Below are 71,672 nucleotides of genomic sequence, written 5' to 3' on the forward strand. Positions count from 1 at the left end.
GTGGGGGACTAACCTGCCTCTCTTCTATTCCTTCTCATCAAAACTGTCAGGAAATTGACTGTCAAACGTGATTGAAAACAGCTGGTGAGTTCAGAGGGTTGGAAAAACACAGTGTGGTTCCCTCAAAAACAAATCCAATGAAAAGGCAGGATATTTTCCTCAATAAAGTGACAGTGAGGGGTTGAACATGCCCAAAAACCAGCTTCACTGCTGAGTCCTTTCTTTACATAAACAACTCAGGTGTTTATTGTGCTAAGCCTTGAACATGAGCTTTGAAAATGATGGTGATAATGGCACAGATTCACACCGGGAGCATGGAAGTCTGCTAAGGAGACAACCAGACTGGCAGAGAGGAAGAGGAGAGGAATGAAGACTTTGCTTCATTCCCAGTCTGCAGAAGACTCAGTATGCAACAGACTGGCTGGGTAGGCAGATACACAGCAAGAAAGCCAGGGGCCAAATGTACTGCTGAGCATACAGACATCTACTTTCTATTTTGGGTGATGATCCTAGTTAGAGCATCATCCGTGCAACATATATAATGGCCAGTGAGGTTTCTTTTTGTTGTCTTATAACTTACGCGGTATCTTGCATGTGTGCAAGGGAGCATGTTTGGCTGTTTGGCTTTATAACCACTTTAAACTCCCCGTGCAGAGGAGATCTCTGCTCATTGCTACCTCCAGAGCACATCCTCGCTGCTGAGGGAGGCCCTCAGCTCCCACAGATACCTCTGCTCAGGCAGCTTCAGTAATTTGCCTGATTGGAGGAGGCCAACGAGTGAGTGGTGAACACTTTCCCAAAAGTGGTCTGCAGGTCCTCAGGGAGTCGTGTGTGATGCTTCAGAGACCCACAGAGGGCAATTAATAAAAGTCAGACTCTAAAAGGCATTGTGTATTGGTGCTTGCTGTTGCTGGAAAAAAGACATTTATCAATCAAAACAAGCTGAAAGTGTTTTTGCTGAGACGGCTTAGCTTAGGGGAGTGCATTCTGTCTGACCTCATAATCCACATCCCAAAACTCTTCTGTGTCCAGGCACAGATCCTGTCCCATAGAGGTCTGTGGGCAGCTGATGAGGCATCAAGGGCTTCCAGCTGCAAGCAGGGCACCAGCAACCATCCCAAGCTGACCCAAGAACATAGAATCATGGAATCATAGGATGGCTTAGGCTGGAAGGGACCTCAAATACCATCTCATTCCACTCCCTACCATAGGCAGGGACACCTTCCACTAGACCAGGTTGCTCCAAGCCTCGTCCAGCCTGGACTTGAACATGTCCAGGGATGGGTCATTCACAGTTTCTCTGGGCAACCTGTGCCTCACAACCCTCACATAAACAATTTCTTCCTGCATCCCAAATCACAGCAACCCTTCACCCTTTCCCAGCCCCACTGCCTTTCACAGATCATTCACTGCTGGAGGAGCCACAGCTGGAGTCAGAGGCACCCAAATCCCTGTGCTGTTCCTCACGGCACAGGAGGGACCCCACTGCCAGTCACTGGTCCTGTCCCATGGAGCTCAAAACCCACTTCAGAGCAGCCACTGAGATGGATGGGCTGGGGAAGCAGAACCAGCACTGAAGTTACAGGTTTGGAGAGGGTGATGCAGAGGAGGAGCGATAGCCCCTGTTGTCATGGGGTAAGTGGATGGAGGCACCAGGGGTTGCGTTTATTTAAGGTCACGGAAGAAAAGGGTCTTCAAAAAGTACTGGAAGTCAGCGAGGGGATGACTTTGTGAAGCACCTCGGGAGAGCTATGAAGAGTGACAGGAGGGGAAGGTGCAGAGAAGTTGGTGTGGGGGGCACGGAGGATGCGCGGGGGGTGGCAGGAGAAGTGGGGGAGAGCTGGGATTATGCAGGGCACAGAGACAAGGACGAGGAGCTTGAACAACGTGCAGTAGAGAAAGGTGAGTTAGTGAGTGGTTGTAAAAGGCTGGGCTGATCTTGGCAAAGGCAGAAAGGGATTTCAACAGCTCTGTTCTGACTGGGTCTCAGAGAGGATGGAGAAAAGGAAGTTTAATTTAATAACTAATAAGCAAATAATTACCCTGGGGTTTTAGCAGTGCAATTTGAAAGGCAGAATTTAGTCCTTTCCTTTGCTTTCTCCAGACACACAGCCTTTGATTCCTGCCATTGCTGGCAAGAGCTCTGGTGTTTTATTCAGCCTTACTGTCATTTATATTGAATTTTTCTTCCTCAGCCACATGCGTGGTAAATGTTTCCATTTCATCCTGGCTCAGAAATGCTCAGGACCCACTCTGAGCTCTTTTACCCCAGCTCTGCATTGCTGCAAATCCATCGGTAAAGTTGCACTTGCCTCCAGATTTTATGGATGTAAAAGCAAGAAGCATCAAGCCTTGTATTTGGATCAGGAGGGCTGACTGCCTTTTAATAGAAGCATAATGAAACCATCAAGAGTTTTCATTCAATTAGACTTTTTCTCCCTCTGGCAAATGATTATAACACATTTATAGGGTAATGGGCAATTACTTTATACTCCTTGTCTGTTGACATCCTATTAAGTCTACATTTTCTGTCCCTAACAAAGAGATCAGATATAATTGTTGGGAACCACAAGGAATACATAAGAACTACCAGAATACATTTAAGCATAATGAATATGGATCTGCTAGAGAGATGCATGATGTGCAGTGGCAGATTTCTCCACTCCTTTCTGCTCTGGGAAAATCTCAGTTACATATTCTTTTATTTCTTCATACATTAACTTTTCCTCTGGTGTCAAGAATGATCTTGTGCTGCTGAGTAGGTGTTGATTGTACATTGAATTCTGTGCTTATGAATATGAGACTGAGGGATGTGATGAAGGCCACAGAGGGAAGTTTTGCCCCTGGAAGCTTTGAAGATGTGTATCACTGGAGTCTATTTAAACCTGTAGCTGGGGGGCAGGGAAGGCAGGGCAGGGGCAAGAGCTGATGGAGTCAGCTCTCTTGTGAAGGGTGGTGGGTAGTTGTAATGATGCTGGCTGATGTTTTCTTTAGCTCAATAACATTTCTTATCCAGCCTCTGAAGGTACCTGAACCTTCCCGTGGTGCTCTGTCACCTCGGGATGTCCTATGTCAGGCACCAGGCAGATGCATTCAGCTTGAATGGGTGTTGGTGGGAGCTGTGTGTGCACATCCCTGAGAGCAGAACACAGCCTTCAGGTTGGGGTGTTCGGCAAAACCCTTACACGAGGATTTTAACAGTAGAAATCCAGAAGATCACCATTTTGGAGCAGCAATCTACAGAATCCACTCTGGTCACACACAAGCTGCCACTGCTCTGGGATTCAGCCCTCTCAGCATCAGTCTGGAGATCTCATGTGCATGGCAATAATTCCCTTTTGAGTTACTCTGCTCATCCCACTCCAGGGCTCCAGTCTCAGGGATGCTGTTAGGTGGGGCCAGGAAGCATCTCCAAACTGCTCTACCCCTGGATTTGGCCACCACTGCTGAATTACTCTGCTTGGAGATGCATTATATCAGTAAGACACGAGGCCACTGGTTGTGGCAAATTGAGTGAACTTGTGTGGGACACATACAGGCTTTTGTAGACTGTGGATCTTCACCTTAATGCTTCTCTCCCAGCCCTCGTGGTGTTCCAGTTCATTTAGAGTTCCTGATAACTGCAGTGTGACTGTCTGGTTACTGACACATTTAAGGGTGACAAACAGTACAGACAGAGACCTTCATCACCTGCTTGGTTTTATGATCTTTCATTATCCTCTGGGATGACATCCCCATGACTAGCAGGATAAGCAAAGCCAAAATCCAAATCAAAAAGAAACCAAGGTGCTTCTCTGTTTTGAACACTCTTTGAGACTAATTTTGACCATTTGAAATACTTTGAGAGGATTTTCTTTTCACCGTTTATCTCCAGTTTTGGTGTTTGGTGTTGCTTTTCTCCAGCTTCTTCTGCAACATCCACATGTGGATGGATTTTCGTTCAGGTTAAGTTGGTGCTTCTGCTGATTCCAAGAAACCTCTCAAGAAGTGGGTGATTTATCACAAAGCCAGGGTAAAACTGATGACAGGCTTGGGGTCAAGAAGGAATTTGTGCCATTGTTTTGGGGCTACAACTTTTAACTTTTCCCCGCAGCACAGGGTGAAATACTCTCCCCAATGTCACCCAAGTTTTCACTGACACGCAATAAAGGTGTTAAACACACTGAGGGTGCAAATTTAACACACTGGAGGTGTTAAAATTGCTATTGATGGCAGAGAGGCGGGCAGGGACATGTCACGATGGCACATGAGCTGTGCTGGGAGTCTCTCTGAGCCTGACGTCTGTCACCAAACTGCGCGTGATGCCAGGGGTGGACTTTGGTGCAGTGGGGTCCCCTTTCCACACCATTGTCCCCATGTATCTATGCATTTCTCTATAGAATAAGAATGCAAACATCTGTTGGCTCTCAGTCTCTTCCCCCTGCAGGCTTAAGCATTACCTTTTTTCTTGTAAATCCTCCAAATCATCCATTTCGCACCCATTTGTCATGTGTTTCATTTCTGAGGCAATTATCTGGGTTTTCTCGAATCAAATACCTGTATGCCTTCTGTTTTCTGAGTAAATATGAATTTAATTGTATTTTATTATTGTTTAGTAGCACAGGGGACACGACGTTTGGAGGCAGCTTGAATTTTGATTCAAAATGTCAGGTCTTTTTCTGAATAGCTCCATCAACTGGAGACCTTCCCCATCAGCTCTTACATAAAGCAGAAGGAAACAAATGGGAAAATAAGCTAACTAGGAAAGAAAGAGATATTCCTTCCCTTGACCTAGAAGCCTGGCAGGACTCTTTTTCAATGCAGTGTATTATGTAGTGGTTTTCACTATTTATGCATATATTTAGCAGCAACCACTCACCAACCTGCAAAGGGAATAGGCTGATGAAAGAGGAAATTCAAGGGAGGAAAAAAAACACAGGAGATGTTTTGTCTCTGCTTTTATGTTGCAAAGATTTCACTGGAATATACACAAGAATATCTCCCCATTGAAACGTGGGACTCCATAGCTTTTAATGCCTTTAGTATCTCTCCATTAATGTACTTCCTGGTGACATTGCTCAACAAAAAAAACCCACTTCAAACTCTCAGGACCAATCTGAAAGCAGCTCTAATTACAGGCAAAGGTAAAAAGATGCACCACAGTGCAATGAGGAATGCAGGGGGCTGTTGGAGGACATATACCTAAACAGTCCTCATCCTCCAGCTGGAGAATACATACCAGGAAAGACTTTGCCCAGAAGCTGGATTTTTGAGCAGCTTTTAGGCAGGTTATTTTTGCTGGGTTCCTACTTTGTGTGCAGTGTGTATTCTGGCTTACAAATAGCTTTCACCAATAAATTCTGGCATTTTTAGTGCTTGGTACCTGCTGGCATTTAGATTCTCTGCTTTAAAGTACCTACAAATGTTGATGCATTGTTACATACCCCGACAATTGTGACATCCCCTGGCAGATAAATCACTTCTGAGTATGGGCACTGGGCAAAAAAATAAATAGAGATGGAGATGGTCTGGTTTAGTGCAGTCACAATAATGATGTTCCACTCCTCCTGAGCTGCTTGAGTTTCTTCACACCACTCATTCAGAGCTGACTGTGTATTGTAAGGCAGCTCATGTGAAGAAGGCTGATAATGAGCAGACCTGGCCACACAATTCATCCTGCTGGAGGTTCCCAGGTGTGTCCACAATTTACACTATGATGAGTAATCCTTCAAACTGGGATTTGGTTGCTCACCCACTAGTTTTAAAATATTACAGACAGACCATGAAGGGAGAATTTGGTTCTAATGGAGGATATGAGAGTAAATGTCCTGCTGAAGTCATTATGTCTCTGGGCCTTAATAAGGAAAAAAGAAGAAGACAAGGGAGATTTGCTTCCAGAAGGCGAAATAAACCCCTGAGTCTCAGGCCTTGATAAGCAACCGGGGGGAATGCACATCTTAAAAGCATGGCTAAGCCACAATAGATAAGGATATGAAGGCAATTGGAAATATAATGCAGGTTTATAACATAGGATAGTCCCTTTGAGTAAAGATACAAGCCAAGAGGAAATCAAGTCAAGAGAAGAGAATTTTCAGTGTACGGTGTATTTAATTAACACGTGGTAAGTGTGGAATCTCACAACATGTCTTACTTTACGTGTTCAGGTATTTGATGTTATTTTTTCAAGCTTATTGCAATGATTTTGTTTCAGCTCCTGTCTGGTCAAAGGCAGTTCATTGTGGATATTCAGGTTTTGGTATCAGGGAATTATTCACTGGATTAAACTGAACCTTCAGTGAATGTTTGATCATCAGTCACCATCCTTCACCATTCCTGACCTGCTGGAGTCCCTCTGCAATTGTGGCGCGAATTCCTAAGCAGGAGAATTGGAAATACAGTTTCTGGACACAGAGGAACTGGTACAGAGGGGACATGTGTGGCCTGAGACCAAGCACAGGAATCAGCCCTCAAGAGCCAAGTGAAATGCTGGCATTTGTGGTGTCTCTTCACTGCGTTCAGCACTGCACTTGCCACAGCAGATGAACATTCCTGTGAAAACATCCATGAACAGAATAAACCAAGTGCTTCCCAGGTGTCTACCAGGTACCCTTTCTCCAGTCTTGTGATGTTCAACCCCAGACAGGAGAGGAAAGGCCTCCAGGTGAGCCCACATCACACCCTTTCCCTGACCAATGGCTCCTACTGACAGTGCTTCTTCAGGGGCATTTTTGTTCATATTACAACGAAAGCCCAACTCATTTATGAGGTGTTCAGTCTCCTTTAAAGGCTTTTAGAAACAAGATGTGTAGCTCAAGTTAATTCTTTCCTTGGCTCTGTACTAATCCCAGTAATGAGACCATTTCCTTGGTTATCTACCAGCCACTGCAAGGGTTATTTTTGAGGGGTCACTGAGGTGACTGAGAAGTTCTGTAACACCTTGGTAGGTGCAGCATTCAGAGCCCAAATGAATGAAATCCAACCTTTCAACAACAACAAGAAAAAAAATAAAAATCCAAGTTTATTTTTCTTTGTCAAAGTGATTATTGATTGGCTTAAGGCAAAGCTGGGGACTAACCATATGGGGATGTCTGTTATACGATTGGATTAGTGTTTGGATCTAACCCCACTCCAGCTCTATCTCTAGGATCAATAGAAGATGCTAAAGAATGATTAGCCTTGTGGCTGCATTGTATGTCGTAATTCTTCAGCCATACAGGGGAAAAAAAAAAAAAAAAGAAAAGATAAACTAATCAGGGGATTTAGAAAAATTAGTATTGCGTCTAAAAAATACCGTTCTATTATTTCCTAGGCTGGGAATATTTAGCAGTAGTCAGCCACACAGAAATATCAAAGAGAGATTCTTATTTAGTTCAGCTTGCTGTCCCAGGAGGTGCCTCTAGTGCCTAGAAGATGCAAAACCTTAAATGTTTTAGCTGTAATTTTGCCTGTAAAAATTATCAGAGAATTAGATCAGAGTAATTTTTATTCTTGAAGGATGGAGATGCAAAGGTTTCACTCAAAACCACAAACTCATGAGGACATCATAAAACTTTCCCTATATTCTTTCAAAAATCTACTTTTCCCTTTATTCTGCTTTTAGAATATAGCACAGGGCTTTCTGCTTTGAGATGAACATGGAAAAATAGGTTTTAGTACAAAAGGACCCCCTACCTTCTAATACTAGGGATGGCTTGGGTTACTAATCCCTATTTCTAGGAGCAGATGCTGATTGTCCTATTAATCAAAGCAAATCATTAGGTATTAATTACACTTAGTAACAGAATAATTGCTTGGTTTACCTAAACTGTGGTAGGAATGTTTTTTTTTCTTTCTGAGCAGGATAAGCTTATTTAAATGATGTCACAAGCACACACACACACACAAAACACAATGAAAGTAGAGAAAAATCTGGTTTGTTTTGCACATGCATGAGGTGAGCTGGTCTTGGGAACAGCATCAGTGGGGCTAAGAAAAGATAGTCTCAGATGTTCTGGCAGAAGGGATGATTGTCAGGATAGGAGACAGTCAATAAATCTTGTATCCTGACTAGTGGAAGTGCTGGGAACTGGTTTTTTTCCTGCTTCCCCAGGTGAGGCTTGAATGCGGAGTGATCAGCCCTTCACCACAGCATGGGAAGGTGAGTGGGTCAAATACACCCCCAGCGTTAGCAAAATACCTTCCCTGACCCAACAAGGCAGGAAATAAAGACACAGAGGTGTCTAAGAGCACATTATTGCCTCTCATATATTCTATGGTTCAAAGTTTATTTACTGGGGAGAGAGGGGACCCTTTCTGTCAGTCTGGTGCCGTAACAAAAGGCTGATGTGACCAGGATCATGCCCACAGCAGCTCCAAGTGCATGGCAGAAGCAGCAGTTGTGCTCAGAAAGGTTGGAGCTCCAGCACGAGCACACACCTTTGATTAAACAGCCAAGTGAACAGTGTTGGCTTTTCCTGACAATACCTTTAGAGAGACCATGTCTTTTTCTGGGAAAGAAAGCCTATGCTCCTGGTGAATAAGAAACCCCCCAAGAAATATTTTCGCAACCAAAGCTTAGAATTGCTTTAACCTAAAATTCTTGGAGCTAAAAGTTCAGCACAGCTTCACTGCATTTATTCCCAATAAAGGTTTTATGAATGTGACATTTCGGTGGTGAATGGGTCTGTTTTCAGTGGGAATCCTTGGATGAGTCATGCTTATGTATTACCAAGATCATAATTCAGCTTTAGCAGAATCATGACTGCCTGGACAGAGGCTAAAGCCTCCATGTAAGAGACACTCAGCTCGCTTCCAGGAAGAGATTAATCATACCCTGCTCGGTTTGCAGCCTAAACAACCTTAGGATGCACCATCATATCTGAATTTAAGCCCAATGAACTAACTTAGCTTTATTCCCCACTCGTTCAGTCTAATAAAAGCATTGGAACAGGCTTCCCAGAGAAGTGGTGGAATCACCATCCCCGGAAACGTTCAAAAATCGTGTGGATGTGGCACTTGAGGACATGGTTTAGTGGTGAACACGGTGATGGTGCTGGGTTGATGGTTGGATTTTATGATCTTAAAAGGCCTTTCCAACCTTAACAATTTGATGATTCCATGATTGTCTCTTCTTGCAGCACACAGATTGTCTCTTTGTAGCACACAGAAATTACAACGATGAAGAGAAAACCATTCTTAACATGTTAATTTTTACATCCATTGAAAAGAGAGATACGGGAAGACTAGTGCACGTCCAGAGAGAGGTCCAGCTCTCCAGAGGCTACATAAAACAAATAAATTGCCATTGACCTAAATAAAATAAGACTGGCCCCAGAAATGGTGACATGCTATTTATATCTGTTCTAATTAGGCATTTCTTTAATGGCACTAACACCCCAGGATGCTGATACCCCATCCCTGGAAGTGTTCAAGGCCAGGTTGGACAGGGTTTTGAGAAACCTGGTCTAGTGGAAGGTGTCTCTGCCCATGACAGGGGGTTGGAAGTAGATGATCTTCAAGGTCCCTTCCAATCCAAACCATTCCATGATTCTACATTAGTGGCTTGCATTCATCAGCAGTTTATTTAGACTCTGCACTGATACCACACCTTCCTGTACTCACATGTGCTCTGGGAACCAAGAGGCTGACAACTGAAGTGGATGTGGAACAGGGACTCTGCTGTTGTCTGTGTGCAAACACCTCTGCTTACACATATTCAGTTTATGGAGACAAAGTTCCTGCTAATCCTGAAGGCACAAACAGCCAGCACAGGAGTGTGTGGGTGGTGCTTTTACCATCCTGAAGTACCAGCAAGAGGAACAAAGCTGAAAAGTAACATGTGCTTTGTCCTTGCACTGCTTTCCTGGGCTCTGGGGTATCAGGAATGCAACCAGACTCAGAAAATACTTGACATGAAACAAACTCTTCATATGAAACAAATTTACCATATGATAAATATTGCCACTTGTGGACAAGTCTGTCAACAAAGTAATTTGTTGAGTTCAGCTGGTGCCTCTAGGTGACACAAGGATATGGAGAAGGGAGTGAGCTCCGAGTTCACGGGTTTGGCTGCATCCATCACAAGAATCCCACGCCAGTGACACTGGCATCCTCCATTTGTGATGCTCCAGGTGTCCTTGCATTCCTGAGAGCATATGCAAGAAGCTGGCCGGACACAAGTCCTGCTCTAGCAGCGTGCAAGCAGCTCTGCTGCAGCCATCAATTTTCCCGGAGCCTGCGGGGCTGGAGCAGTGCCTGGATTAAGTGCAGCCCACTTCACAAACGAGGAGCGGCCGCCTTGGCGTGCCCAGGTCAGCACTGCAGAACAACGGGGCGCGTTGTGAGCGAGCACCACGTGAAAAGATACTTCATGCCGTGGTCAGGCCAGGCCGGTGTGGCAGCGCCCGGTGCCAGGGCTGGCACTTTGCACGGCGGGGCAGTTACGTAAGTGGGAGCACACGGACACTCGGGCATCTCTGCATCAGGGTCTCCAAACTTCTTTGCTGCTGGCCGTCTCAGCAATGGTTTTACTAGCTGTGCCTTTACCTCAGCGTCTCCTCAGATCACTGCCCATCTAAGTTGATGTAATCAGCCATTGAGGTCCTCACAATGAGCTATAAAAGCAGGAAGAAAGCAGAGGTCCCTGCCTGGCAGGAGTTGGCCACGTCCTCAGAGTAGAGCCCAGCGCTCTCTGGAGCCAGCACACAGCAGGGAGGAGACACTGAGGAGATAAAGCATTTGGGTCAAAGAACAGTGACTCAGCTGGAATTAACAGGACCCATTTGGGCATCTATTTTCCCAGACAGTGTTCCTTCTTTACGCTTCATGATCCTGTTCTTTTTCTCATATCCTGCTTTTTTGCTTTTTTTCTGTTTTCCCACTTGTCCTCCCCTGCTTGAACCTCTGTCTCAATGCCCTCCCTTTCACTTTGTGTCTGTCATTCTGCTCCAGATCTTACAACACATGCAGTAACTAACGTTGCATCTGGCCAAGTGATACTCTCAGCATCTTGAGAGCTCACCAGCAGTGAGACTGGAGGTGGCATCAGTTAGTTTAGTGAGTTACATCTACTTCCCCAAAACTTGTTTTCTTTCACAGGGGATGGAAAAATTGAAACTGGTGGCCTGAAACAGTGGCCCAATCCTGCCTGTCTGCAGGTCCACTCTGGCCTCGGTCCCATTGTTTCGGGAGAGCAGGTGACAACAGCATATGACCCCGTGTTTTCCACAGGGTACTGCACACATCTGTGACACTCCGTGTATAATGTAATACAAACAGAATTACCAGGGATTAAGGTTTTGTTTCTGCTCCTACTAATAAACGCCAAAATCCCCATTGCCTTTGCTGAAATAAAATCAGGCCTTAAGTGACCCTCCACTGACATCTGTAAGGATCTTCCCAAATGCAGGGCACCTTTGGTAGGATGTGCAGCACCATATGTTTGGCCTCCTTTCTGCCTCCCGCAGCAGCTGCCAGAAGCTGCGATGCCGACTGGAGCAATGACAACAAAAACAGCCCCAGCAGAGCCAGTGTTTAGTCCAGGAAATAAAAAGGCCAGTTTCCCAGGCCACTGACCTGGCATCTTGCTGCTGACTGGAGTCCTTTACCCCGAACGTCACTGCCCTGCACAGGGGCTACTGATGCTCCCTGTGATATAAGAGAACGTTCCAAAGGCTGGGGATGTTCACCTGTGCTGCAGGCCCACCTTACTCTGCTTGAATCCACCTCTGAAACTTGCAGACATTGGTTAATGTATTGATAGTCTCACTACAGTCTCGGGGTAAGCAGGAGTAAAAGTGTTACATCTCAGGCACTAATTGTCAGTTGTCTCTTCTTCCCCCATGACTTCTTCCTTCTTGCCATTTGCCTCTCTATCCCTCATCAGATTTGTTCTTTCATCATCTTTCTAGACTGACAAGCACTTGAAAGGACATTCAACACTTTGAAAGCTGCTGTTTTTCAGATTTTATAAATTTCTCCCAGCTTAAGTTCCTGATGACAATTCTGCTTAGAGCACAGCTTGTCAGGAACATTGATCTAGTGGAAATGGCCTGCTTTGAATCTGGTGCACGATGCTTTCCTGAGATATCTTAATAAAACCTGGCTAAGGAGAGAAATTCCATTATATTTCCAACTACCACATTTTCCAAAGCCCTGGGATTTATTTTAAGGCTTCTTCTGCAATGGCTATGAAACCATTGGGAATTGTTTATTCTTTATTATTTTAGTTGTTACTTTCTTTTTAATGAGTCCTACAGGCTTGATGGCTCAGACTGACTGGTACTGAGAGGTGCTGATTTCATTTAGTTTTCAGTCAAGTTGCTTAACACCTCTGGGAAACACTCAACATTTTATTATGCAGACAATCATTGTCTGCCCAGTCTTTAAAGTATAAAATCTTTAAGGGCTGTACTCTCTTACTGTGCATAACCAATGAGTCCATAAATGAAGCTGTACCCTGCGGGCATTGTAATATAAATGAAAATTGCCTTGTAAATCTCCCAGCTGTAACTACAAAGTAATTCAGACACATCCTTGCTATCACTGATGGGGATTGGGAATGATTGCTCCCCAAACAATCTTTGAAGTCATAACAGCAGCGATGTTTGCCCAACTGGGAATATTTATGGAATGCTCTGGGTTGGAAGGGTCCTTAAAGATCATCCAGTTCCAACCCCCTGTCACAGGCAGGGACACCTTCCACTGGACCAAGTTTCTCCAAGCCCTATCCCACCTGGCCTTGAACACCTCCAAGGATGTGGAGTCCACAGCTGCTCTGGGCAGCCTGTGCCAGTGCTAATATTCTAATATCTAATCTAAATCTACCTTCCTTCAGCTTAAGGCCATCCCTCCTTGTCCTATCACTAAATATCCTTGTAATATCCCGGTACATTAATTAAATTGTATTCATATTACAACCTTCAATAACAGAACTTTCTATATAAGGACTAGAGTTTCAGTGAAGAAAATTCAATGGAAAAATTACCTGTGTAGATCATTAGGTTATAAAACTACACTAGTAATAGAGCCACTGTACTGTTGCATATGACAAAACCAGATAATAGAAGCACACATCTGTTCTAATAAAGAGACTTCCACTCAGGAACTTGCAGAGATCTAAATATTTCCATAACACTACAAGCCTTCAAGAGGCACACTCAGCATAAAACTTTTATCTTCCCTACTTAAAAAAAAAAGACCACAACAAAAAAAAAACAAAACCAAGGCAAAACAAAAAACCCCACCAAGCCCAAACAAAACCTTATCTGAAGTTTTTCCCCACAACTTAACTAGTACTGAGAATTTTACTAAGTCTGAACATAAGCAGATAAAAAATAATCCCATGGAATTAACTTAATAAAAGTGGAGAGATGCATTTTTCTGCTCCTTTGTTTTGTAATTTACAAAGACAATATATAAGCGTTGACCGTCAACTGTCAGTCTTCATATGATGGTAATAACAGATAACTTAACTATTTCTGAAGCTCTGGAAGAAATCACTAACCCAGTAGCACTGCCTTGTCAAAAGCATCACCATAGCTGACAGAGTAAGCCACAAAAGACAGAAAGCAGAAATTCGAATCATTATTTTACTTTATGCCAATACTTGCAAAAGATAAAACCACTCTGCCCAGCCTTTGACAATCTACTTTGTTCCAGTAGTGTCAGCTCAGATAAAACTCAGCAGAGGAAACTGAAACACATACAGTATCCACTGGAGCACCCTTTTTTTGTTTGTTTTGGTTTGGTTTTGTGATGTTCTCTGTTAAAACATTGACACTGCAACATGTGAGTGAGCTGTGACAAACGTGCGGGGTGGCATATGCTGCTGCCAGCCTTGCACTGCTGTGAACGTGGCATTTGCAGACCAAAAAAAGCCTTGTGTCTCAACCCTCTGCTTCTGCTGTGGATCACAGAGATGCACAAATGCCCAGGAAATTTTGGCAACACGGGAATTTTTCAGCTTTGTGCCTCCTTCCCCAATCAGGGCAGGGACATGAGCAGACAGTGTGTGTGGATCTTGCACACCCAGCAAATCCTGGTTGGGATAGTGACACTGACAGTGCATGGACTTCAGGCCAAACCCACAGATGCTTCATGTACAAGGAGATTTTATCTGTACCTCATCATTCTGATGCAATATTTCCAATTCTTCAGAAAATAAACCCTTATGGTCCCTTGATGCTACCACAAAAAACCTCTTGACTACCATTAATACTTTTAACTCTTTTGTGTGAATGCACAGATAGATGATAGAAATATTGCTATTGACAGTCTCAAAGATAAATGTGCTTTACACACCCAGAGATGGTCCAGGCAGCAGCAAGAGCTTCAGAAGATCTGAGCTAATATTCCTGCTTGTAGACCTGTGGGAAGTCTACAATAATCCAATGTCCCTCAACAATCTGACCCCAAACTCAGTTCCTTGTTACATTACTGAGGATTTTGAGATACTTAATGACTCTGAAAATGTGGCAACACTCACCCAAGGCTGGTCTATAATTCCAGTGCAACAAGCGATCCAAGTGTCCTATCGATAAGCTAAAAGAACATCTCAGGGCTGTTTAAAACAAAAATCTGGAAAATTGACCTCTTCTGACCATCAAATTATTTGCTTTAACAATTCTTCTAAAAATTGTCAGTACAATAGGTAATTTTTATACCCCACTGCATACAAATGATAACAACACTACACCCTTACCATACGTGGCACCAAATATTTGTCAATTCTCATTTGGCCAACAGGAATTACAAACTTATGCAGCAACATCCGGCCCCCAGGCCCCCTAGGAGAGGACCACTCTCAAAGCTCTCAGGTCTGTGAGGTTTGCCTAAAGCAGAAAAATATACCCAACAGTTATTTCCCTGGTTTTGCTATCAGAATGCTTCTCCTGTGCTAGTAAAAAAAAAAAAAAAAAAAAAAAAAGTCTATATTTTGGATACCAGGGAAGAACACAATCCAAGGTAAAGTGGAAGTTTACATGAAGTCATGACCTACTTCAAAGAACCAGCTTCTTTTAAGTGCTCTGGCTGGATGGCCAACCTGGGTTTAAAAGCACCTCTGAAGTTCAGCTTTAGTTTCCACATAATTTATAATTTACATCTTTTTTTTTTTGGCAGAACTCTGCTGCTCTTTGGTCTTTGATGATGAGTCACGAGTATTAGGTCAAGATGAAAACAAAACAGCAGCAGTGGCAGCAGTGGGTGTGCAATGAGCAGAGGTGGTCAGGGCTTTGGTTTAACTTCTCACCACTCAGATCATGTTAGTAACAACTGGCAGATTATCCAAGAGCCTCTTCTAACTGTGAGGGAGAAAAATATACAGGCAGCTGCCTATAATAACTCCTTCAGTGTATGTAACAGTGAGATACATGACTGGTGAAGTATTCAGGAAAGATTCCCAAGGAAAAAAAAATCACCTTGCAGTACTGTGTCCAGTGACACTTGCAAACACACGAGACATGATTTAAAATTGTGATGCACATCAGTCCTGCCTGGGTAATACCTGGAGTGCTTCAGAGGCTTGGCAATTCTGTGATTGTTGAGAAACATTTAAAACCACTTCTGGTACCCGTAACTTCGGGACATAAGCCCTTTGCAGCTGCGGCAGTGAGCACTATCCCTGACCACAGCATCACACGTTTTGTGGAAACAGCTAAAACGTGCCACACATGTGCCTCGAGAAAAAGAGAAGAGCAACAAGAGCCCAGCTCGAGGCAGTCCTGCTCTGGCAGAAGGGAGCAGGCAAGAACTGCAAGCTCCAAACTGAGTTTCAGCGTGGACTGTCAGCTTCCAAGCTTCCCACCGGTCGAAACAGCTGGTTCCCCACTAGCAAGAACTTTTTTTTCACATTAGTTCTTCTTTCCCTGATTTTCCCCAGCCCAAGTCTCAAAGGATTATTGAGTAAGTACTCTGCTGTGTGAAATAATTTGGTGGCTTCTTTGTGGACTGTGGTGTGATACAGAAAATTAAGTTTGTGCTATTAAAACATTTGACACTGTTTCTCCTGGGGAGTTATAACAGTCAAAGTATTTGCCTTTTGCATGTGTCTAAACATTTTATTAACATGGGAATGTCCATCCTTTGATATTTCCTTCATACCCTTCTGGCTGTATTGCTTGATTTGAATGAAACAAAATGCAAGCTATGTATTATTGCTGAATTCAAGTGATTCCTGGAAAGAAGAAAATCTGGGATGTAGCAAGGAGGGGGGAAAATATTTACCTTTGCAATGTGTTACAAGTGCTAAAAAGAGCATCATCTTCACATCAAATCAAGCAAGGTACAGGATTCAAGAAACAACGTGCCAAGAGGCAATTTCTCAGCAAGATGTTGGCATCAGAACACAAAGTGATGTGTCTGGAAGCAGAACTGCTGAGCTGCAAACAACCTGGGTGTGAGTCAGAGGATATTAGGACAGTGCCTGTCCACCAGGAACACAGACTTGATTGCATGTGACTTGTGTCAACTCTGGAGACATCAAGAGCAGAACATAAAAGCAAGGCAACAGAGATATTTCTAAATGAGCCATTCAGCCTCTAAGGCAATGAATCTGGCAACAACTCAAGTTTCAGGAGGAAAAAAAAGTCAACATTCCAGGTTTGTGTTCCATGGTTATATCCTTCATTCATTTTTTTCAGGCAAAAGGTCACCGAAACATCATGTTTTAAATCATTAAAAGACACAGTCAATCCCCTTTGAAACTAGCCCATAACTTTGAAACCAGAATCCAATTGCCTGTTCAGGCTCATTAGTGTCTTTGGATCCTAATGACCCACTCAGTTGCAGTAAATGAAAAACTAATCCTTGTTTTATGCCATTGGCCGAAAAGGATTAGCCAACTCTTGCTACCCTTGCAATCAGCCTTGCACTGGGGGGATTACAACCATCTAATACTGTAAGTCTACACATTCCAATCTGTTACAATATGTAGCACTTAAAGCTTATTTCCTTGAAATGCTTAAACGTACTAATGCCATAGTGTAAGATTGTTTTCTTGGGATGCAGGGATTCTTCTACCCCTGCCCCCAAAGCCTGCATGTTGCCCATGCACAGGCAGAGGTGCCCCTGCACTTCCAACGTGAAGTTTTAATTATGTTCATAGGCTTGAAATGAAAAATTAAATAGATATTTTTTCTTCACATAGGGCCCAGGCTGGGGAGGCACAATGTACAATGAGGTTATGAACTAATTATCTTGAACTGTGTGGAAAGGCTGCAACTAGGGCTGCAAACCACTGACACTTTTTTTTAATTGACTTTTCATTAATTGTTAGATGTTTAGAATACAGGTGATGTTTTTTGCATCCTATTAATAATATGAACATAGAAACAGAGCCACTACTTACTTTTAATGTTATCTAACCAACCCTGTGGGTTGTAACTCCAGTTTTGTAGCACTTTTGTCACTGCAGCTTTTCCAATCCAGAATTCTGGTTGCTCTTGCTATATTACACATAAAATCACTGAGCAATTAGATGAGTCTACAGTGCCGTGCCATATGCTTTTTTTCCTCTCAAAGTATTCAGACAACGTATCACTGACAATTTAATATGGTAAAAAGCCAGTTTTAACACTCTCAGATGCCCTACTCATACTCAAATACTGAGCAGTGTTTCTGACATAAAATATAAATAATTCCTGTGGTTTTATCACCTAAGTATTACATATAAAAGCACAACAAAATTTGTCCTACAGAACGTTATGCTGAGCATATGCACTTTATACTGATAGACTTGGACTGAAGTTACAGAAAATTCATAAATTGCTCTTAACATAAAATTTGATTTTTGAGTGTGAACAGTTTGCTGAAAGTCTAATTTCCTGCCAAAAGTGGTGCGTGAAGCCATAAAACAGCATTCCATGACGATAAGTCTTACATCCCAAAACTGCTGGAAGTTGTTACATCAGTCTTTACCTCATAGTTGCTACATGGATTTCTGAGCACCAAATTTATCCAGCTGTTGCTTATTTGTTAGCCAAATACCCCCAACTGCTTATAAACATGCTTTACATTTATGCATCAGTAAAACCAACAGTAAAATAGTAGATGGTGCTCCAGACAAGGTGTTATGTTACTTTACAAATTATAATGTTGTGGGTTTTTTTACTGGAAGACCACTTTGCACAACAAGGCATATGTGGAGACATGCTGTCTGTGTTATTTCTGAGCAGAAAAATATCATCTCCATATAGCTATTATGTCTGAGGGAGAAACAAAACTGAGGCATCAGTGTCTGTCTCATCACAGCAGCAGGTAGGAGTGTGAATGTCAGTAGTCACTCTTCAAACATTTTACTCAAGAAATTCGAAAACTGATTTCTTCAAATATCATTTTATTTCCTCACAATTTGGTGGCATAAAATATTAGTTATAAATATTTATTTAACCTAATGCAGGGTGGTACACTACCTTTTACGAGGAATTTTTCAAGTGAAGTCATTTTCTGTCAAAAACTTCATTAAAAACTTAAGTGGAACAGTAAATATATCAGGGCTCTGAACAAACATTTGCCTTGTGAGGAGGATACTCATATAAGAGTCAAAGCCAAATCCCTTCTCTGCTTATTTAAGAAAGGTTTTTTGCTGTTAGTACCTTAGGGCTCAGTTGTGAACCTGAGCTCTGTTTCATGAGGTGCAATACAAGGACAGAACAAAAAGGCAACCCCCACTCCAAGGATTCACAGCACAAGGGCACAGCATAACCCCATTGCCACCTTGCTGACAGCTGCACTGCTTTTAGGAGATTACAGCTCCCAGCTGCCACTGCCACGGCGCTGATGGAGGTTCCTGGTCTCCAGCTCAGCTGGAGTAACAGGTGGAATACCTGGAATACCTGGAATTTTGCTCTCAAGCAGCTCTCACTGCACTGACAAGGGAATCTCTGTCTACACAGCTTTCAGACCGGAGGTGGATGCAGTCAGGTGTGTGTGTAAAGGACAAACTAAAATGATGTTGGTCAGTGAGACACGTTCTGTGTCAGCAATCCAGCAACATGACTGCTACTGATTCTATAGACCAACAAGAATTTGACTGATATTCATGAAAAAAACTCAGTGTGTGTTTATTAGCAGTTCATGCTCTTAGATCTCAGTAAAGTGTCCCAGATGCTGAGTGGTTGGTTCTTTCAGAGTTCTTTTTCAGCAGCTTTCTCTTTTATGTTATTAATCAGCCTATCCAATTTCTGTCAGTAAACATCCACCAAGACCTAGAACTATGGTTTCTGCCACTTCAACCTGCAGCCTTGGCTTCTGGACTTTAATGTCAGAGACATGGATGACAGAATCCATCAGGAGAGGGGAAAGAAAGCTTCAGCCCTAAATAACACAGCCTCAAACTTGCCTCTCCCTTATGTTTTTCACATTGCCAGGTATGTAGCAGATTAGAAAAGCTGAGTCTCACTTCTTATTAGCTGAAGTTCAGCAGGGCTTCACTAAAACTTTCTGATTCGTCTTCATTAAAAAAAAAAAATCCAACTTTCACAAATCTCTAGGTACTAGTACTTAAGAAAATCTGGGTGTTAAAAAAATGGTCCTGAGACATTTAGGAGTTTGGCAGAAAAGAAATAGTGGCATAGATAACCAAGCTTCTGGTCATTTAGGGCTTTGCAGGTGAGCAGAGGGAAAAGGGACTCTACTCCCCTTCTGACATTGTTGACATTTTTTGGCAGACTGTGAAGATTCTGTGGACAGGATGCTTTTAGTCCACTTGTTCCACTCAGTCTATGTGCCCCCCTAACTAATTTGTGCATTTGCAATGTCTCTGTGAAATCTGCTGAATGATGTGGTCTTCTATTTTGCTTGCCTGCTGTCAGGAAGGGTGTTTGCTTCATAGTAAATGACTGAGAAACCCAATTCCATCATAAATTCATAAAGAGCATCCAAAATTAGTAACCTAAGCTTCATATGTAACAGAAAAAAAATATCTCCAAAGTGATCTGGTGTTTCCTTCAAAGGCCATAAATGTGAAAGTTGTGGTGCTAGAGAAGATGGTTCTGAGGGATTCACAGGGCACAGGGTTGTGCTGGCTCAGAATAGTCAGAATTCCTTGCTGAGTAACCCTGATATTGTCTTCAAAGCCATTCTTTCCACAAGGAAAGGTATTTGTGGAGAGCTGAGGGATACACTTGTGCTGACCACAGTTAGACTTTGGGAACTGTCTCTGCCTTTTTTTGAAAGACATTAGATAAAGAGGAAAAAATTTGCTTTCAGTATGTTGAGTGGAAAGACCGAATTTGAAATGTTAAGTATTAGAATTGCAACATTGTTTCACTCCAGATATTAAGAAATACCTACAAAACTTTACATAAAATTAACAAAAATGTTTATTTCAAAATTATAAATCAGCTGTTACACACAGAATACTTAAAACAGTGTCTTTAACTCAAATTCAGCTTTTACTGCTACAATAAACAGTCACTCTTACTAACACAAGTAATTTAGTTTATATCAGAGGCTGAAAGTAGTCATCTAGATGTTTAGGTGCTCTCACACAGATATTGAATTAACTCACTACTGTAAAATGATATTTCTGCTGCTTCTAAGTGCCAATTTGGCAAGAGCATATCATAACATTTTATGAAAAAAACACCTTTAGAAAATAAATAAGAAAAATAAATCTGCATCAACACACACATGTTCTTGCAGCAACTACAGTAATGTATTCTTACACTATTTCTTACAGAAATGAAAGGAGAAGATGAAATGCTTTGTACTTTAACTTCAGAAACTGAAAACATTTGTCAAGGCTAAGTAGGAAAAGAATTTAAAAGGAAGTCAAAGGCATTCAAAAGAGTGTAAATTGCTTTGTATTTTGTAAGGAAGAATGAAAACCTTTCATAGAAGGAGACTGTGATGATCTCTGATCCTGTCCAAATGCAAATGGAAAACTAAAGTCATCTTTTCCATCTCCAAATGCATGAGAAGTTGATTCTGAGGCGAAGGGAAAGGCAAATGCATCCTCACTTTCAGGTTTCCCAAAGAAGCTCCCTGTATGGAATACACATTATATTTATTATTAGATTAAATCTTACTGAGAGAATACTGCATTCAGCATATGTTCCTTTAAAAACACATTATGCCCAACGTCCTGCTGAGCATCCACATACAGTTGTGTGTTTATTTCTGCACTAGAAATGGTATTTCCAGGAGGTCATTATTAGAATCTACATCGAAGGAAGTGTGAAGTGCTCGAATGATTCAGAACAACAAAACACTTGTGCATGATATATTTTGCAACAGAGCAACAGAGGTCTTTGTAAACAGAATCTACAAAAGTCTTTCTTTAGAGAACAATGTGATCAGTCACTGAAATACTTGGAAAAACAAAGCTGCTGACAGAAAAACACTTGAATTTTTATTTAGTAGCACAGAATTCACACACTTAACAACAGCTACATATGCATAAACCCTTATATTCTATACTCATCCAATTTAAAAAAAAAGTAGCTTTGCACTTGCAGCACCTCAAAAGAAAAAGATTAGATTACAGTTCCCTTCAGGGAAGTGCTTGATCAGAAGTTTTGATCCTATTGATATAACAAAAAATTGGCTTTTCCTTTCAGAAAATCCAGGACTTCACACAGATCATGCAAATGTCTGTGGCTCACTCATACTGAGTGAAAGATACTGTGTATTAAGTCTGATTCTGCTCTTTTGTGCCATTTCTACATTGTGTACTTTCAACAGTTTACATCGATGAAAGTTAGTTTACTATTGAGAATTCTTTAATCAGATGGAAACTTTATTTTCATTTTAGTTGAGGGAGGAAACAAAACCCAAGCAGATGTACTCTTTCCAACTCTAAGCTGGTATCTTTAAGTTAAAGTAGTTTTTACCAAGTACTACAGCTTTTTACATTAAAATAACTGTTCTTTTTATCTGTGAAAAAGCTTTGAGAGTTGAATTTTTCTTCTCCCTTGCAGGTCCTCTCAGTTTGCTTCAAACACACCTGCCACTACTGCTATTTCTTTCTTTCTCATACCTCTTTTTCTTCCCATGGTGTCTCAGACATTTGAAGCCAAACGTGCAAGGAAAGATTTAAGCTCATCTAAACACAAATGAGCACAATAAACCACTGAGCTACATTATCACACCTGACTGTCCTTTCAAGACAAACAAAGGTGCTCTGCTAAGCAGGATCATGAGCTTGTCAGTCATATAAACACAAGCAGAAGACAGCTGGTCTACACAAGCACGTCTGAGTTTCAGACTTACCAATATCTTTGTGTGGGGACTGAGTGTTCAGGTTTCCCACAGGAAAATTTTCTTCTGCCTGAAAATGTAAACAAATATTCTATTTAACAAATGAGAAAGGCAACAGATAAGCTCTAATGCAGGTATGTAATATGCTCTTTTGCTTTTGGTGAGAAAGACACTGTCTCAGTGCTAGCAGCCTTCACAAAATCTGTATTCAAAGGTGTATATCAGTCCCTAAAGTTGCAAAGGAAACTCTTTGATCAGATAGATTTCATTATAGTTGCACATATCTGCAAACACTCCCTCCATTCTCCTAGAAAAAAACCCACATCAGACTGGTAGCTGTCCAAAAGCTGATCTGGCTAACTGCTGTTGTTTAAACTGAAAAAAAACCCCAAAATTATTTCATTCTGTGACATTTTAGAAAACCTCTAAGCAACAACACAATTAGTTCCTACTGAGTAGGACCTACCATTGCCAGAAAGAGTAGCAGGGTAATCACTTGTCACTCTTGAGGAGAGTTCTTACGCTACATTTAAAATAGATGCTGAAGTCCTTCAAAACTCCAATCTAACAGCAGAGAATCCCACCTCTGGTACAGTCTGATAATTCTTAGTTTCTGTCACTGAACAGGCACAAAATAATGTGGGTTCTGACAGCACTGCACGACTTAATATCCAACTCGTTCCTCAACAATTCACAAACCGCTCACCAGTGTGTTCTCTCCTACACACAGCTCATGCTACAAGACACCAGCAACATGGATCTGGCCAAACACAAAATGACATGGTGCTTTCCCTCACCCCTGTTTCAGCTTCCGTCCACTGAAACAGGAGATACCTGAGCTCCAATCCCTTATTTGCACAATGGGGTCTGGATCTCCATTGCCAAGTGGTACCTAACCCCTGTCCTAGGCACTGACACACATCCATCCTGGAGCCCCAGTTATCTCCCTGATAACCCAGGAGAGGAAAATTGACTCGGCAGCGCTGCAGTTGGGGAATCTGCAAGGAAAAGGAAGACCTGGATTCCGTTCCTTGTTCCAAATAGTTGTCTACATAGCTCCTCCATTTAAGTATAGCTATTCCATATTTGCTGTTCAATGCTCTTAGTAGGTTGTGCTTTCTTCCTTTCTCACTGTTCTTCACCTCATCAAGACCACAGAGGATGTGTGTGTGAGCTGGGAATTCTGCTAGAGAACCTAAATTTTGCACTGCAACACTGAACCAGAAGCCTTTTGGTAAATCAAGTCACCACTACATTTGCACAAGATTCGTCCGAGAAAGATTCATACTTGGTCAGAAGTCATCATAGGGGGAATTGCCAGGAAAGGAGTTAAACATTTTCAAAGGACAACAAAGTAAAATTAAGCAAGATATTAAAAAAAAAAAATTTACTACAAGATAACCAGCCTGAAAAATCTCATTCACTGTCAGTGCTGTTTTCTTCACTTATTTTGCTTTGTGGAAATGTGGCACTCACAAGTAATCATTTTTACCTCATCAGATGAGTTTTGTGCCCCAAACACAGAAGAACCAAAGAAGTTAAAGCCAGGTGACTTCTGGGAGAAGTTCATGAGAGAAAAGAAAGCAGGAGATTTTGATGTTCCTTCTTCACAACCTAAATTTTGAATGCTGTAAATACAGAAAGGAATAAACCATATTAATAGTTTTCTAAGTAATGATGGCTTTTTTTGTTCTATTTTGTTCTTTTTCTGTTTTTTCACCTTTTTAAATCCCCATAGCTTCCATCAATAATTTCTTTTTGCATCACAGCACAGGTAACACAATTCTTTAAAGCAAAAGTGGTATTCTTACCAATTCTCTACCCTTCTAACAACAACAACCTATTTAAAGATAGAAATCAGGGGTACAAATTACTGCAGGAAAAGACAATGTGTCTCATATTTCTAAGCAGAGTCTTGCTCTTTCAAACAGCCTCAAGTGGAAAGGATATTATAAGAAGAAAACCTAATAAATGCCTAGAATAAATTGGAAAAAAAAATCTGAATATTTTCAGACGAGTTTTCTAGAAAATTCTTTCTATAGTATCTTCCAGGAACAGCAGAAAGGCTTATACAATAAACATCAATACAGCTTTTTGCTCAAGATCAAATAAAAGTTGAAATCATACAAGTCAAAGGGAGGTGTTTCAGAGAACTGCATCTTCTTTCCCTTTAAGTCAGGTGTTTTAGGTACTCTTAAAAATGGTTCTGCACTTTCTTCTACTATGTCAGGATTATCTTCATTTGGATTAAAACACGTGTGTACATCCTATTAAAAAGAAATATACAACAATGTTTATAATGTATAAAATTTCCCAAAATATCATTAGCCCATTTACCTATAAATACGTTCATAATATGCTTTAGGTTTAGTTATGTCTCATGAAAAATAAAAGGATTTTAATAAAATGCTCACAGTGACATATTCACCATCCTTAAAACTGTAACCTTAATTTACCCAATTAAAATGGACTTCCTGTGAGTTAAAATTTTCATCCAAAAAATAAAGTTGTGAACTAACATTTTCAACAAAAGATGTAATTCTAAAGTATATCTTAGCATAATGTTTAAGGTCACACTGGAATCCTCTTTTGATGCTCTCTGGTGAGATAAAGGAACATCACCAGCAGAATATATTTTGGTTGACTGAGATATTTCATCTTCCTCAGAAAAGGTTAAATGAGAATGTACACTTGGATTCTGTGTAGCAATTTCCACCAGACTCAATATTGTTTTAAATATTTCTTCTCTATCAGTTGGTTTCAGGCATCATTCTGTAGTGAATCAACCAGAGGATGAAGAGCATCTCAGACTTGATCTTGTCTACTAGTTGTAGCTGTGTGCTGCTTTGGGCTGGGGTAGAGATTGTATTCTTCACAGTGGATGGCATAGGAGATACAGTGATAATTATTCAGGGCTGTTTCAGTTACTGCTGAGCAGTGCTCACACAACATCCAGGTCTTTTCTGTTTCTCTCCCACTGCTGAGTGGGCTGGAGGTGCACAAGGAATTGTGAGGGGACACGCTGGGACAGCTGACCCCAACTGACCACAGAGGTACTGCACACCATGTAATGTCATGCTCAGCAATAAAAGCTGTGGGGAAGAAAGAGGAAGAGGGGAATGTTTGGAGTCATGACATCTGCCTTCCCAAGCAACTGTTAGGAGTGATGGAGCCCTCTGTTCCTGGAAATGGCTAAAAAACTGCCCGTAGATAGGACATAATGACTGAATTCCTTATTCTGTTTCACTACATGCACAGCTTTTGCTTTACCTGTTAAATTGTCTCTATCTCAACCCATTTTTACCCTTCTGACTCTGTTCCCCTTTCCACTGTGGGGGGCAGGGAGCAAGTGGCTGTGTGGTGCTCAGCTGCTGGTGGGTGTTAAACCACATGTGGATACTACCTACATGTGCAACACAACTGGCTTGAATATTACTTGAATATTATGTGTGCTTGATCTCACATCCAGGCACACCTGGTAAAAGCAGTGGCAATGGAGCCAGCACTGAGCCTATTTATCACAGTTCTTTGTGAGAAATTAAGTTTCAAAAGCAGTCTTTTTTTTTTAATGTTTCATCAGCTCACACTGATGAAAATGTTATGCACCAATTGATATAAAAAATATGATGTGCATAGGATGGTCTATTGTTAAAGCAGCAAAAAAACCCCTCAGAACAATGATGTGATCAAGAGCAATGATCACTATATTACCAACCAGAGGGTATTGGTTGGCTCCTCACCTGTTGTGTGCCTTATAGTGAGTCACTTTGCCAGTTTCTGAGATTCACCTCTTGCCAAATGATTCAAACATGTCAAAATATTTTGACTATTGTAAATAAATTAATTACTTATGACATAAGAAATGCTTTGCTTACTTGAGGTATGTGCGAAGATTCCTTTGGCTCATCTGCTTCTTTATCACCACGTTTGGCCTCTTGGTTTGCTGCACAAAAAAAGACAGCACTGTCTGTATTACAGCAGCCTTTGAAACAGGTACATAAAAATTACATTGTGGGAAAGAATCCCTGAGGAGGGTTTACTAAGTTGGCATTGCTATTGCTGAGGAAGTGTTCTGACTGTGGTTTTCATAACAACCCACTCTGTGGCTACATCCATAATAATTACTTCTTGTTCTGCCACTTACTCACTATTGTCACAGCATTACTCGGGCTGCTTCCCGTGTTTTGGTGTGTTCTCTAAACCTACCCATTGTTCCCTGAGAGTGCTGTGTTTGTCTAATCCAGCCATTGCCCTCTGAGAGTGCTAAATGCCAGTCAATAGAAACCAGGTGGGGACAATATAAAAAGCACATCTGTGTGACAGTGATGAAGTGTTTAAAGGAGGATGAGAGGGAATGTTATCAGACTTTCTGCTCTAAGCTTCAGGTCATGCAACATCTCAGGCACTGTGGGTTAAGGACACTGTTTCAGGACACAGAAGTAGTGTCCTATTTATAAAAAAATATAGACTATAACCTTTTACGTGCATCTAAATTGGCAGTATAATTAGAAAAAAAATATTTAAACTGAAGTTCAGTGCCTTGTAATCTCAAAAACTGTAGGTGTGTTTCTAACTACCCTGTTTTGTTTCTGTAAACATTCTGTACGTTTTTCTCCAGTTAATTTTTGTCATTAATAATCTTAATGTGATGATTCCAGATTCCTAAATGACTGGGTTTATTATACCCCTTTTCTTTGCATTTTCTCATGCCTCCTGGGCAGATTTTGAGACTGGATTTCATTTTACCCAAGTAATTTGAGACTAGAGTAAGAATTTACAGGAGCTGTTGGAAGCCTCTATTCATTGGCAATAGTCAATGCAGAATGAATCTGCCTGTCTGCTATACTCAAAGTTTGAACTAAATAATCAAAGTGGGAAAGGAATACAAATGGTGGCCCTCTTAACACCAGAATGAAAATTTGGTCCCTAGAATTATATGATCCAGCCTTATAAAAAAAATTGCAGTGGTACCTTACCCATTACTGCCTTTTTACTCTCAAACTGCTGGTTGGAAGTCAACTGCTTTGGAGGATTTGTCACTCTAAAAGACAAAAATTATTGCTTGTCTAAATATGAATTACTTCCAAAAACCTCAGCCTTAAGAATGAAAACTACTTTATTAAAGTTACCTGAATTTCATTGGGGTTTGTATGCTTGCTATTGATGGAACCTGGGCAATTCGTGGGTTATTGGTCCCTGCGGTGTCAATAACCATCTAAAAGGCAGAAGAAAAATTCAAATGAGGCAGCAAATGAAATTGTCACATCAACAGTATCACCTTAATTTCTTCTTACACTGTGGAAATCCCTTCTTTTAACCGGGAATTAAGGATCAGGCAATGTAAAAAAAACCCTACCTTTTTGCCTGTATTTCCATTATCTACATTTTGACAGCATGATACCCAAAATCACTTCTATAATTTTTTATAAAGTCTTAGTCACAACACCGATAACTCGATGTGAATAATTAACTCCTCTGTGACACAAATAATGTTACGTAATTTACGACCTTTATCCAGGTTTGCTGCTGCTGCTTCTCAACACAAAAAGGGCTGGGCCAGGCCTGCCTCTGCCACTGAAGGCTGATGTGAGCATGTACATCAGTCTCAGTCAGCACAGATCTCCTGTGTGGATTGAAAAACTTCAGAAAACATGGAAGTATTCCCAGCTCACAGATTTTTATCAGATCAAAAGCCCTAACTCTCATATCTAGGGTGTCTTTGTGCCTTAAGGGCAGAGTGGCACCAGGGTTCTATACCTCTGCATCAGATAACACATTATTTCACAGGGAACATCTAGTTCTGGTTTATTTTTAATTTACAAAATGTATCAATCTGAATTCAGTTCAGGATAGGGGACTAAAGGGCTGGTTCTGCATTATCTGTCTGCCACTCAACTCCTGAAGTTTACAGCACACCTTCTCTGAAGCATAGCAACCTTTCTTCCAATCTTATTTTGCCTCAGACTCCATCTTCTTTTCCTTGTTGTCATCATCCTTTCTGAAAGTTCTCTTAACCTTGACTTACTGCTTCTCAGTATTGTCTAAGTGCCATTCTAAGTCCTAGATTTGCAGCCTCATCTCTAGATTACCCTGGCAACAGCCCCTTCCATCATCCTTGTCATGTCCAACTCCCTCAGCCAGTCACAAATGAGAATTGCTTGAAATTTCTTCTGGCCTCGTTCCACTCAACCTGGCCACTGCCCTTCATGTTGTCTTATATTATGAAGACACTGTCTTCTCCCACAAGCTCCACTCTACACCATTTAGTGATTCCCTCGCTTAGTCCTTCAGTTCCTTTGAAATTCTTAAGAAAATCACAACTGGTTCTGTTTAATTTTAGCTTGATTTTTATTGTTCAATAACATTTGGGTTTAAATAGAACGAGTGAGGTGCCCCTTAGAAAGAAGGTTTTGATATGGAAGCTTCTGGAGCTTCTGCACAGCAAACACAATCACAAACTATTTACTTTGTCTCCTATGGCCTTCCCTTATCTGAGTACTCCTTCAATACCTTAACAATCTATTGCTCCTATCAGTGTCCTTGCTCTCTATGAGACTATTAGTGGTTTTCACAACTGTGCAAGCTGTTCCTCCAACTTGTTTCTAGGTTGGTGGATTGTGTTTGAATATTTAAGATACAAATACACTTCACCATTTCATAAAAATGCCATATGAACTCTGTGTTTACAGATGAGAGACAGAAAATGGACTTGTGGACTCCTGCAGTGTACAAAGAAAGGTTGTTCATGGTTTTATTCCTGTCAGCCCAGATTTTTGTCTCTGGTTAAACCTCAGAACTGAGCTGTTAACTGTAGGCACACCTGTACAGCATCCTGCACACTTAGTCCTTTATGAAATCCTTCGTTATGGAGTAGATGGCTGATAAGCAATAGAAGCAATAGAAGATTATGCTCCTCCTTTAAAGCTCAAAAAATTTGCTACATAAAACCAAGTGAATCTACAAAGGCTATTCTAAATTTTAAAAACTATTACACAAAATTAGTTGGAAAGGTGGAGCACCTCAAGTTTGACATGAGAATGCTTTGCAAGAACAAACATATTTTCAGAATGAAAAGGCACCAAAGAAAGATTTTTGTTGTCATTACCAAATAATAGCAGATTACCAAGATTACAGGGTTGGCAGGTTTCATGTAAGATATTATAGCACAAGGCATGTTTGAAGTGTTTTAAATTTAAACCACCACATAAACCAGATTATATAATCTCATGTTTTTACCAGTGGGAGAGCTACATACCTCTGACAAATTTTCTGCAAGATTGGAGGAACTGCTAGTGGCAACTGAAAGTTCCATTGTTTTTTCTTTGTCTTCTCTCCCTAAATTAATAAATATCATGTAATATTGTCAATAGGATTAAGTATCCAAAGCATGACATTGTTAAACTAAACTTGGGAACAACGATTATAAATTTTCCTTTCAATACAGAGTGAAAAGAAAATTATCACAAAACATGAAAGTATTAATCAAATAATAGTTAATATTTGCTGTACTAATGCAAACAGTGCTAAAGGCATGTTTCAGATTTTTCTGGCAGCATGCATCAGGTGTATCTGTCATGTTACTTTACTCATTGCATAGGTATGAGAGGAACCAGACAGAAGATTTCCTGAACATAAAGATGGGTAAGCACCCAACTTCCACTGAAAACTTGGCTTCAACTGTCACAGTAGGAGCAGTTCACTGGATTTGTTGTTGTGCATTATCCATTCATTTACACAAAAATAATCCAAAATCCTCACTGAGAAATCATTAAACACACTGCACCTGTTTCTGGTTGTTGATTTGAGAATCTAATACTCTGTACAGACTGGACCAGTTTCTGAGGAATGCGTAGGACAGGTAATGGTTTGCACCACTGATGTTTCTCTTTTGGCAAAGGTGTGTGTTCAGGCTCTTCAAACATCCTAAACAGAATTAAATTTAAAATCATTAAGTCGCAAGAGAAAAGAAACCATAAAATATAACTGCTTCAAATAAGTGTAGTTTTCAAGGGAGTTGGATGTTGTCAGTGAGGTTCTACCACTTTCAGCACCAGTAGTTGATAAAAATTGACGTTTTCTTTAAATAATATCAGACAGAGAATATCACTGAAAAAAAGAAACCACCAAGTAGTAACAAGCCAATCATAAGAACATTGATGACTTAAATTTTGTCAGTATCAAAGAAAAGAATTAGTAGTTTGAAATTTGACACTTTGAATAAAGTACATCATTATTGTAGTTCTGAAATCACATTTTCACATTTAAAAACACTTTTTCTCTCTCTCTGAGATTGTCTGGAATACTCACACTACACATACACAAAAGAGAAAACTGCAGCAAGTGTTTTCACTTGTGGGGTAATTATCTGTGTAGGGTAAATAGCTCTTTACAGTGGAGAAAGACAGAGGTTAGCAGAACAATGAAGGGTAAAGTGGCTATTTGGCACAGGAACGTTTACCATTTTTTAAAATAATGAGTTCTATTCTATTTTCTCTCTGGCGTTCTTGCTTAGTGCCTCTGTGCTTCTAGCTACAACATCTGGTCTGTTACTGACTGAACAATGCTGGTCAGAACAAATAAAGAACTGAGTCAGTCTGTTGGTTCTTCCTGAAATGTTCCATAAACAAAAATAAGATAAAATGTAGGATGCTCTTTGTAAGACAATGTGGAGTAAAATTAGCGATACTAATAAAAAATACCAACTAGAAGCACTGGTTAAGATACATGGGCCTAACACATTAAACTCATATCCATACCTGTGCTCACATAAAACTGTGAATGCACCTCAGACAAGTAACTCTGATGAAAAGGACCATTTTCACGTGTAGTTACATATACACCTGGTGCTGTGCTGGACTGAGAGCTAACAAACCATACAAACCATATACCACCTAACACAGCAATCAGAAAAACCCTACGAATATTAGAGATTTTTTAAACAATTTTAGTTACACTGATTATAGATAAACCTGTGTCAAGACTGAATATTACAGGAAATAAGATGTGTATACAGCTGGTGCATCTTTAAATTCAGATGCAGGGAGCATAAAGACGAGGAGAAATCAAAACACAGCTAAGCACAGAACTCTGGCTAAAACTGCCTCACTTTGTTCAAAGTGGCTTATTCGACCACTTTACCACAATCAGCATTCAAAGACCAACGGAACAAGGCTGCAGTGGTTAAGGTCATCAGCTAGACTGCCATAGACAGCCTAATAAGGGTGGAGTTTTTTGTTGTTGGGGTTTTTTTTCTTTTGCTTTGGATTTTTTTTTTTCACAGAATTTAGGATGCTAAGTTATGTTTTTAAAAGTTCTTGCAGTCACTTTCCATGTGCTCCTGTAAAGCCTAGCAGACAACTCTACCTTTCTAAAGATTTAGTCTCCATTAAATATATTCTCCATATTCTCCATAAAAAATATTCTTTCACAACGCATATCTATTCAGAAGAATGTATCAAAGGCAGTTACAAACCAGATTCAGAAGCTCTTAAATATGCACTTTTTGAGTAACAGAGCTTGCAGTTAAACTTCATGCGTATGCATTACAGCTGTTCCCTTCCCTCCCCAAAAACACTGTTGAAAAATAAACCATGGGCATCTTCTCTGACATAATTAATAACCACTGGAAGAAAAATCAAGCTGCAAACTGAAGCTCAAAACAGTCCAAATTGCAGTAGCAAGAAAGAGCATTTGTCTTCTTTCTCTGCTTCATTGTTAGTAGACATCTGAGTAGATAAAAAAATCTTTATCTTGATCCATACTGCAAAACAGGGAACGCTTTTTAAAGTGTAAAGAAAAAAATAGATATTCTTAAATCAAAATAAAGTGGCATTTTCTTAGTAATAGTTTCTTCACTGTAGCATAACAAAGCCCAAAGATTAATATTACTTCATTTTCACTCTAGGAATCAAGTGCGTTTGGTCAGACATATGAAGAATCACACCTGATTCCTGTGGTATTTCCAAGACTCTCCTGAAGTCGTGTTCAGTATCCTCCTGAGGAGAATGCCAGCAATTCCTTTGGGAAACAGGACTTTAAATGACTAGTAACTAATAACTGCCTATGAGGTTTGGTGAGCACAGGGTTGCCTCTTCATATATGTTTACATTGGAAGTCCTGAAACAACTTTTTAAGTACTTTTCCAAGAATTATATTACCAAGTTTTTTCTTTGATCAGTAAAAGTTAATCTCTTGTAACGCAGAGGTACTGAAAGAGCAGCAATAATCTGCCATGGGACATCTTTTATGTGAAGTTTTAGCAAAAAGCTCTCTCTTGGAACATAAGAAGTGGAATTAATATACGACCAAATCGGAAAAAGAATAAATACAGAATTACAGAATAATGAAATTAAAGCTCTCTCAAACATTTTAGAAAAGCAGAGAGAATGGACATGATATATGCTGTAGCACAGTTCAAGATATCAGCCTTTCTACCTAATAAATATAATCTCTAATTGAGAAATCAAGACTAGGGCTTCAAAAGAGTTGAGTCCTATTTGGTGGCTGATGAGAACTCTTAATTTGCAAATTTTACCTATGATGACTGTCAGTGTAACTGGTGAACTATGAAAGCCCACAAATCAGAGAGAACAGCTGGTATGAGCAGAGGCACCTGTGTTTTGCACTCAGTCTTATCAATAACTGACCAGCCAGCAGTAAATGATTCCAACTAAAATGTTCCAGGCCTTTTAAAAGAACATTTACCATTTCCATTCTCCTACCCAAAGGAGAACATATAAATCAGCACCTATTAATTGACTTGCAAGTTGGTTTCTTGTCTTGTAGCCCTCTAAAGCATTTCATGGGTATTAATTTGTACATTGTTCTGCTCAGTGCTTTCATTGCTCTCTTTAGTTCTTTCCCCTGATGCTGCTGGTTTCATGCTGGTCTGGATCAGTTCATGGAGATTCACAGTACAATTCCCTTTTTTTCTGCTTATTTTGTGGCAGATGAAGATATCTCCACAAAGATTTCTTTGCTCAGTAGTATCTTTGTAGTGACTGCAGGACAGCTCACAAGAAACTACAGCCTTTGGCACCCACATTCTGCTGTTGTATTTTTGTACATTGCCTTGAGTCTGCAAAAGTTTTATTTCACGTCTCATTTTCTCAATATATTTTCTATTTGTTTTTTTTTCCTCACAGTGTTTATGCTCACAGCTTCATAATATGCTCATTTTTAACATCAGTAGTTATTTGAACAGTTACTTCAATGCTTTCTAGTGAAGACTTCTTTTAATAAATTGATGTCAAATAGGGGTTTTAAAAACCATTTTATGCCATTTTCTACAGGCCTTTACATTGTGGATATTTTTGACATAAAAAAACTTCAAAACCCTTTAAAATTTACTCTAGGAAAAACTTATCAATTAATAATCAGGTTCTGGTCTGATAACACTTGCTATATCACAGAAGTGCATACATGGAGGTTAAAAGGCACTGTGAGTTAGGGTAGTGTAAAAGGCTTACACCACCTTCTATCCATGATGCAGCCCATGGAATTATTGCTGCAGTTAGAGCTCCAAAAAGATCTGCTGGTGTGCAATGCAGACACAGCTACAGGTGGAGGTACAAGCACCTGAAGGCTCCACAACAGGGAGATAAAAGTAGAAATGGCAGGTCTGGCAGTGCACCCAATGGATTCCTTTCCACGAGGAGCCTGTCTGAGGGATTCTTACACCTCCATACCCAGAGCACAGACCTCTGCCTCTTATAATAAGTCCCTAATTGGCTTTTTTTGCTCTGCAGACTGAACACACATGAGTTTCTTTGAAAATTCAAAGGGAATGCTTCCCATCTTTTATTTCGCTTTGTCTTAAAACTAATGGGATTTCTTGTTTCCCCGTGTTTCTGTTCTTGCCAATTCTAAAAGCTTACATAAGGAGGTAGAACGGGTGTAAAGGCTTAAAAAAAAAATCATCTGTATGATTTGTAGGTAAGGAGATATTAAAGAACTAAAAAATCCCTGTGGAAAGGATCTTAGGGATGACATATTTCTACAGATATATTCCACTAAATCCCTGCTTAAAGCCCCAAAAATATTCTTTTTCAAGTGCACCATGACATAAAATCACTCAGACAAAATCTTTTGGTCGTATTTTTGCTTTAAAGTGGATTTTGATCTGGAAGTGTCAGCTCAATGGGAGATGTTTCAACATTCACAAGGACTCCAGATAAGTGCAAGATAGTCCTGGTGGTGATTTTCAGTCATTGTAATTGAGCTCAAATTAAAGTGAGTCCCAGCTGTAAATGATCACTGACTAATTTACTAAGCCATTAATCCTGTCTATGAAACTTTCACTCATGCTTGTTTTTAAGAACTAAATTAAGAGTTAAATTTCTGAAGTAGTTCAGAGGTGAAGACAACTGACTTGTGGAACCCTGACTCTTTTCCCCAAATATGCATTTAATAGAGTTGATGTATTTTATCTCTGACTGCACAGTCACTGTAGTTGCATTCAAAACTTGTAACACTACTCATACAGATTTCTCAGAGTAGCTGAGGAGCAAAGGTTTCTACAAAATACTTTAGAATAGTATTTTTTTTGATACATTGAGCTTCCAAAAATCAAAATTTGCCACCATCTTAATCCCCAGAAATATAAAACTTTTAAAATTGCATAATTAAATCACATGATCAGGGTTAGAGAAGCTTGCCACTTCATTTTTAGCAACAATCTGTGTTTTGTAGCACTCTCTGTGTAATGCTGAGATACTACTCTGAATAAAAGCAAGGAAAAAAATAATTTTTAAGTGCACCTTTCTTTAAACTCCTTTGGTTTCTCGAGACTTTTTTGATTTTTTCCTTCAATCATTTCAGAGTTATCTTGATCTTCTGTAGCCGCTTCAAGTCTCTTAAAAGATGAAGAACAAATAGCATAAAAATTGACAAAATTTTAAATACTATAGCTATGTGCTACAAAAGTTTTCTAAACCTGACAAATCACTGCACAGTAGTAGAGTTTTTGCAGCCAAGACATTCTGAAGAAATAAACAGAACAAGGTTAAAGAGAGGAACTTCCATGTTTGTTCCAATTCTTACAGTTTTGGAACATGGGCACTGTATATCTGTTCAGAACCTGGAGCTCCCTACATGGTTTCCTTCAAAGCTATAAGCAAATCCACCTCATCCCTTCTCTGCTGTATGTTTATATAGCACACACCACCTTAGGAACTTTAGTCTAGGACTGTGTGTGTCAAACAGGATCACTAAATATTAAATATAAAACCAGAAGACACCACTTGTGCACAACATGCTTCTATCAGCACGGGGCAGTAAATGGAGTCCTTGATCAGCTGTTTCAGAGAGGCAAAAGCACCCAGATGCAATGCTATAAAAAATTACTAAAGCTTTACAAGATTGGCCTACTGGGCTACTCAGGCTTAAAACAGACCTTTTACAGAGGGCTGGGTCCAACCGCTGCACTGACAAAATCCCTTTTATTTTTTGAAGATCATCCCTTTGAAATCAGTGCTTCTTCTAGTCAGTGGAACTGTATTGATCCCCTGCCTAAAATCAGCCAGTTTTACCTCTGAGGGTTATATACCCACACATTTATTTGGGGGGGAAAAAAAAAAAGAAATGAAAAAAAAGAAGGAAAGCGGGAATTTCCATTATTCTTGTTGTAAAGCATATTTAGTTAAACACAAACCCTTAAAAACCAGTAGGGCCTGTGAAAGCTGTACACTCAAGCCCTGGGGCTCACCAAGGAGAGTCCCTGCACTGTTTTCAAGTGTCTTCTCTTGAGATAACACCAAAGTCCTCGTGACACAGTGCCTTGACAGGAACTCTGGCATAGGCAGAAAGCAAGCTTTGAGAGCCTTTACATTCATGGACCCCCCTTCTCTAAGAAAACATATGTGATGCTACAGAAACATAAGACTGGAATCATCCTCTTGGCCTGTGTGCTTGAAAATACACCACTTTTTTTTATGTTTCAGAAAATATGATGGCAGTATGTATAACTGCATAACGTGTATTTCTAGAAAATAAAATTAAAATACAGTTACCTTTTCTAAAGAACCAATCTTCATTTCTAATTCATCTGCTTCTTTTTTCAGTTTGACGAATTCTTGTGCAGCAACAGTGGTAAGATGTAACATTTCCTGTGTTTTTTGCTTTGAAGATGCACTTTCATGTTATGGACTATATATTTGAACAACATGCTTTTTTTTTTCTGGCAAGGGATACCACCAGATCACTGACCCCTCTGTGCCATAAGTGCAAATGCCAGAGGTGCAGAAAGCTCTGACAAATCTACATTTCTTTGCCAAATCTTCAAATCTAACTTCAGTTAACATTCTCCTAAACAAAGAGTTTTCATGGATATGTTATTAAATTTTTTATTCTCTCTCTGGAAAATGCTCCCATAAATTTAAACGGAAGTGTATTATTTGACCTTTGATTTTCTCACAGAGAAATGCTGATGCTGCCACTCTAAAGATAAACATATAAATAATTAGTCTTTTCTAATAGAAAGTTGTGAAAGGTAAATTTAAACTTTTTTCCCTGCTAACTGCACAAACATTACAAATAAAGGATACATGTGCACAGCCCAATCATTTACAGATTTAAAAGGAACAGCCTCTGCAGAAATAAAATTTAATTTCAGAACATTAATTAACAAACCTAATTTTCTTAACAAATATAAGATAAATTAATAGATCAGGAGCACGTTACTTAGTATAGATAACAGAAATTGCAGTGTAACAGTAATGCCATTAACTTGCACTAAAAAGATACTCAAATTAAATTTAAAAGTCTGAGAGCCTCGATCTAAAGGATTCTTAGAACATTTTTACCCCAAGAGCCCCAATGACAAACCTCTCCCCATTACATTCAGGGGCTGAAGAAAGGAATATTACTATATACACTCTAAATTTTTCTTTGCTACAGATTTTTTTCCTAAAAATAGTGTAACACAAAGAATATATTTTATTAGCTTAAAGGAAACTGTGGAAAATGAGAGAACTTCTGTATGGCACCTTTAATGTGCAGTGCACTGCCAGTAGGCTTTAGTGTAAAAGCATTGATAAGAGCTGTACCCAGATCCAAGCGAGCATCTTCCTTCCATTTGTATTTTTTCCAGTGTTTCAAAACTCTCTTTTGGATTTCTTCAACTTCCTCCTTTTTTTTGTAATGCCTCTGGGCAAGAGCAGTCCCTGCATATTTTTTGTGGTGTTCCTCCAAAACCTCCTTATACTGGGTTATGCAATCCTCATACATTTTCCTATAAAAATATACACATAATTTAATGTTATTTCACATGAAGTCATTGTTCATAAGGAAAAAAACTATTAGTTTGTGGCTTCAGCTCTGATGGGAAAAAAAAAGGATTATATTTAATATGCCACTCTTTGGTTTTATTTTTTGTTTTCTAGCTATTTTCAAGGAATACTATGTTGTATGTAAAAAAGAACACAGTTGTGATGTAAAAACCAGTCAAACCTCACTGTTCTGAAAGGAATGTAGACCATAGCACATTCAAAGTCAGCCTGGCAGATGACAAACATATTTTTTCCTGTGGCATTATCATGACACTCACTTCAGGCCAAAGCCTCTGCTGGTGTTTATTGGCACAACTCCCTCAGTTTCGGTGGAATTGTATCAAACCTACAGTTAAAGAGAATTTGGCCAAACACCCCATATTTAGAGCAGCCTGATGCACCACTGGACTAAGAGCTGCCTCCAAGGAGATGCTGAGTAATCTCTGTCTGACTCAGGGAAGCCTTAAACACACATATGAGTCACACTAAAACAATAGGACTATTCACACTTAAGGCTAAGCAAACACTTAAATGTTTAAATGGCAAAGAGCCAGAATGCTCAGCTTCTTGTAGGGCTGCCCTGTAAATTAATGTTACACTAATATAATTTCACTGGCATCATGTGAGCACACAGCTATGAGTTACTAAGGTAGGTAACATCAATTAATGTTCATGACATTCTTAAAACTCTCAATCAGCTTTTTAAAAAATTGTACTGTAAAAACTAACAAATACCAGAAGTAACAGGATGCAACTCATCACATAAAGCATAAAATTTAGGCATGTGCAAAATACATAATAAGAGCATGATGGTGAATGTTTCTGCAGATGGCAGATGTTAATAAAGAGGTATCACAGCTGGGTGTAAATTACTTATGAAAAATGTTTAAAGTAGTGACAATTTCTTAAGACCACTATACTATGGATGGCCATAAATACTGCTCTGTGAAAAACAGATTTTGGGAAAAGAATATGAAGTTAATAAAGAGGTTAATAAATGAGGTATGTTAATAAAGAGGTATCACAGCTACAGACATCCAGCATACACTGTTAACACTAAATAGTCATTTAATTGGGAAAGAAATAATACACAGAGTTCCTTGATATTACAATAGGCCAATATAAAATCATAGAAGGTAAAGGAAATGTCATCCTGTAGGAAAAGGTTAGGTGAGCAATACAGAGGGACAAATTTAAAAATATTAAGTTATTAGTACATCCGTAGATTAGCAAGAAATTACTTTATGGAAAAAATTATGGCTCATAACAGCAACTAAAGCCAGAGAGCCATCTCTTTACCTGCCCCACGAATAAAAGCTGCATTAAGGAACAGCTCTCTCTGCTTGCAAAGCAGACAGTATTCCTCTTTAAGGAACACATTTTACCTCAAACTTTTACTAATCACTTAATTGCAGCAGGACTGAAAGGCTGCATTTGTCAGTCCTGGCTGCCCGCTGGCAATCCCAGACAATGGGAGAGAGAAAAACTTGTGTCCAAACTCAGGGCTAGAAAATTCTGCTCTTACAAAAGGAAAACAAAAGTCACGGGGTAAAAAACAGGAAGATTTTAATTTTCAGATCAAACTACACTCCAGGCACTGGCTCCTGTTAAACTGATTGAAGTTCAATACACTTTAGGGGAAAGAAGTGGTAGGTCAACACTGTGAAACCTAGGAATTGGCACTTCCCAAAATTCACATAGAAAATTACACTAATCTATCTGTTTTTCTACACAAGTGGTCTCAGGAATCTAAGTTTCTTGATTTATTTGATATTTCTGTATAATGTACAAAATTTCCCAGGTACGAAAGATGAAAAATATTCAATTCTATTTAATTAAATAAATGCTACAAAACTAGCTGAGGAAAAAAAAAATTTGCTAACGTAAAATTTAGAATACATTACAAATAAATTTAAACAATATAAATAAGCAAAATAATTTGTTGTAGCAGATTTCAAGCTTCTGAATATAATCCTAAAACTTTATATTCTTTTCCAAGAATCTATTTGTCTCAGATTAATATTTACAGCCATATATAGTGTAGTAGTCTTAAGAAATTGTCACTGCTTTTAATATTTTTCCTAAGTAATTTACATCTTACAGTTTGTGCAGATAACACAGAAGTATTTAGAATTCAGCACTGTTCACATTAAAGTCATTAGAAAAAGTTTTAATCCAATTGCAATGGGAAAGGGGCAGTGCTCACAAACCCCCTAAACATTATGTAGATGGCAATTTATTTCTCTTTCCTTCTTCAGATCACTTTTTTCAGGATAAACATCCAGTTCGTATGAGCATTCTTCTATGTTCTTGAAACCAACCACAATGAAAAAATGTGGAACGTTTGTAAAACCTACATAAGTGCCTAATTAAACACAAACTGATCTGCCCATCTTTTAAAAACATCTTTCCATCTAAAGAAGCATGTCCTGCGTGCCCACAACTCCCAGGCTGAAAAGCACATTCAGCTCATAAAGTTCTAAATATACTGATTTTTCTTCCTAATTTAAATATTTAGAATTTGCTGAATGCACATTTAGCTGACTTGAGCATATCATCAAATGCTTCAGTGCAGAGGGATTGTATCTGAGGAAAAGTTTTGAAAAATAGATGAATTAAATTTATTTCATGATTTATAGTCATGATGTCTTATAATTAAGATTAGGAAAACAGATCAAACACTTTCATGTTGGAATTGAAACTAGTTATCTAAAGAAGCAATTTAAAAGTAATGCTTCTTTGGCTTGTCAGCTCAAATTAGTGAAAGCCAAAATGGCTTAATCATATACTCATAGAAAGCCAATTTAGCCTTATTTTTCACCAAATTTAGAGCTCTGAACAGGAAGAAGACAGATAAGCTACTAACCGAGTTAATTAAAGGCTATCAGGCATGCTATTTCTGCTGTCTTGGACAACTGGCAGAAAGAACAGTTACAAAAGACCCAAAGCCAACATTTTAAATCACCTAAATTTGGGACTCTAAACTGGTATTTAGATCTCTAGAGGGGTCTGCCGTGACTTTTGTGCTGCAGGGCTAAGGAGCCTCTTCCCCCTGACGTGCAGATCAGTGAAGGTGAGCAGCCTCTCTGAAATGAAGGTCTGTTTTACTCTTTTAAACAAAACTTTGGAGGGCTACTTTGGCACAGCACATTTGGAACCTTTCAGTGAAAATCTTCAGGGACTGCTCTTGATCTCACTGAATGTAGGCAGCTACATTGCACAATTCATAATTTCTTTTGACTGCAGAATGTAATTAATGAAGATGAAACACCTGAGATGACACTTACTGAACAGAACTGCGTTTGCATGCTTTGTGCTTATTTTGAAAAATATACAGCAGTACACAAAAACTTGGTTTTGTACATTCTAATAATCATATACAATTCGTATTCCAAAATAAAGAAAAGCATGAAACTATCTGAATGCTTCTAATTGTTAGCTGAAAAAATTGTCTTTACTTCTTGAGCTTTTCTTGAAACAGTAGGCAATTGAACAGTGTTCTGAAAAATTGTAGTAGGCATTTGGGAAGCAACTGAAGAATCCATATTGTATCCTATTCCACTGGTAACTACCAAATAAGATATTACCTCATAATAATGTAAGCCAAAAAATCCTTTTAGTTATTCAGTCACTCATATTGTCCTGTAAAGTTTACAACTGTGATGCAGACTGCTGGGTTTAGTCAGGTTAATAAGAAACCTCATCTCACGTGACCACAGATACCTCTCATTTTCTGTAGCTTCCTCTAAAGCTTCAAGTTCATTTTTCACATATTCTTCATGTTTGCTAAGAATTTTATAGGTGGGCTTCCAACTGTGGAGAAAGTTAAAAAAAAAAAAAAAAAAAAAAAAAGAAAGCATATTAGGGGTCTTTTCTAATAAAAAGCCATTCAAAAAATAAGACGTCAAGTTACTTCAGTAGCTTATTAGAACAAATAATTCATTAATGTTTTGAAAGTCAAACATAAATGGGTTTAGTACAGAAGTCTTTCACATGCATACATTTATTTTGTTAAGATTTTAAAGCTGCAAATTCATTACAATAGATATATAAAAATAATTAAGATTACAAAGCAGGTTTTAAGGAATGAATGAAATGGGCTTCACACAGTTTTTTGGAGCCTAGTGCTAAGCAATGAGGCATCAAAATCCACTTATTTGGTACTCAGCAGAGTACCATGAGTAAATCCTTTAGATATGTACAATCTTCTTGTTGGAGATGCCCAGAACTTCATTCTCATCAGTATCAGCAACACCCACCCCATACCTAAATGCAAGCAGCAGCCACAAACAGAATTTCCTCCATTTGCTAAGCCAGTGCTGCTCAGAAAACACCAAAGTGATTTTCCTAGAGCAGGATGCTGTAGAAGGTACTGAAAGCACAGCAGCTTCATGGAATACTTACGACTACTAAACTAACAGTACTTTCTCAACACCCAGGTGTTAGAGATACCTCTTCCTTGGGTGTGGGAATATTAGAAAGAGAGACAGATAGACTTTCTGATTCCAGCGAAATTCAGATGGGAACTTTAGGAGAGGCATATAAAAAGGTTTTTGAAAAGAAAGAATCCTGCCTGAAAAAAAAAAATAGTGTAAGGAGCGTGTGAACAGGCTGGGCTGGAGTGGGACAGAGATCCTACTGCCAATGAAAAGAAATTACATGCTCCCTCCAGTGGAATCTACTATAGAAAAAATTAGCATACCCTCTCTCCAGCCAGGACTTAAAGGGATCTATATATTCAGCCTTAGTCCAGAATACAAGCTGTCCTAGGCAGCACTAACACCTACAGTGAAGTTTGAGAGCAGCTATCTGTCCTAGGAGAAGCACACAGAACCCCCAGCTTTAGGAACACGGACATAGAGAGTATCAAAGCTAAACGTTGAAAAAATAGAAGGAAAAATCCATTAGGACTGACGAGACTAAGTGAATCTGCAACAGCAGAGATACAGTTACAGGAACAAAGAGGAGGGGAGAAATGGCAATACAGAACAAGGCTGCAATTGAAAAAAGCAAATAATTCAGAGAGCAGCTGAGGACATACAGCTCACTTTGCACTGCATAGCCATGAGTAGGGTAAGTAAAGGGCATTTTTGGATATGAATGTGCCCCATGGTTCAAAGCTGGAGGGTTTGTGACATCCAATCACACAAAGTATGAACATCCATTTGAACAATCACTCCAAAGGTAGAATAAAACAGAGGCTTCAGTAACAGCTGACTTACTGCAATTTCCATCAAGGAAATAAATAAAGAGCAAAGATCTGGCAATTAATTTGCTGAACTGAAGTCAAATAATCTTGAACTCCAGGTGATGAGATAACACAAGACACAACCACCATCTATAACAGCAGTAAAGTTTGTCAACAAAACAGCTCACTGAGGAATGACAGCCTCTCTCAAGAAATTTAGCACTGTGGGCACTAATTGTTTGACACCACTGGTGATTAAAAACGTAACTACAAAAATGTTACTTCGTCATATCTACTGCAAATGCAGCAGAAAGCTGAATTTCTAAAGGGTCAGATTTTTTTAAAAAGCAGAAACCAACATACTTATATAAAAATGTGCTGGCACACCAACACTGTGATCTTCTTCTTCTACTCAGAAGCCCCCATCCCTTTCTTTGGAGGAAAAAATATCCAAGAGATATAAAAGTCAAAAAGCTTTTATGAATCAGAGTACAAACCATGTTTACATGTGTTCACATCTACTCTGTAGACATACAAAAAACACACAGTACAAGGACACTGGTTTGTGAGCACAACAAGGTATGCAGGATTCAAGTAGCTCATCTACCAGTTTGCTAAATGCATCACTGTTTCAGGGATCACATCACATTTATGTGTCCTTCCTTTCATCAGCCAGGGTATAGAGAAAAATCTTTGTCCACACTAATCTGTGAGCAATAACATTATCCTGTCATTTGGTAGTTTGGCTAGAGGGACAAGACAACGATTTCTTTTCCAAACTAACAGCATTTTGAGCTCATCCGGCTTTTTTTCTTATTATGTTTTTTCTATTTCCATGAAATCTCACCATCCCTTGCACCCAAATTTAAAAACTGTAAGAGAAACAATAAAATTGGAATAGGTTCCACCAGCAGTATTTCACTACTTCTTACTTCTCTGGGATCAACATTTACAGTTTGAATCACTCAAGAAACTAAATATTAGCAAAATGTCATCACTTGTCTAAAAACATATGTTTCGTTTGGCTCATTTTGTGCCAGTTCTTTGTTACACAGACCAATATGGATTTCTTTTAGAAAACACGGTATTATTCCAATATATCTGTCTCATATATCATATTTTCTATAGACTTGTTGAATATAAGAATCCTTTCTGTTGTTCAAAGTCTTCAAATCTGCTTCAATACACTCATGATCATGTCTAGTAACCCAGACAAAACACTGTTTCTTTGAGAGCTCTATTGAGCATCACTGGCAATTAGTCAGCTGAGAGGGTGATTGTGACTCCAAAACAATATTTGAATTTGCAAAACCAACATTAGAATCATGTCCAGTGTAGATGGAGTGTCAACTAGAATAAATTTTAGAAGTTTAGGATGATTCTACTGTGTAAGTGCTCTAATTGTCTGATCTTACAACTAGGGCTTGTTTATTGCAGTTTTCAGTGTGTTGTTAAATGACATTTCCAATAATTTAAGACACAAAGCCTCTACTCTTCTGCAAGCATTGTCCTTCTATGAATACATGTATTCATTAATGAGTCACTTCTCATTTTCAGTCTCTTTACACTAATGCCATTAATTATTCTTTGTAGGACTTGAGCCAAAACCCAGCGAATTCAACTATTAAAATTTAGATCAGATCCTTAGTTCTACCCTTAATTTTTTAATCCATTTTTTTTATTTCATTTGCATCATTTAACAGTTTGTGATTTGCAAAAAAGATATCAAAGGAAGTGGTGTGAGTAGTTTCATAAACTTACATAAGTGTTCATTTTATCCTGCATTGGGGGCAAGAATGTGATGGAAAAATGGAATTTTCTTGCCAAGGTCAAATTTTTTCCTAACCCTTTTTATGATAAAGCCACAAACAAGTATGGTATGGTTTTCCATTCAAACAGCCAGCCACTACAACCACTTCATTCACTAATGATTTCATTCTTTCTTCTGTTTTCTGAGGGTTCAAAATAAAACCAGAAAGGACCCTAATGCCATATTTACTTCCCTCTTTATTTTAGAAACACCCACACTCTCCATTCACATCCAAAACCAAAAAAAAAAATTCAAATGTATGTTATAGATATTTTTATTGAATACTTACCTTTAGATATAGAATTGCAAGAAAACGAAACAGAATTTGCCAAGAAATCATCACTTCAGCTGCTGAGGAACTAGAAAGATTGTGGAGAGATGAACACTGTGGTGGATTTTATCACCTGGGCCAAACCCTCTGTAGAGTCAAATACAGATTTGCCTTTTTAGCTACCCCTACAAACACCTGAGATCTCCATTTCTGAAAACAAAACATTATGTGTCAGGAAGAAAAAACTCCTTGCAGCCAAATTGCTTCTTGAAAAGCTTCTAATTACTAAGATCCAAAAGTGATCTGCATCTAAAACTTGCACTGATAATCTGACACAAAAATTTATGTAAAGTGTGAACAGCAGCCCATTGCATTCACCAAAAGAGTGTGCCTGGGAGAACAATTCAGCAGCATGGAGCAAAAATTATACTAAAATCTGCTAGTAGAAGCACACACATATGTGTCAGGAAGACTTTTTTTTTAAGAGTATTCTTAGTGTTGTTCAAATTTGACAAGAGCTCAGATGTGTCCAAATATAGAAAAAATATGTTTCTATTACCTTACTACATAAATACTTTAGCATGCTGCAAAGACAGTACCTATGATCTCTGAAAATTGCTGATTCTAATAAAAAAACTAATCTAAAATTAAATGTAGTCTGATTTTCCATGATTAACTTTCTCAGGGGATGGGTAATACTGCCATTTTTTCTTACTTAAGATTTACAGTTTGAAAAAAATAGGGGAATCCTAAAGTTTTCTTTAACATCTCTCCTGTCAGAACACACACACACACATATTTTTCCATTACTTCCCCACTGACTTCCTTATTGCCAGGTATAACTCAGAGTCCAGCCTAAACTGTACTTACACATTACAGTTCTTCTTACTGCTCTCATGTTGCTTTTTCAAATCAGCTATTTCCTCATTGCCGTTCTTTATATTTTCCTCCAACTTAGCAATTTTATCCTTTTTTTCTGCGAATTCTGCAGCATATGCTAAAATTAAAAATAAAAAAGTAAACATTCAACAGATCCACGGAATATAAAGCCTACACTCAGAATTATTAAAAATTTCTCCCAAAATACTTCATCTCCGTAGCGCCAGGTGAGTGGACACCCTGCAATTAAGCAAAGCAACAACAAAGTGAGTCAAAACTTAGGGAGTTTCAGCTGCATGGTGAGTACCTTTGTTATCATCTAATATCATGAGATTGGCTTGGGAAGAAAAAGTAATTATTTGTGCTGCTTCTGAATCCCACTCTGTAGGAAACCGAAGTAACAATTAGTGGCAGAAAGCAAAGCACTCTGAACAGTTAGAGCTGAGCTCTTGCAGTCCTCAGTGTCTGCAGACACTGTAAGCAGCACACAGGGAAAGCAAGGTAAAGGCACTTTGCCCTCATGGATGTTTCCAACTGGGCAGACTGATTGAAATGCAAAAGTTGCTAAAGATAAATGTCTCTTTGTTGCGTTTTAGGAATGGTATTCCCCAATTTAGTGTTCCCTCTGAAACACTTCAAACCACCTCGTTCTCCCTAAAGAAAGGTATAAAATAACCTGGAATCCTGGCCACGCCCCTTCTGACTACGACAAAAATTAACCCTGTCCTGGCTGGAACCAGGACACTCTTCCAAACATTTGTTTTCTCTTACAGAAGTCCAGAAACCCAAACGTTTTGAATGGGAAAGCTGACTACAAGAAAGGAAAAATAAAACCATCACTAAAGGCATATAAGCAATTAGCAGAAAACAGATAAAATAAAATAAAAAGGAATTTTACTCAAGGTGTATGATACATTAATACAGGACACAGGTTAATTAATAAAAAAAGCTTTCTAATGACAAATTCTCAAGGACTTTGATATTTGTGGAGATGCTGAAGGCAAACTTAATTCTGCCTTTTCTGAGAGCAGACAGCTGATAACACTTTCTGAGTGAGTGGTTAGGAGAGAACCCATGTTGTTGAACATGATCAGTTCTCTTTCACAAGTAAAAGCTGTGAGAGCTATCGTGCCTGCTCACCTTGCAATGCAATGAGCACAGCTTGGTGCACTTCATTTTTCTCTATGTTTCTTATTTCTTTTTTTTTTTTTCATACAAGCTTTCACAAATCATCCCTTGCTATCACTGCCACCCTGAAGCACTAAAATGCCAGAGCAGGTGACCCTAGATGGAATTCAATCACACACATGTATGTGGCAGTATCCTGTAGATGACTTTTTGAGATTTACCAAGACATAACTATATTAACAAAATATGCACCTAACATTTCATTTAGTATTTTCCAGAGATGAGCACCTCTGTGATTTGTTCAACTCACCCTTTGCTTTCACAAGGACCTGGTGGGTGAGATCCATCTCACCCAACTTTACAATGCAGGCACCTACTTCAGAACTAGACACTCATGGCTGCAGCTACATTCAGCAGAGACAAGCTGACATTTTTAAAGCTTACTTTACCTAACCTACTTTAAACTCTTTCTTCAGGATAAGATTAATCACACCCTAAAAGTGCCTTTTCCCTCCACTGGAAAGAAAGGGACTGTATCCAATTAGCCTGATGAATCTCACACCAACAGTCCGAGGCTGAATGCTACAGCTGTTCCTCTGCCAAGTAATACTCACACAGAGACAAAATTACATCAGTGTCACTATTTTTTGGTAAGTTTTTGAAAGATTTAACCCAAACTGTTAGAAGCCTGAGTGCTGGCTGTGAGTTTACAGATATTTAGGCATCTCTGAACTGAACACAAGCAGCTATACCATGCTACTACACAGCCTTTGGATTTTCCCTAAGAACAGGACCATTTACCCTAAGCCTGCATAAATGCTGAGAAAAACCTCAAGTCTGCAGTTCAATTATGTGACTGAAGAGTTAAACCAGACCTCTAGATGTGCCAGATTTAGTGTTACAGGTGTTTTTATGTTTAAGATGCTTCAGTTTAATAATGACAATCTTCTTAATGAATAAGTACTTGCTCGGACATATCAGAGAAGATCATTAGAAATGTTACAATCAAAAAGAATACCCATTAGACCAGAATTCTCTCTTATTCTTTTTCTTGGAGGTTATGAGCTTCAATATCTACCTATGAAGTACCAGTGGTGAGGACAGATGTCCTCGCACTGGTTGTGGTAGAGAAACTATTCTCCAGACATTCCTATAAGTTAGTACATAGTAGCACGGTTAAAAAAAGCCAGTGTGTAAGTCCTGGGGGGTGTGTGGAAATTTGATGTGGAGCAAGATTTTCTCTTTGGGTTTACTGTTTTGAATTTCAAGTAAAATAACCAGCTGCTTAATTGCAAAAAAAAAAAAAAAAAAAAAAAAAAAAAAAAAAAAAAAAAAAAAAAAAAAAAAAAAAAAAAAAAAGAAGAAGAAGTACCAGGCTTGAGTAGGTAGTAGCAACTGAGAGAACTTTCATTATTTTAAGCAAACAGAAAGAGAGAAGAGGCAGTGAGGCAGAGGTCCAAATCTGGAAAGAACAAAAAACATGCAGAAAGAAAGGGAGGCAAGTGGCAGATGTATTGAGCAAGCACAGCTGAATCAAAGAGCTGCCAGTGACTGTGAGGAGCTGCAGAGTCGGAGCAGGAAATGGCGCAGCATGAAACTGGCTGTCCGTGAGGCAGCTGAACGGCGTCAGCTAAAAGTCGTGAGCAAAAGCAAAGTCTGCTGGGGAGAATGAGCAAGTATTGATGGCAAAAGATGAGGCAGGGTGAGAGCAGGACACGGGACAGCTCTCATTGTTCAGCTTGCTTCCGTCCCCGAGACACAGAACATGTCCCGAGACCAGTGAAACAAAATCAGTGTTCAGAATGCAATAAAATGATAATTTATCACTACTCACAGTTTATCTGTTGATTCACACGTTCCTTAGCAAAAGAACCTTGTTCTACCTGGAAAGCTTAAGAAGAAAATTAACCCATATATATATTTGCATGTATATACATATATATACGTATATATATATGTGAGTTGAGCTGTGAAACAAACATATGCTGTGCAGCATTAATTGCACAAACTCTGATTAACAATTATTTTAACAAAATATCTAAATAGCAATTTTACTATTAAATAGCTGTTACTACCCCTGTCCATAACCTCCAAGCTAGCAAAACATTATGTTAGGCAAAGATCAAAATCTTAATATTATACATTTACTTGAAGTTAATACAAGTTTAAAGCAGAAAGCATCATTACATGCACTGCATTAGTAATTATTAATTAAAAATATATGATATAACGACCTACCAAGTTCGACCAGAAGTTTGTCCAAGTTGGTCAAAAGTTCGTCACTCATTGTGTAAACTACAAAAGGAAAATGCAGTTCAGGGATTTACACAGTCAAAAGCCTTATTGATACAATAAACAAGTCAAAATTGCAAGACAATACCACACATTTTAACATAAAAGAGAGAAAAAGTAGTTTTATCTGCATTTGAATTACTGTCTAAACCCTGTTAGTGGAACCAAGTTTCTCACTGATAGTAGTAAGGGACTCAATGAAAGTCTAAACCACAGCTTGGAAAAAAGGAGGTTTATAATTTAGGTGAAGCGCTGCTCCTGGAGCAGTTCTACGTTTGAGAGGCTTAATGTTCTTAGAAGGCAGGAAGGATGCGGGAAAAGATGTTTGTGTGCAAAATGTGTAGCCTGTAGTCCAGCTGGTTACTAAGCCTATGGACTGCAGTGCTGGTGATGGAAAAAGCTCCTTAACCCTCCTGCACACTCCTCCCGTACAATCGCAAAGTATATTTGAATCAGAAGGTGTAAATATGTTCAGTGTGATTAAACACAGAACTCTCATACAACAGAAAGCAGATTGTTTACAAATTCACTGTTCTGTTCACATAGTGCTGCTGGGTGCAGAAATTCAGCGATGGGTTTTTAAACAGATGGGGAATAATGAGTTTTCTAAACAGGATGCAAACACGGTTTATCAGAACGCTCTGGATGCAGCTCGTTAGCTCAGGTACATCAACATTAGCCAAGTTATCTGATACTTAACTGCCTCCACAGCACAGTGAAAGAAGTAAAGCCACGACAAATCGGTGATGAGGATGAGATCCTAATCCGGGATAAAGTAGAATAGAAAACAACTGCAGAATTTAACTAAAGTGGCATTAAGGCTACATCCTGCAGCACTGAGACTGTGGAAGAGGGAGGGGGCGGGGGGAGCGTTTAAAATGCTGGATGTTTGACAGAAATGAATTTGTCTAATAGTTAAGGGAGGATCAGAACACCTAATCCAAGTGACCGGATTAGCACAGGCTGCGATAAAAACTCCGAGAAACAGATAATAGTTTTACCAAATGTATTTAGAAGATTGAAATCCTAGTTCCTAGTGCCTGGAAACACATGAGATAAAAAATAAAAAAAATCTTCTGAAAATACTAAGAAAAATACTAAGAAATACTACCTCAAGCCACAGGTCAATGCAGAATATTTTTGCTTTTACACGATGTGAAAGAAAATCTGAAGTAATTCCTTTGGATTAAAAAAAAAAAATAGTTTGGAGCATGTATTAAAAATCTGTTCTCTAGAAACAGTTTAACAATGTTTGCTAGTTGTTTTTCTGACACTTCCCATAAAAACTGCAAGATATTGGGGCAAGGAAATTCTATTCATTGGTTTATGAGCTGAACACAAAGTTCATCAATAGAGCAGACTCTATAGCTGTGTATTATTAAGATAGAGACTATTATATCATCGCTTAAACAATTACAAATAATTTTATCTTTTGCATATTTTCGTAGAAGAGAGAAACAGAAGTACAGCGATTTTTCAAAATTTTTTACTGTAATTTTATAATACAATTTATGAAAAGTGTAAGAAGTTGAAGAAAATAGTGCTTCTGAAAGCATGGATATGTAAAATACTTCTTATTCTATTATTAACTTGTTATTGCTAAAATGAAGTAACAACTGCAAATCACAAATGCTATTCTGTGCTGTGAATTAAGAGGATACAGGTGTCACTAGTAGAAAGGACTGAGAGATTCAATGGCACTGGTAATACAAACGGTGTTTTAAAAACAGTAGTTAATACCATCCTGAAACAATTTTTGGACAACTGATGTCTTCCAGGATTTGACTGGAGCAAAGACTGATCCTTGGACCTACTGCAGAAAAGTAGCACCAAACCATTATTCAACTCAGGATGACAAATTCAGAGGAAATTCTCATATATGGCTGATACTTTTGTAGAAGATAAACATGTAACCCACAGGACTGGGTAAAACAGCTTCAAACCGCATCTGTTCTTTCTAATGGGGCTATTCAGAACGCTGCCAGGTGAAAAATATTGTTTTGCACCTCGCGTTTTTGCACCGCGTTAATGTAATTATAGGGAATTCAATTGCGGCAATAAAGTTTCGTATATTACAAGACTGCACTGGGTGAAGAACCCACAAGCAAAGTGCTGATGGAGTCTGTAGCCATTACAGCACTAACATTAATGGCACTTCTCAGTAAACCCATCTGGCAACAGCCATTTCTGGGTTCTTCATTAAAAGGTGGGAAATGCCCATAATCTGTGAGGTAAATATCTTCCTTAAAATCCAAGGCTCAGTTCTACCAACTGTAGGCTGTGAAACGGTATTAATTCCTGTTGTCTTTATACAAGTAATTTTCAGTCCGGCGAGGCTCTTTTGAGAGCAAACCGTATTTCTCCTGCGCTATTCATTACTGTTTACGACTGTAAAGAGACTGCTTATTTGATTCTTCATGAAATTTTGTGGAGTTCACATTTCTAGACTAACTTTTCATCTCAACTGAAAAAAAAAAAAATTGAAATGTACTTCATTTTAATGTATGTGCTACTCTGCCCCTCTTTTGCCACACCGTTTTCGGAACCACGTGAGGAGACCTGAACATCCACTGGATTGCCACATTTCACTTAGTCCGGTACATACCAAACAAAAGGTTATTGCTGTAGATTATTCTCTTAAATCCTGGGATTTAAAACTACTTTTTGTCAAAAAAAGTGTGGGGAAAACCCTTATCCTGTGGGATACCACGGGGGCTGAGGAGCAGCGCCACAAAATGGCGGCGCGAGAAGCGGGGAGCGAGTCCCTCACGGCGGAGGAGGAGGACGGGGACGGGTCAGGAGTCCCCTCTGCATTTTGGGGGGCAACAGCACTGGGGAAGTGACCAGAACGTGGTGGCCCCTTCCCTCGCCACAAGGAAAAGGGCGAGGAGCCGTCCAGAGACTCACTCAAAGGCCGCCAGAGGAAGGGGTCGGAACACCCCCCGCTGCCCCCCTCGGAAAACTGGGGGGACTTCCCACCTCTCTGGGGCACCTCAGCCCCGTCAAAGGGTGCGGAGAGGGCGGCAGGTATCACCTTGTCACCTCCACGCCGTACCGGAGGTGGTGGGAGCCAGGGCTGTGGGGCAAGCCCGGAGCAGGTTCAGCCGCCGGGAGAAGGGGCCGAGGCCGTTCACGCAGCAGGTGAACGGGCGGCTCCCGGAGGGGCTCCCGGGCCGCAGCGCTGCGCTCCCTCAGGGCCACATCGGCGGGGGGCCTGTCCCCCAGAAACCGCCCTCTTGCTTTAACAGCGGGAGTTATGAGGGAAAGACCAACATTTCTGAGGGCTTCGGGCGAAAAGCGATGAGGATGCTCCATCTACCGGGAGCAGCGCGCAGGAGGGGCGGGAGCCGGACGGGGAGAGGAGGCAGCGTCGCTGGAACGGGGCATCGCCCAGAAACCTACTGGGGAGGGTTAATTACACACGTACGCACTCCGGGATGTGGCACAAAAAAAAAGAAGGTGCAGAATGTAACTTGCTTTATCCATCCTCCAGGTCCCACGCGTGCTGCTGACCGAGCTGTGGAAGATCAGCCCAAATCTTCCTTCCCTCTTTCCTTCACGGGCCCGGCCCTCGAACAGTTTAAAAGGGCGCTAAAAACCATTAAAAAACAGTTTAAAGAGCACTAAAGGCATCTCCCTTGTCCTCCCGGAGCAGCTTCACACTGAGGATGCTGCGGAATGCCGCCGCTCACCTCAGCACAACCTGCGCTCACAAAATTGTGCGCGTTTATTTATTTATCGATGGTGCAGTATTACAAGGCAAAAATGCAGAGCTCGGGCACGGAAGAAACTAGAACACGATGCTCCCTTCCACGCTGCGGTAGCCACGGGGGTTTTTCGCCCCCGCCCCCCCCCGTTGAGATTACTGAGGCAGAGGATGGATTTAAGATTCTCAATAAGCAAGAGAAAATAAATTGGAGGGCAGGGTACAAGGCGGAGGGAAAACAATGGAACTGATGAAACAAGGGAGGACAGGAAAATTGAACAAGGCTGAAGAGACGAACAGAAAAGTCTCTGCCACCCGCAGTCCCGGTGTTGGTCAGATGCGATGCTGCTTTCAGAACAGTCAATTCAACCAACAAGAAATGCAGCTTCAAAGACAAATAGCTGACCTACCCGGCTTCAGGGCAGAGATGAGGAGGGGAAAGAAAAAAGAGGGAGAGAGAGGGGGAAATAGAAAGAGAGGCATGTTCTTTTGGAAGTCAGATGTCTGCGGCCTCTGCTCCGTGCACACTGCTGGTGGCGAGGCTCTGTCCTTTCCAGGACCATCTCCCACCTTATCTCCTTGCCCGTGGCGAGAGCCACCTCCTTGTCCTGCTCCCCAGAGACACTCTAATTCCTAGATGCCTCTTGGGCTCTGCAGCTGCTGTTTTGCAACCGGTCTTCCCAAATAATTGAATGTTCTTGCAAGGAGAAGTTGCTTCAAAGCTTTGTCCTGCCTTAAAGACTCTTAGAGACCCCGCAACCTTCTAGAAATGGGACTCTAACAGCATAGTAGCAGGTAACTTCACTGATGGTCATTAGCACCTCCCTGTGTCCCGGTCATTTAAGTAGTGGTGCCAAGGGAGGCTGAAGTTCCCACAGATCCGGGGACCCCAGTTCACCCGGAAGGTGGTCAGTCAGTTCAACAGGCTTTGGATAAAGCCGGCAGGGACTTCCTGATTAATTCCCCCTAAGGACTGTCCCCACCTGGACTTGTCAGGGCCCAGGAGCTCCTTTACCCATTTCTTTATTGCAAGGACTCCCGTCCGACGTTATCGCTCTGCACCCACCTGCTGTGTCCCGCTGGTTCCACCGTGTTTGTTTTTTCCTTCTTCCCTACAGAAAAAAAACTCAACCAAAGCCACAAACAAACATTTTCATTACCGATGGCAAGCAGGAAGGACTCTTTCATAGTATTATCTCTAATCAATGATGAATGGGTTGCACTATGAAAAGAGATATGGTCAATTCGGGGATCAAAAAGGGCTCCCAAACCCACTCCCTCTCGCTGTCAGACCCCCAGGCCCATCACTCCGCATCTCGGTGGGCTCCATGCCCCTCTCCTGTGGTTCTGGTGGCTCCTCCCAGTCCCGATTGCCGCTCCTCCAGCTGATGGAGAGGGCAAAGTAACCCCCAGAGAGGACAAGGCACCCCAGTGCACCCAGCAGCACATATTATCGAGTTTGGGAAGGTCTCTGGAGACACCCCATCGAATCCCCCCAGAAGAAAGCAGGGAAGCTTCGCTGCCTAATTTATCGGGATAAGGAGTGGAAAGTTGTTGTCCTCATGAAGCTGCTCGGGCATAAACTTGCTCCCTGAAGCAGCGCTGTAATGCCGGAGCCCAAGCAAATGCCAGCCTTCACCCATGGCCCCAGTCCTGTTTCCGAGCCCGGGGTGGTGCCTGACTCCCACACGGTACCCAAATCTAAGAAGGAGCTCACTCACAAGAAAGGAGGGACCCTGTTTCCCTCTCAGCCTTCATCCACAGCGAGTCACCTCCAGGAAGGGCTGGAGTCCAGCTCAGTGCCAGCGCCCAGACCAGCCGGGACACAATATTTGTCCTGGACTCAGCCCCGGGAGCATTTAGACACGACACTACCTTAGGGTATCTAACCCTGGTTCTTCACCTCCCCCAAACACCCGAATTGTCCCCATTCCTACTCTCTGCTAAATAAGTTTTCGTGACAACCCTCGTCTCCATCCTGGAAGAAAATGTAATATTTGAAGGACTTGAATGTAAAAGAAAAAGGGAAGGGAAAGGAAAAAAGGAGAGGAGAGGAAAGGAAAGGAAAGGAAAGGAAAGGAAAGGAAAGGAAAGGAAAGGAAAGGAAAGGAAAGGAAAGGAAAGGAAAGGAAAGGAAAGGAAAAGGAAAGGAAAGGAAAGGAAAGGAAAGGAAAGGAAAGGAAAGGAAAGGAAAGGAAAGGAAAGGAAAGGAAAGGAAAGGAAAGGAAAGGAAAGGAAAGGTTTATTGAAATACTTTGGGAATTTGTTTATTGCTTTTGTCAAAATTGTCAGTGAAAGCCCAGACAGAAACTGACAGAAACAAATTGAAGATTTTATGTGAGAACGTCAGTGTAAAAGGAGATTTGGTGCCATGTGTATTTACCTGCAGGTAAAAGCAGCAGCCAAACAAATCCCGATGGATTTTAGATTTTAAAACCAGGTTCATGGCTACACCCTAAAGAGAACTAAAGATAAATTTTGGGTAGTAGATCTTTTCCGTTTGCAGCCATGGTCTTGACCAGAGCCCTGTACAAGGAAGGTCTTTCCTTACCTATGTCAAAATAATTCAAGGGTTTTGAGTTTTCATTGCATCTTTATTCTAACATCAGATATACCAGCCATGGCCTGATACTTCATAGTAAAAGTACCCTAAATAATACGCCAAAGGACAAAGATTTAATGAATATACGGTGTGAGAGTGGAAAGTGGGTGAGCATCTCTCTCTGTCCGGCAGCATTTTAGGGTCTCTTTGGTGCTTTCAACAGGTATCAGTAACTTTAGCGAGGATACAACCTGCTCACTCTCGCTAACGTCAAGCAGATTACAGCTTTAAATGTAGCTTTATTCGCAGGAAGAAAATGAGTGATTGATGGCTGTTATTTTGACAATCACGGCACTCTTAAAAAGAATAAGGTAAGTGTGCGAAACACATCGAAACACGGGTCGTTTCCCTACCAAGCACCCCCCAGCACAGCATCCTGAGCTTGAGGTCCTCCCTCCACCAATGCTTCCGGATAACTCGGTGGGAAACGCTCCCGAGAACCCCGTCCCCGCTCCCCGGAGGGGCTGACATTTCCAGGAACCTTTTCTATAGGAGACAGCGGGCACTGTCCTCGGGCTGACAATCCCTCCCGCCTGCTCCGGGGGAGCGGGGTAAGAGCCAGTCGCGGGCAGAGCAGGGATCAGTGCCGCTTCCCGGTGCCCGCTCCAGCCCTGCCCGTCCCGCAGCGCTCCGCGGCACCAGGCCGGGTCCTGCCCAGACACATCCAAGGCCAAAAAATCCCAGATTTTTCCAGGTACTCCTCCGAGGGACTGCGTGCGCTCCGGCTCTCCCAGCAAGCATCCCTTAATGAACTCCCAAATCTCCGACAATCCTACCGAGAGTTTAAAGTGGGGCTTCTCCTTCCCGAGGCTAATTTTTAATGCAATACTTAACGCCAGTCAAATGTTTTAAAAATGTATTCGCACCTCTGCTGCGTTTGGAAGCTCCATCTAGATAAATAATCCCCAGAGACATAGGTTCTTGGACCCAAGACAGCTGATAACCGCTGATATGAAGGCGTATAGGTATGTTGCTTAGCATATTTTTGCTTTAAGGAGGGGAGAATATGCCCTGTCCTGAGGCCAGAGAGCACACTGCGTCCATGCAGGCCAGCGGGAGGCTATGGATGGCTGGCCGTATTTTTGAGATGTATTTTTTTTCATGTGCAGTTCTCCTCCTTGTTCTCCAGTGGGTTCATCTACGTAGGGTAAACTCTACCTGTAGCAAGGGTCAGAGCCGTGACCTAAATTAAAGTAGTTGTCATTGCCGGCTGTTAATGTCACGAGTAGTGTCTCCATTATATGGGGCGGGGGGGGGGGGGAAGAATAAACTGGGGGGAAAGGCCGAAACTAAGCAGACACGCCTGAGTGCACCCCCAGGCTCACAGGCAGCTCTAATAGGACACGGGGACTGAGCCAGGAGCTTGGGCGCCGCAGGAGACTCGGCTTTCCCGGACGCGGCACCGCGTCCCACGGGAATGGGGTCGCTCCTGGGGGTCGCTGCGGGTCGCGCTCCAGCGGGAAATCCCAGCCCGGCCCGGTGGTAGAGCTCCTGCGGAGCAGCGGAGCGGCGGGGAACCTGCCGGGGTCCCGGCCATGGATAAAATTCCCAGAGGGGTGGGAAAAGGAATGGAAAGGCCCCGTTGGAGCTGATAACTCTCTCTGCGCTGGTGGCACAGAGCAAGGACACCCAGGACCTTCTCCAGACAGGGACAAGCCAGTCTCATCAGACTGTGCCATTTCCCAAATACAGACCCCAGCGTTCCCAGCTGGAGACGGTGCAAAACCATTGGAGCTGGGATAGCTTCCCCTTTCCCTTTTCAGGTCACCCTTTAAGTGGTTAACACAAGGTTCCTGGTTCCATATCGGTGTCGCCTTTTCTTTCTCTCCCTCTCCCCTCCCAGCATCGCCCCATCCGGGCCGGTTTCTGGGGAACAAAGGCTGGGGAGCTGGGGGGCAGCCCCTCGCCCCTGCGAGCTGCTCTTAATGAGGATTCATTTCTTTAGCCTACAGTCCTGGCTTTCATTATGGAGCCTGTCTCCCTCTGTTCATGGTCATTAGGCTGCAGCCCAGTAACTCCCTCGCCAGATCATGTGCATTCTTTAAAAAAAGGAGGAAAAAAAAAAAGGGAAAAAAAAAAAAAAAAAGAAAGACCCCTTCAGTAATATTAGTAACCATCATCATCATCTGGCCGTTCTAAATTAGCTAGGCATTAACACAGGCTTTCCCCTCTTCCACCTCTCCCACAGCAGAGGTTTTCCTGCACCATTCCGGTCCCGGGACGCTGCCGAGGGCTCGGCGGGGCGGGCTGGGGGGCACCGGGGCAGCTCCCGCCCGCGGGGACGCGCCCGGCACCGCCGGGGTCGCCGCCTTCTCACCCGCTCGATGGGGAAGCCCGATGCTCATACCGAGGAGATCTGGGGTGCTTTTAAAATTCCTGTCCTAAAAGGTTATTTGGGATCTTTCGTTGAACTGGTAAAATTCCTGTTTTTCCCTGATGGACTGGACAGTGATGGGACGGAGAGGTGGAAGGGGACTCTACCCAGCAATATTTATAGATGATATTATCCTCTTCTCTATTAAAAAATATTTATTATATTTATATTTATTTATTTTTCCCTAAGCAGATGGGCAAATCAAACCTGGGTGAAGGTGAAGCCGAAAAGTCTCTCCTTTTATTTTTTTTTTTAAGTTTCTGTGGAGTGTCTCTGAACTCGTGAGTTTTGTGTGTGCTTTTGTGTCTCCCCAGCTCTGTCGGGTTTTATGAAAATGAGCAGTATTGAAAGCTTTTCCATCCCGCTAGCTGTGAGCCTCACATAAATGATGTAAATGGCTCGAAGGGTTTTTTTCAAGTGAACTGTGTAGATCTGTGAAAATAATATCAGGGTTTTCCGTCAGAATGAGCTTAGCACTGTACTGAGGCGTACCATAATCTGACCCGACACCTCCGACCATCTGCGCTATCTATCTGCCTTCTGATTTACCAAATCTTCACAAGCAAAAGACAAATTGTACTTGATACTAAAGAAAAGACGGCAAGCCTCAGTCCAGCTCCATTTCTGCGGAGAAATGATTGGAGAAAATGTAAATCTGTTTAATTTCGGTCTACGGGCAACTAGCAAAGGAGCTTTCTTAAAGAAGGGAAGAAAGGAAAACAAAAACAATCAGGAAAAAGAACAAGGGGGGAAGAGACAATAACAAGATATCAAATTAAGAAGGGATTTTTTTGACAAGCATTCTAGAGAAAAGTGCATTGCAAAGAGGAGAGGGGAGAACATATTGAGCTTAATTCAAAATATATGCTGCCTTTCCGAGCATGGTCCCTAACATTCCCAGGAAGAAATTGCCACTGAGCGGCTATATTTAGAATAAAGTGTGGCTTCTTGATTATTCCCCGATTTTCTATTAAGATAAAACGTATCCTCGCGGCTCAGAAAATGATTTCATCCCACCCCGAGACGACTGGAGCTGGCCCGGCTCCTCCGAAGAGGCGTCCGGGTCTCACCTCGCACCCAGCCCCGCAGTCCCTTTCTCGGGGCTCGGGGGGAAAAGAAGCCCGCGAGGAATGATTACTACGAGGTGATCAATATTTCAAAAGATTCCCGAAATCTGCTTTAAGTCGCTTTCCTGACCTACAAATGACTTCTCACTCCTCGCGACTATTCTCGGCGTCTATTCAGGACCACTGAGCCGAAAACAATAAGGTTTTAAACGTTAAAAAAATAAATAAATAAAGCTTTAGTTGAACGGGGAAGGGCACTGGGCTCTTTGCAGATAATTCCTCGTCATAACAAAGATAAGAAGTCACTTACAGGGGGAAAGGGGAGAGTTTTTCCCTAAATATTGGCTCTCCCTGCGGTCCTCCCGCGGCATCCATTGTCACTGACACTCCCAGAATCATTATCACTGTTATGCAGCCAATTTTTTTGTCTGATTTCCCAGCTCTGCCTTTATCCCCCTCTCCGCCCGCAGATGCGCCGAGCTCTGTGCGAGCATCACCGGGCCGGACCCCGCAGCTTTACCGGGGCGGGTGGTGGGGTCCCGGCCGTCCTATCCCTGAACCTGCCGACAGCACCCCGCGGCGGGAGCCCCCTCTCCCGGCCCGCATCCCGCCGCTCCCGGGGCGGCCGGGCGGCCGTGCCCTGCCCGGGTCGGCGGGGCAGGGCGGCGGGGTCGCGGTGTCCGGGGGAAGCGGGGCGGGGAGCGGGGCGGGGAGCGAGGCGGTGCGGGGCGGTGCGGGGCCTCCCGCCGTGATTGGCAGCGGCTGGCAGTGAGTGGCAGCCCCGCCATGGAAACCCGGGAGCCAATCTGCCGAGTCCGCAGCGAATCAGCCGCTCCCGCAGCAGCGCGGCGGCGGCGCGGAGCTGCGCTTGTGCCTTTTCTGGTTTCCTTTTTTTTTTTTCCCTTGCTTCTTCTTCTTTTTTTCCGCCTTTTTTTTTTCCCCCCATTCCCTCCCTCCCCCCCCCCCGCGCACCCTCCCTCCCCCTTCCCACTCCATCCTCCTCCGCCTCGCCCCTGCCCACCGCCCCCAGTCTCCGGAGCCGCCGAGCGCTGCCCATCGCCTCTCCGCCCTCCGCCGTCCCTCCCGCGGCAGCTCCGCCGGCGCCGGCGGAGGCAGCAGCGGAGCGAGGGGCGGCCCCGGGGCCGCTGCCCCCTTCCCCGCCGCGGGGGCGTGCGGGCATCGCCGGGGGTGCGCGGAGCGCGGAGCGGAGCCCGGCGCCGCCTCCATGTTCCAGCTGCCCATCCTCAATTTCAGCCCGCAGCAGGTGGCCGGGGTATGCGAGACCCTGGAGGAGAGCGGGGACATCGAGCGCCTGGGTCGCTTCCTCTGGTCCCTGCCCGTGGCCCCCGCGGCCTGCGAGGCGCTCAACAAGAACGAGTCGGTGCTGAGAGCCCGGGCCATCGTGGCCTTCCACACGGGGAACTACCGGGAGCTCTACCACATCCTGGAGAACCACAAGTTCACCAAGGAGTCCCACGCCAAACTGCAAGCCCTCTGGCTGGAAGCGCACTACCAGGAGGCGGAGAAGCTGCGGGGTCGACCCCTGGGGCCGGTGGACAAGTACCGGGTGAGGAAGAAGTTCCCGCTGCCCCGCACCATCTGGGACGGCGAGCAGAAGACACATTGCTTCAAGGAGCGGACGAGGCATTTGCTGCGGGAGTGGTACCTGCAGGACCCTTACCCCAACCCCAGCAAAAAGCGGGAACTGGCTCAGGCCACGGGACTTACTCCCACACAAGTGGGCAACTGGTTCAAAAACCGCAGGCAAAGGGACAGGGCAGCAGCCGCTAAGAACAGGTAAGGTGCTGCCCGTCCCGTCGGGGCACAGGAACCCCCCTTAGCGAGCCTTCGTGGGGGGGGGGCGGTGCGAGACTGCCGGCAGAGGATGGGCGAAACGAGCCCGGGAGGTTTCTCCCCGGGAAATGCAGCGAGATAAAGCAGGAGCAGCGGGAAAACCCTAGGGGTTTTAAATGACCTGGTTTTAACAGGGGAGGGTCCCCGCCCCGGCTCCCCCTTGGCCGCCCTGGAGGGAGCGGGACGAGGGAGCGTGAGAGGGGCCGCCCGGAGCCGCCGCGACCCCGGCGGGAGCTGGAGTGTTCAGGGCCGTGTTCAGGGGCTGAGCGGAGAGAAATCCCCTTCAAAGTTTTGCCCGGACATATAGATACCTCTTCGAGGTACGTCCATCCTGAGCAGAGCCGGCCATGCCCTCTGCGGGCCCTGCCAGAGCCTCCATGCCCTGTTCCTCTGCTGGAGCCAGCTGCGAACATTCCTCGGGATATTGCTCTTATTTCTATTCTTTAAAAATATATTAAAGAACAAAATCGCAGCTCTAAATGGGCAGTGTTATCCCAATACTAGTGACACAAACAGGCGCTCCGGGAAGCGTGGAAAGGAGCAGAGTCTCCCCATTATGCCCTCTCCATGATCCCTGGGAAATTCCCGTTGTCACCCCTCAGCCGGGCTGCCGCAAGTCAGGGACGTGGCTGCCATCACCTGCAGCCCCTTTTTGTAGGCTGAGGGAACATGTAAGGCCTGCTGGAGGGGAGCCGCCGCCCGGGAGATGCTGCAAGGAATTACCGACCGCTCGGATGAGGCCCGGTCTGGGGACAGGCTGCGGAGGAGGGGGACAGCCTTCCCCCGGGTGTGCCAGCCGACGAGCGGGGTTGACCCTGAGGTGGGCACCCAGTTTCTCATCTCAGCTCTGCCTGAGAAACTGAGTGCCCACCCAGTTCCTCCTCTCTCCTGTCGCTGGTGTAACTGGTGTGAGCTGGAGGCTGCGGGCAGCAGCTCGGGGGTGCAAGTCGGGGGAGCCCCCAGTGGGGTCGCAGGGGGCTGCCGGCGGGTCCGGGGGTGCGGAGGGCGGGCGGTGATGCTGTGTGTGCCGGTTCCTTGCAGGCTACAGCAGCAGGTCCTAACGCAGGGCTCGGTGCGCTCGCTGCAAGCGGAGGAGGAGAGCGGCGGGGAGGCGGTGGGGGCCGCCTCCAGCCCCGCAGCCAGCCTCTCCAGCAAAGCGGCCACCTCCGCCATCTCCATCACATCCAGCGACAGTGAATGTGACATCTGACACCACCGCCATGGCAATGCGGGGGCAGCGGCAGGCCCGGCTCACCGGTGCCTGCCCGCACGGCCGGAGCAGCGGGGCTGGCAGTGCCCGGCCGCGGGAGCCAAACCCGGGGTGCGGGGAGCTCCCCCGCCGCCCGCCCGCGCCTCCCTCCCAGTCCCGCAGCAGACTGCATTAAAAAACGTCATTGAAATCCTTGTCGCCTTTACTTCGAAGGATTTGCAGAATTTATGCCTAAAAAAAAAAAAAAAGTAACTAAATAAAGCCCAGAAAACGAAAAATAATAATCAACAAGAAAACCGAATGCCAAGTTGGAAAATGTCTGAGCGCCTGCCCTTATCCCGTGGGGGTGTTTCATGTCGAAAAGACGCTGTTCTTTTGGTTGGGTTTTGCTTTACTTTCAAGGGTTTTTTATATATATATATATATAATGTTTATTTACTTATTTAAGGGATTGCTATGGTAGATTTTTTCTATTATTATTATTATTAATTATTATTATTTTTGGCTTGTTCTCTATGTGCACAGGTGACTTGTAGAGCATGTGCAGGACGAAACTGTATGAAGCAGCCTAAAACCATAATAAAATATTTGGTGAACGACCCTCGCATCTGCTTTGAAATGACGGTGTCGGTCTCAAGCCCGCCAGTTTACGCAGAGCAGATCTCCGAGGCCACGGGTATTTCAGCATCAGCTCGGCAGGAACAGAACTAGCGGGTCCCCAGGACCGAGGGTGATGTCTTTGCCAGGCAGGGAGCGGGGGGCAGCCGGGATGAGGGGAAGAGTGAGGGGAAGGGTCTGGAGGGGGATGCGGGTGCCCAGGCAAGGGAAGGAAGCGGCATCGCCGCGGCTTCTCCTCTCCCAAGGGCTGAAGCTTTGCGGATTATCGCGGCCAGTGTTCGGACAGAGACGAGGAAAAAAGGGGGAAAAAAACCCATTAAAATGGAGAGAGATGGTTGGGGCACAGCCCAGCCGGGGAAACTAAGCCTCCTCCTTCACCTGGCAAAGGCAAGGAGAAGATGGGGAAATAACCATGCCAAGGAAGGACCCGATTAGGGGCGAAATAGCCCCAAATCGCGGCCTCTGAGATGTGCCAGGGGTTGTCCCCACCATCCGCCTCCGTCGCTTTGTCTTGCGGCGGTTTTGCTGGAGGAAACCAAACGCCAGGTTCAAGGAGCGTGCTAAGCTTTTTCCCCCCAGCCAGAAGGATTTTATATTATACAATTTGACATTGATCTTTAAATCGCCTGAGCTGTGCTTTTTTTGTCTTCTCGGTCTCATCGCGTTTACTTCCCTGTCCTCAGAGAGATGCCTCCCCGGTAAGCTGATTGCTCGGCTCGTTTTATTTAGCAGCCGAAGCCTGGCACCGGGCAGCGCTGGGAGCAGGAGATGCCCCGGCTCCCTGCAAGGGCAGCGGCCGGGGAGGCACAGGGGCATTTATTTCGGTTCCTTGATAGTTTAATTCAATCCTGCTGCCTTTTATCGGGGGGTATATCTCTGTCTCGGCAGTGGCTTTTCCCCCTCTGCCTGAAATTGAATTTAAAGGCCGGATTCAAGGCGTTTATACCGCCGATGCCTGAATCTGCTTTCCACCCCCAAATGCATGTACCTTGGTTTTCCTTATAGACGGTTTCAGGGATAGGGCAGGTAGCAGGAATTTATTAGCTGTTTTCCAAGCTTATTTACAAGCAGCTATTTCCTTGGTGGGGTGTAATTGAAGGTGTCGGAGGGGGCAAATGAGCTGTAAGTTGGGAGCGCGGGAGGAGTGGATCGCAGGGCGGGGAGCGGGGGCAGTGCGCGGGTTTCCACCTGCCTTTAGGGTACCTACCTGCGGGAGCGTCCGGACCAGCACACCTTGCACCCCAAACCCCGAGGGGTTTTTGCCTCTTAAACCCCACCGGATTAAAGCCGTGCAAGAGGAGCCCGGCTTTGCTGTTTTAACCTCAGACAAGGTGTGAGTTTTACCTTGGGTTTGGGATTCGCTGGCGAGCAGCTCTTCTCACCCACGAGGTAGTTTTGAGAGCAAACTCGGTATTCGCTCTCAAAACGGAATCTGCTGAAACACGTCGTGTTCTTCCTTTCTTTTCTTCCCCGGGAGTCGGTGAAGCGGATTGCAATTTTTCCATCGGCTTCTGCGGGCAGAGTAGTAGCGCTTATTGTGGGGAATTAAAGCTTTCAAAGACATATAAAGAGAGTGGAGAATTATATAAGCACATGCGCTCGGCGTCTGGTAACGTGGAATTTCTCTCCAAAAAAAAAAAAAAAAAAAAGCTGGAATTGGGCCAATAGGCAGCGGGGATAATATTTTCTCTTTCGACAAAGGGTTTAAGTGTCATGAAGGATGCGGGATCTCCCGAGTGGGCTGTGGAGGGGCTTTCTCGCGCGCTGCTCGTGGCGAGACCATGAACTAATCCCCTTCCGAAACAGTGTCCGGGGCAGGAAGCGGAGCACGGAGCCCACTTGGGAAGAGCAACCCCGCTTCCCGGCCTTGCTTACTGTGGGTGATCGGGAGAACCGAGGGTCTCCCAGCGCTTATTCCCCGCCGGAGCTCCGCAGGGGCAGGAGTCTTGGGACTGCACCGACGCCTTTAGTTCTACGGATAAGACTCAAAAAAGAAAAACACTTCCCACCGCCCCCTCCCTTTTTTTTTTCTTCTGCCCTTTCCCTTCCCTTATTGAAAGTGCGTGCCCTTCTCGTGGCATTTTCAACATTTTTTCCCCTAAAGATCAGCCCAAGCTGTCGCCCTCCTGAGCCTTTGGTTGTTTTAAAAATAATGATAATTATAAACGGGGAAGAGTGGAGGAGCTTGTATTTACATTAAACAAAACGCTCCGAGAAGGGTCACTAAAAAGTCTGCCTTGACCCCTCTCTCTCCGGTTTAACAAAGAAGGAAAATATTGTATCAAAAGTGAACTGAATGGATAAGGCGGAGAAGAGAAACAGCTTTTCCTCTCTTCAGCTGGGAAGGGGGGGAGAAATGTTTGAATATTTCCGTTTCTTTTGAGAAGCGGGGCAGCCCCGGGCAGGGCTGAATGGGAAAGTCTTGTAAGCGGGCTGGGAGGCTGTCAAACTGCTCAGAGTAATCACTGCTAATGAAGGGGTCTCCAGCCCTCCCTGGGACAAAGGATGCTTACGAGTGCTCGCCGGGGCTGAATACCTAATAAGTTTGCAAGGGGGAAAAATGAGTGAGCTGTCCGTAAATTGATTTTGCAAGAGAAAAAAAAAAACAAAACACCCAAACCAAAACAAGACAAACAAAAAAAAAACCCCAACAACAACAAAAAAAGGAGATGGAAAGGCTCGTAGGTTTGGGAGAGCCTGGCCCCGGTGCAGCTGGGGACAGAAGGCCCACTTATCCGGGGTGCATTGTCCCAGCCCCACAGAGGAAGGCTGCTGCTGTTTGCAGTGGAGAGAGGGCTGGGGGGTTGCGGGAGCCTTGGAAAAGCCTCTCCAGGCCGGGAGCACTGCCCCAGCTGCTGCCTGGCACACGCGGGTGCTCCCCGCACGCCCATCTTCGCGCTCCAGTTTGCACAAGCCTTGCAGAGCGTTCATCCCATCCCCATCCCGCAGCCCAGTCCCACAGAAGGGACTGTTCCCTTTTTGTTCTGCCACTGCCTTTTGTCCCTCATCTAACTATGGTGTTTTCCTTGCCGAACAGAAAAAGGGGGATGTCTGGAAAGCTGCCAAATATCGCAACACCACCAGCACCCTGCTCGCCTGGGAGGGCTCCTGTATGAAGGAACTCTGGCTCTGGCCTGCTGGCCTGGAGCTGGGTGCTGTCAGAGGTTAGAAAGGGGGCTGGGTTCGTGGGTGAGCGTCCTTGTGTGACAAGAAGAGCGTGTGTGTCGTGGCTGTGGGAAGCAGGAGAGTGAGCCGCATTTTGGACCTTTCACGCATCCAATTAAAGGCTTGGGAGGATCAGACTATCACAGATCCAGTTACCCCTGGCCGGTGCAGGGGTAATACCATGAGAGAGAGTGTAATACTCCCCAGGGATGTCTGCACCCACATCTCAGCAATGCCAGGCATTGGCTTTTCCTTGCTTGTGTTATTTCTTTTCCAGGAGAAGATCCAAATGTGTTTGCTGGAGGGGAGGATGAAAGTGTGGGAGGCCAAAGGGAAAGGGCAATGTGGAATGAAGAAGATGCCAAACTTTGAACTGTCCTCTCCCTTGTCACTTCCCCAAGGCCATCCTGCAGCCCCAGCACCCACAAAGGATCCTGAACCCTGGGCTGACCTTGGTGTGCCCCTCCCAAGGGGGGCCCAGAGGGTGAGACCTAGCTGGAAATACAGGAATGAAAAATTTCATCTTAGTTCCTCTGAGGGTTACAGCACTTTGCACTCCATCAGCTTTTATTCTTGGCATCGGGGTGACAGATAAAACCTTTGGATTTCTGCTCCCTTCTGTTTCAGGACAGGCTGCAAGACCCCCAGTAAAAGGCCAAGAAAGGGCTTCCCTTCTTCCATTACTTTCTACACCCATTCTAGGTCCCCCATCTCCCCCAAAAATGCAGAAATTCCCTAGAAAGCTCATTTTAACCCTGCTACCTTCTGATCTGTGACATGAGCCTCTCTGGCACACATATTCCCCCTCAAGAAATACAGCTTGGAGGGAAATTCCCAGTTTCAAACTTTATAAAAGCAAAGTTTGTTCACCTCTGCCTCTTTGCAGAGTTGGGGGAGAGGCACTGTTGGCCCATGATCCTGTTAACTGCCTCCCTACACTTAACAGACAGCCCTGGAGCATCACCCCTCATCACTGTTTCCACTATTTTTGTCCCAGAAGTCCTAAAAATGGTGCCAATCACCCAGTGCTCTCCTGTCACAGCTCCTCTCCCACTGTATGGAGTAAAACCCAAGGGACTTGTCCTGTACCTTGGGATTGCCCCGTAATGCTGAGCTAAACCCACCCCTGTGGGTGACCCTCACACACAGCATGGGCAGGATGGGATCCTCATCCTCCCCACTAACTGCCAGGGGAAAAGCATCTCCTCTCCAGCAACGCCCAAGGAGGGGCCTGGTGGGACCTCCAGGACTCCAGTGTGCTTATCCCAAGCCAAATAAATGGTGTCAGACAAGGCTGGGAGCTTTCTATCCTCAAAGTCTGGATTTGCAGTTCATCTTCAGACAACCTGAACAGCCTTTTCGGGAGGGTGTCCCTGTGGAGACAACATGCATGGGATGGTCTCTTGCTCCCCCAGCATGTCTTCATCCAGCACCCACTCCTGACTGGAAAACACCTGGCAGGGTTTTAGCTCTTTTTTTGTCACAGTAGAGACCTGCCATGGAGAAGGAAGCTGCTCTGCCATGTCTGGGCTATTAAATGACATGTCCTGCCACTGCTGCCCCCCTGATGGGGGGCCCTGCTCCACACTTCTCAGCCCTCTCACCCTCCAAATAAGATGGCTGTGTCCATGGGAAAGACTCTGCATGCCATGCTAGCTACTGAGCTGTTCCCCAGGGATCATGTGAGACAGCTCTGCCTGGTCTGAGGCAACCCTGAGCCAGGGACTCTTCTAACGTTTTAATAGGATAAGTGATGAACCTCAGTGCCCTCATATGCTTTAATGTACAGATACAGCCAGACTAAATCACTTGAGACATCCCAAACAGCCTAAAGGATTTAGACACATCTCTTTATTTCCATTTAAAGCTGTTCCTCCTGATACCCTTTTTTTTTTAGTGGTCTAATTTAAAACAAAGATGTGAGAAGAGAGGTTATTGCAATCTAGAGACAGAAGCAGAACAGAAGCATCCCTTCATCCTGAGCAACCACATAGACTCACAAGTTCGATCCCTTAGAAAACTCCACACAAGCTGGATGCATGTTTTGGAGTGGAGCTTCCAAGGGATAAACAGCCACTGCTGAGATCTGCATCCATAGACATGGGCATTGATCAGCAGCACAAGCTTCTCAGCCTTTATTCAATAACTCCATAGTAACCCACAATGATACACTATTTGGGTCTTCTCTTGGACAAGTAGGAAGTTTTATCCTAGCACTGCCTTCTCTTTCTAAGACCAGTTGAGTTCAACAGAGAGCTCTACAATGGGAGAGCAGGACATGATTTTTTTTCATCTGAAAGTCTTTTGCTGGGTTGAATCTTCTTTTGATGACCATCAGTGGTGCCTTTCAGGGCAAAACCATCCTGTTCCTCCCAATTTTACCTACTGAAATGCATGTGCTTCTTCAAAAAAGATTGTTGGAATGCTTTCATAAGAGGTAGTTGTAATACCAAGATAGCTGAGGACAGAATGACAGCTCTTCTGGAACTTCATATGATAGGCTAATTCCCCCTTGGTGAAGTACAGTGAAGCCATGTATACACTGGGACACACAAGCCCAGAGTTTTTCAGGCACTTCAAAGAAGTACAAGTACACACAACCATTCCTCAGGGAGCAAATTGCTGTGTCTGTAAGCTGGGAAAAAAAAACCTTCTCGTAAACATTCCTATCAGGACATTTGTGTTGGAAACTGCTCTTCAGGCCAGGTTGTTTCTTGTGTCAATTTGAAGGCTTTGTGGGTTGTTCTTCAAAATCACCTGGGCTTCAAATCCTTTTGTCGTGTGCCTGCTCCTGTGCAGGTCCGCAGCCGGTCCCTGGAGCCTCCGTGGGGACAGATGTCCCCAAAGCTGGCATGGGGGAGGTTGATCTCCACGGGCTGCCAGCACGGTCAGTGGGAGAGAGCAGCTCTCAGGTAGGTGACTCAGGGCACCTAATCCCACTCTGGTTACGCTGGTGCAGTAATCCAGCCCCGTCAGTCTGGATCTGTTGCCCGGGGAGACGGTCCCACCCTCCTCCCCCTTCATCCTGAGCAGCAAGGAGATCCAGGCAGTTTTAACCAAGATCAGCTCTCTAATCAAGCTCACCGCCTGCGAGAGCTTGTCTCTGCCCATTGACCGCAGAGGGACAGGAGACTCCTGAGGCCAAAGTTGATTTCTGTGAGTATTGTTCCCACTCAGCCGGTGATCCTTTTTATCCCTTGACAGCCCCAAGAGCTGAAGGAGTGGTGATAACCAATTTGGTTGCTAAGCTTAAACTGCTGGAGTGTTTCCCGGCAGACTTGTGTGGCAGGTCACTCGTGGGTCAGAAGGACTTTGGGGCTCTGGTAGTGGGATGTCTTCTGCAGGGAATTGCTCTTGGAGCAGTCCTAGAGCTTCATTGGTGCTTAAGAGCACAAAGTTCATGGCTTCCTGGTGGATCTGCTCATCCTTTTCCAACTTTTTAAAGCTATTTTTTCCCAGTAATATTTCAATTTATCGCTATTCAACACTAATAAACATTCCTATTACAGTATTTTAGCTGGTCTCTGCCATTTTTTTGGGCTTTGCTTTTGATGGAAAATCACTGTCTCCAGGAGCTGAAAGGTCAACAGATTCATTTTTCTGTTCCAAAAGCTCTTCACTAAAGAGATGAGCCACAGGAACTCTGCTAAAAATCTTCCTTGTGGTGGCATCCTTGGTGTGCTTTGGACTTGATGGATATGGTTCTTCACCCTGTGCCCCTGTGCCTTTCACCCATCCTTCATCATCCCTTGGCTTTTGAGTGTCTCATCTCAAAACTAAGTGTTTGTAGGACTGGGGCTTTAAACAGTTGAAATATAAAATAATTAAGGTTTGTAATGCAGCCTCAGAGTAAAATGAATGATCTGGTCTGCCCGCAGCTTGATTTTTTAGAGACAAGTATTTGTTCTATTACTTATTGATGTTGCTAATTGCCATCTGAGGATTTGGAGGAGCAGGATGCATTACTGGATGTGGAGCCCTTCTGAGATAAATGAGCTCTGAGAAGAAAAGAATTTGCTGTAGTAGTTCCAGAATATGTGTTGCATTTTGCAAAGGCACCCAGTGCTCTGCATCTCCTTGCAGAGAGAAAGAGCTGCTGGTGCTCAGCTCTTTTGTTTAGGAAGCCACAAAATGCAGTTGCCCCATTTTAAAATCCTGAATTTCAAAATGCTGAGCCAAGAACTTAGGTTTGGGTCATGCTTGAATGCTTGCAGGTTTGCTTTCCTGAATCAAAGACAAACTCTTCTCCCTCTCTCATGCCCACACACATCACACACATCTACACACACAGAGGGAGGAGAGAGAGGAGGATGTGACAGAGGGAGCTCTTACTGTTCTGTTGAAACTAAATGTCCATTAGGAAAATAAACACACTCAAGGAAAAAAAAAAAACAACCAACAAATCATTGCATCCACATTAGACATTGAAGAGGTTATTTCTTCACATGTACAGTATACATCTTTTCATATACCAGATCTCTCTTGTATTGGAGCATGAACATTAACCTCCTACAATTCACCTTGGTTTGCAAACTGTAAGAATCAATTCTCCTAAAATGGATGTTCACATCTAGTTAGCCTTCTGCATTATCTCAGCTGGAGAGGTCACTAAAAATAGTTGTATAGCACTTTAAATTTTCAACAGGGAGACTTTATTATCGTTTAGATCCATCATCGTTGCTTTACCTACCACGGTTCTTCCAGCTGAAGTAATGCACAGAGCTGGTAGTGGCTAAGTGTTTTCAGAGTTCATGCACTGATGAGCAGGACAGCTTGGACAATATCTGAATTGCTAGCAACAGCAAACTGAGCAAGCTGCATGGGCAGCATAACACTGGTTCAGTAAATCCCCTCTGCTTCAACTATTTCAACAAAAATGCCTTTTTTTTTTCTGCTCTCCTGCACTGCAGAAGCAGGACTGAGTTGTCACCGTGTGCTGCCCTGATCCTGCACACAGTTACCTTCATGAACTGCAGTCCTCAGCCTCTCCCCAGTCCCGCTGAAGTCAATGAGATATTTGTGCCAGGAAGCGTTGAGGGGCTGAGGGGTCACACCCACATTGTGTGGGACAGGGTGACAGAAGAAAGGCCATTCTCGACGGTGCTGTAGCACAATTTTCACTTGTTGTCTTTATTACTGCTAACAATTTCCTGTGCTTTGTTAGGAATAAGTCACCTTGCCAAGGCTCTCGCAGCCTTCCAGGCATTACAACTTGCTGTTCACGTGTCACCTCTGTATGTCACTACATACATGTGGATGTGGGTGTACATTCTGTCTATTCAGGTTTGTTTGTGTTACAAGACTGACTCAGCCATTATGAGACTTCTAAGTTTCACCTTCCAAGTATACACACATGAGGCCACAGTGCCTTGGCCCAGCCACTCACACTGGCATTGCTGATCTTGTTTGCACTTAGAGAATATTTATTTAGGCAATGAGAGCAAGGCTCAGAGAAGACATGAAATGCCTGGCAGCATTAACAAAGTGTCAGAAGGCACAAAGAGCGATGGAGCAGACTGACTCCTTCGTTACATTGCAAAGTAAGTGTAATTAAGGAATTACTTCTTTCATTTCTTTGATGGAATGGTATTAATTATTTGTTGTGTAAATAAATAAAAAACCTTTCCTTCAGTCTTAGTTGCTGAGCTCCACATTGCATCTCTCTGTCAATTTGAGCCAGAACCAAACACATCTGAAGATCAGCAGAGAGATTCCCATTGACTTCAGTGGCCATTAGATCAGGTCCTGCTACAGCATCACGAAACTACAATCCTCAGGGCTTTGATTACCTGGACATGAAAAAATTTGTAATAAGCCATACAACAGAACCTGAAAGAAATGTCTTTCCACCCTTGCAATCCCGCATCATAACTCCGGAGGAGGCTGTGCTAGCAGGCATTCAGAAAATCCAGAGAGGACCTCACTGTCTTGGAGCTTGGTGAAATGGGTTACAGCTTTCCTATTGGAGCTACAAGGAAAATCTCTCATGATGGGTATCAACATGGGTACAAACATAGAATCATAGAACGGTTTGGGTTGGGAGGGACCTTAAAGATCATCTCATTCCAACCCCCTGCCAAGGGT

At 42.7% G+C, this 71,672-nt stretch overlaps 2 protein-coding genes and 1 long non-coding RNA gene across 11 annotated transcripts; 2 read left to right on the plus strand and 1 right to left on the minus strand.

Annotated features, from left to right (window-relative positions):
• Nucleotides 1-20,261: 20,261 nt before the first annotated feature.
• Nucleotides 20,262-52,583, minus strand: CUNH14orf39 (chromosome unknown C14orf39 homolog). Of its 9 annotated transcripts, none has more exons than XM_039383334.1 (18): nt 52,470-52,583; nt 48,939-48,995; nt 48,535-48,591; nt 45,564-45,690; nt 41,148-41,237; nt 37,203-37,387; nt 36,702-36,744; nt 36,168-36,288; nt 34,917-35,011; nt 29,942-30,081; nt 29,414-29,493; nt 27,288-27,373; nt 27,135-27,199; nt 26,034-26,101; nt 24,286-24,425; nt 23,651-23,786; nt 22,171-22,228; nt 20,262-20,943 (listed from the first exon to the last, which is right to left on the minus strand). In XM_039383334.1, exons 2-18 carry the CDS (start codon nt 48,985-48,987, stop codon nt 20,741-20,743), a joined length of 1,743 nt encoding a protein of 580 aa, XP_039239268.1. In that variant the 5' UTR covers nt 48,988-48,995; nt 52,470-52,583; the 3' UTR covers nt 20,262-20,740. The 9 variants fall into 9 exon arrangements, with proteins under 9 accessions (XP_039239268.1, XP_027567589.2, XP_027567585.2 ...); XM_027711788.2 differs by lacking the exon at nt 52,470-52,583 and adding an exon at nt 52,048-52,361; XM_027711784.2 differs by lacking the exon at nt 52,470-52,583 and adding an exon at nt 52,027-52,361.
• Nucleotides 51,743-53,146, plus strand: LOC120323638. The gene is made up of 2 exons (XR_005564294.1): nt 51,743-52,019; nt 52,486-53,146. It is a non-coding gene; the product is annotated as an uncharacterized LOC120323638 (long non-coding RNA).
• Nucleotides 53,147-59,765: 6,619 nt separating this feature from the next.
• SIX6 (SIX homeobox 6) lies at nt 59,766-62,404 on the plus strand. Its single transcript, XM_027711782.2, has 2 exons — nt 59,766-60,538; nt 61,637-62,404. The coding sequence occupies exons 1-2, from the start codon at nt 59,967-59,969 to the stop codon at nt 61,803-61,805; spliced, it is 741 nt and encodes a 246-aa protein (XP_027567583.1). The 5' UTR covers nt 59,766-59,966; the 3' UTR covers nt 61,806-62,404.
• Nucleotides 62,405-71,672: the final 9,268 nt, after the last annotated feature.

This window comes from Pipra filicauda, unplaced genomic scaffold (assembly GCF_003945595.2).
Source record: "Pipra filicauda isolate LSUMZ 115617 unplaced genomic scaffold, ASM394559v2 scaffold304_size882533_pilon, whole genome shotgun sequence".
In the NCBI taxonomy this organism is placed as follows: Eukaryota; Metazoa; Chordata; class Aves; order Passeriformes; family Pipridae; genus Pipra; species Pipra filicauda.

Bases quoted from the DNA above. Each gene is read 5' to 3' on its own strand.
- CUNH14orf39 (XM_039383334.1), bottom strand. From the start codon at position 48,987: ATGAGTGACGAACTTTTGACCAACTTGGACAAACTTCTGGTCGAACTT. The intron at 36,745-37,202 runs GTACAGCTCTTA...TTATTTCTGCAG, and splicing joins AGATGCTCGCTTGGATCTGG to AGGCTGTTCCTTTTAAATCT. The intron at 35,012-36,167 runs GTAACTGTATTT...TCATCTTTTAAG, and splicing joins AGATTGGTTCTTTAGAAAAG to AGACTTGAAGCGGCTACAGA.
- SIX6 (XM_027711782.2), top strand. From the start codon at position 59,967: ATGTTCCAGCTGCCCATCCTCAATTTCAGCCCGCAGCAGGTGGCCGGG. The intron at 60,539-61,636 runs GTAAGGTGCTGC...GGTTCCTTGCAG, and splicing joins GCAGCAGCCGCTAAGAACAG to GCTACAGCAGCAGGTCCTAA.